A 72089-nucleotide genomic window follows, 5' to 3' on the forward strand; every position below is an offset into this window, starting at 1 on the left:
TGAGATATTTATGCCTAGAAATCATTCAACTATGGTGTAAGCATGGCAATAAATTTATAATGTTTTCTCCTTAAACAGATGTATGAGGAGGACTTGGTCTAACATTGAAATGGCCCATCTCAAAACTCAGTTAGTTGTCTGATTCTTTCCATATAATTTAGCTTACTCTTTAAGAAGACATCTTTTTCAGTAAAATCATATAACAAGATCATGATTCAGTTCCTTATTCTTTGCTCCCAAGAATTTCATCAGACTTTCATAACTTCTTAAATTTATCTCTACATTTATATCATCTTTACCCTAAATTGCTATAATTATTAATTATATTTGAACACAAATTTCCATTTTCCACCTCTGCCTTAGTACCATCTCTTTTTTTTATATATCTGTCTTAGGTTCCTGACTGCTTAAACAAATATCATATAATGGGTTGGCTCCAACAAGATTTTTTTGGCTCATGGCTTGAGGCTAGGGAATGTCCAAAATCAAGGTGTTAGCAATGCAATACTTTTCTTCCTAAAGACTTCGGCATTCTGGGACTGACTAATCTTCTTGACTTTTCCAATTCCTGTGATGACATATTATCATTTCTTGACTTCCAGATTATGACTGATTCCTATGGCTTCCTCTCTGTGGGCAATTTTCTTTGCTTATAAGGAGTTCATCAATATTAGATTTAAAGCCCACCCTCATTCATTTTGGGTATAACTAACAATATCTTTCAAGGTCCTTTTTGTAAATGGGTTCACACCCATAAGACAAGGGGTTAGGACCATTTATGGTCATTTATGGAAGACACATTCAATCCTCTCTGGCCATGAACCTACAGAATAGCATCCACCAAATTTCAGTAGGCACTCTTACCCAATAAACAAAGTATGTCATTCCATATACCAAAAGAATAACAGTTTGTTCAGGAATTTACAATTCAGGAGCTGGTCCAGAGTAGGTTTCTGTGTTACCCAGACATCTAGACACAGGGGGTTTTATTGGCAAGAACAAGGAAGGCACAGAGCCCATTTGGGATTTCCAAGATCCTGAATGTGTTTCTTTGAAGTTATTGATATGTAGCAGGAGTGGTCCTAGTGCAGATAGCTGTCCTGTTTAGGAATATGCATGTGTGCTTTAAGATCCACCTGTGTGGGGTGGAGGATGTCTTATCTGGGAAAATATGATTTCTCTGGTTAATAGTTTCTCTATGTCCACCAATCAGTATCCAGTGTTGCTTCTTAATTTATCAGCTTTATTTACCTCACATTTTTAGATGACTTTTAAACTCAAATGACCTTCATTTTCCCTCTAGCACTAGAGCATTTTCAGGATTTTTAGAGCCACACTTTGTATGAAGATATCAACTGTCTTGGTATCTGCCTTCTATTTTAGGTTAATATTAATGTTTCAATAATAATTTATAAGACTAACAGTGGTTAACATTCTAATGAGACTTGTATTATGTTATTTTAATACATTTTCTACCTTATCATCACACATACACACAAACAAGTAAATCCATGTTATTTTTTCCATGTTCACATATTAGGGACCTGTAGCTCAGAGATATTAAATAATATGTTCATGTTTATACAGATAATGACTATTGGAGAGCAGACATGCCCTAGGCTATCATCCATGATCAATGCTCTTTCCATCTCTTTATATTGCCTATGAAGATATTTCCAGAAGAGATCATAAAAATGAGCTATCTGTGTAACCTCATCCCATAGATGTCTTGGTGTATGGTTCAAAAAACCATTATGTTTTCTATATTTGAGTAGTTCAGAACACATTATGACATTATTTATTTATTTACGTACCTTTCTCTGACATGATTGTTAGCAACCTAATGTCATGGGTTAGGTTTTGATCATGACTTTGACACTGATCTTGAAAATGTATGTAGTCTCTCAATATTTGTGGATTGAATGAGTTTAGCCCTAAAAGACGTTCAGAAATTATTTTCTTCAAGAAAAATAATTATACTACTTCATAGTTATAAGCCTCTGGATCTTAGAAGTATAATAAATATAATAAAAAGTGAATATCCTTATGCTTACCATCAAACTTATTTTCAAAAATTTTACAGATATTACTTCATAACAAAGTACATTTTCTACTGTTGCACTTTGTTGTTGATCTGGTTGTTGTTGATGAATGAAGCTTTTATTTTCTTGGTTTTTTTTTTTTTAAAGAGCCATAAGTTTTCTTTTGTATTGGACTTTTATGAAGAATTCTTCCTTTAGTGCACTCCAACCACATATGCCTTTCCTTTTTTCCTCACACAGCCATTACTTCATTTTGGCCACTGCAGTGTAGTTCTCAGCTCACATGTTAGGCTTACACTTCAATGAGAAAAAAATATTATATTGTTGGAAATTTCCTCAATTTTCAGTTCACGAGGCTTATGAATCTTCTCTGTTTCTTTCCACAACATTTTTGATCCTTTGCTTTTCCTTTGCTCACCTGCATTATATATTACTCCCTCAATTTTGGATCATTCCCCAAATCCTGCAAAAAACAATTTCTGCCCTGTGTAAATGAAATAAACAAGATGCCTACTATAACTATTTTCTCCTACCATTAGTTTTGCATTTCTCCCTCAGCCTTCTTAAAACTGTAATAAACTACACATTCAGAATCTAGTTCCTTTTCATTTTACATTTCAATGTATTTCAGGGAAACAACTCTTATCAACACCAACTTTTATTTTACTTTTATGACAATAATGATACACCTGAGGTTTGTTGATAGAATTCATCACATAGATCTATATTCATGATTTATAGTCAACTTATTCATCTCATTTTACTTATATAGTCCCTGCTCTGGGAATTTTATACACAATGATTTTTTTTTCCCTAATTTAATTTTTATTTGCAGTGTGATGGACATCTGGTTGTTTTCAGTTTTTGTATAGTATAATTATTGATACTATGAACATTTACATACAAGTTTTCATTAAATACATATTTCTTTTCTCATTAGTAAATAGCTGAAAGTAGGATTGGCAAATCTCATGGTAAATAGTACTTAATTCTTATGTTAATCTTAACTAACAACTGCTCAACTCTTTCACAAGTAGTTTCACCATTTTACATTCCTATTAGCAATTTTAAAAATTTCTACTTGCTCTACCTCCTCATCAGCATTTGATATTGTCAGTATTGCTAATTTCAAAATTTTAGTACATGTGTAGTGTGGTCTCTAATTGTGTTTTAATTTGCATTTACTTAACCTCTAATTATGTTGAACATATTTACATAAACTTATTTGCCATCTTTATTTATTTTCTAGGAATACAGGACAGGAGATATCTGTAAATATTATGAGAATTTTATAAAGCTTATCTCACATGACTGTGGGAATGCACAAGTCAAAATTCCATGGGACAGGCAGCAAACTGGGAACTAAAATGAAGGTTTTCAATAAATTCCCCAATAGAAGCTGGCTGGCTGAAGAAGAGATGGAAATTCTCTCTTCTGATTGCTAAAGTCATCACTTCTCTTTTTAAGCCTTCAACTGATTGCATGAGACTTCTCACATTGAAGGCAATCCCCTCAGTTGATTGTAGATGTAATCAGCCATAGATGCAATCAACTTACTGATGATTTAAGACCATGAACTGTCCTGAGAGTAACAATCAGACCAGTGCTTGCTTAACCAAAAACTGGATACCATAGGCTGGCCAAGCAGACACATGAACCTAAACATCACACCATCCATACATCTTAGGTGTGAAAGAATCAGCTCAAATCTTTGGTGTGTGTGTGTGTGTGTGTGTGTATAAATTTGCTTTTTGTCTGCTAATGATTGAGATGAAAAATTTCTTTACCTATCATAAATATAAGCTTTCATAAGATGTATGTTTAAGAATATTTTCTCACTGTCTAAGACTTTAATTATCCTATGGTGTCTGGGAAAGCAAAAACTTTACTGTTGATGAAGAACAATTTATCAACTTTTTAATAATATTGTTTTATGTAACACAAATTCAAAAAGATTTTTTCTTCTGATCTTTTATAAATTTTCAGCTTTAGTTTTTAAAATATAGATCCATGTTACATTGCAAGTTAATTTTTTTTGTATTTCATGATGCATTATTTTTCAATGGATATACAATTTGCCTAGTATCATATGTTGCACAAATTATCCATTCATCTTGTAATTACTTCAGCACATTAGCTGAAAATAAACTGACCATTTTTAAGTAACTCTATTTCTGAATTATTTATTTTGTTCCATTGGTCTATATGTAAATCTTCTTTACCAAATTCATGCTTTCCTGAATAGAACAGCTTTATGGGAAGTTTTTAATCAGGTACCATATATCCCCAACAATTTTTTTTTCATTTTCAGAATGTTTTTTAGTGTTTTCCTGTACTAGATAATATTCATTTCCATGTAAGTATTGCAAATATATGGTTAACACCTGCAAAATGCTTTCTGGTTTTTTTGTTTTTGTTTTTGTTTATTTATTTGGGATACAGTAGAATTTATAAATCAATTTAAAGAGAATTGATATCTTAACAATAATAATCTTTGCCATCTTTCAGCTTTGTGAATCTCTCCATTTATTTAGACCCCCTTAATTTACCTCTGCAATATTTTGTCGCTTTTAGTGGCCCTATCTTGCACTTCTTTTGTTAATCTCTCAATATTTCAATTGTTTTTCATGTTATTGTAATTAGCACTACTTTTTGAATTATAATTGTTTATTGGTGTTTTACAGAAATAAACCTTTTGTATATTAGTGTTTTATCCTGTGGATTTGCTAAATTTATTTCTTAGTTATTAAACATTTTATAAATTGTTGATTTTCCATATCGACATTATACATGAACATTCATGTCATCTACAAATTAATATGATTTTTTTCCTTCCTTTCAATCTGTATGCCTATTATTTCTTTATTTTGTTGAGTTTTCTTGTCAATTTTAAATTGCAATAGCTAGGATTTTTAATAAAATGTTGAATAAGAGTGGTATGAGTATGCTTCTCTGCCTTGTTGCCAAATTCAGGGAGAAGCATGCAGCGTTCACCATTTGGCATGATTTTAGCTGCAGGGTTTTTTTAATATGCTCCTTCCTAGGTTGAAGAAAGTCCCTTTAAATTCCCAATTTTCTGAGAGTTTCTATCAGGAATAAATGTGAATTTTGTCAAATGTTTTTCTCACACTGATTGAGATGATCCTGTAGAGTACCAAGTTTTGTGTAATAGGTTGTAGTATGATGGATCGTATTAATTGTTATTAAAAACTGAATCAACTATATTCCTGAAATATGGTTTACATTGTCATAACATATTGTTAAATTTATGTATTGCTTGATTTGGTTTAATAATATTTTATGAGAGTATTTTCATTTTTGCTTATGAGGAATAGTGATCTCTAATTTGCTTTTCCTCTAGTGACTGTCTATATTTGTTATCAGGGCAATGTCAACCCCATAAAATCAGTTAAGCAGTGTTTATTCTTCTTCCTATTCTGGAAAGTTTGAGTAGAAATGGTATTATTTCTTTTTTAAATATTTAGTTGAATTCACCAGTGAAATTTTCTTTTCCTACAATTTCCTTTATTAGAAGGTTTTTACATTCAAATTTAATTTTATAAATAAAAATTATTCCAATTTGATATTTCTCCTTACATGTGCTGTGTGTTTTTCAAGAAATTTGTCCATTTTGTCTAATGTGTTTGTTGAAATATAAAGTTCATAATGTTTCCTCAGTTTCGTTTTAATATCTGTGGGATCTCTAGTGATATCAGTTATTTCTTTTTTGATATTGGAAATAAATATCTTTATTATTTCTTAGCAGCCTGGCAAGTGTTTCAACAATTTATTAAGGTTTTCCAAGTGTATGCTTTTGTATTCATTGATATTTTCTGATTTTAATTTTATTTTTCTTTGCTTTTATTTTTATAATTCCCCTTCTGCATATTTTGGTTTATTTTGCACTTATTTTGCTAATTACTTAGAAAAAATTTTAAGTCAATGATAGTCTACATTTATTTTTATTAATATAAACAATCCTATAAATTTTTATCTAAGCATTACTTTGGCTGTTTTATCTTAATTTTTTTTCATTTAAAATATATTCTAATTTGCTTATGAATATTTTCATGACCCTTAATTATTTAGAAATGTATTGCTTAATTTCCAAAAATTCAATGACTTGGTTGTATTTTGCTTATTGATTTCTAGCCCAAATCCTTGATAGGTAGAGACCTTACTCTGCATTATGTCAATTCTTTATAACTTATTGAATATTTTTTAAATGTCAGAATATGGTTAGTCATTTGGAATATTTCACATGCACTTGAAGAGTATATATATTCTACTGTTTTTTAGCAGAAGGTTCTACCATGTCAATTAGATCAAATTGCTTGTGTAGTATGTATGGTAACCTGACTCTAAGATGGTCCCCAAAGATTCCCCTTCTGTATTTGATAGCTTCTTGTCATCCTCCTCCCACATTGTGCTAGAAATTGCCCTGCAATTAAAAAAAAAAAAAATAGCACTCGGGATGGCATATCACTTCCAATATTAGATCATAAAAAGTGCTATACCTTCTGTGCTGGTGGCTCTTGTATTCCCTTTTTTTTTTTTTTTTTTTTTTAAAGATTTATTTATTTATTTAATTTCCCCCCCCCTCCCCTGGTTGTCTGTTCTTGGTGTCTATTTGCTGAATCTTGTTTCTTTGTCTGCTTCTGTTGTCGTCAGCAGCACGGGAAGTGTGGGCGGCGCCATTCCTGGGCAAGCTGCTCTTTCTTTTCACGCTGGATTCTCTCTTATTCATTTTCTCTGGGGGAAAGTATTTTGGCATGTCTTGCAGAGTCCTATAGAAAAGCCCATATGATGAGGAATGGAAACTTCCAGCCAAAAGCCTTCAGTACAGTTATACCTTCAGATAATTGCAGTTCAGTCCTATATCTCTATTTGATCTCAAGAGAGACCCTGAAAATGTGATCCAGGTAAATCTTTCCTGGAACTTTGACTCTTGGAAATGGTGTGATATAATGATTCACACAGTACAAAATGTTTTCTAAGTGCCTTTGTAAATTCCTCTTTTACTCATGTGTTGTTTAATTTGGGAATTTTCATTATATTTCCCCTATTGATTTCTAAAATAAGTCAGTTTTTGGAATCATACTCTCCATGCCATAATTTTAACCTCAATGACACATTTTATGGCAAAGTATATAGTCTATTTTGCTGATTGGTTCACATGCATGTGCACTTGGATAAAAAAGGGTATTCTATTGTTATTGGATGGAAAATTCTGTAAATATCAATTATATCAAATTTGTTGATATTGTTTTAAGGTCTTCCGATTTTCTGTTTACTTTTACTATTGGCTTTTGACAGAGGAATGTGAAAGCCTCCAAATAATTTTATTCTGTCGGGCTATTTTATTTTTAAGAGATAAAACTTTGATTTATTAATTAGGAAAATAATCTTTTTTCTCTTCTGTCTCATTTCTATTATCTGTATAATCTTTCTGTGTACATTCTGCGTATTGTATTTTTTTTGAGTTGGCAATTTAATTTTATTCATTTATTTTATTTATACAAAATATCAGTTATTTAAAGCTATGGATCTGTGACTTCTTCTCAGATCACTTCTTTAAATTATTCAGTAATTTTATTTGTAATTTGTATTTGCATGGTAATTCATGATAATTTTTCTTTTATTATTTATGGGTGGAAGGGAATTTTAGTTATAATTTTGTGATTATTTTTTATTCTAATTGCATGTTGATAAACGAGGTTTTTTGAACAATTCTACTTTATGGAAATTGTGGATGATTTACTTGTAAGAACATATGAGTATTTTTTAGAGCATTCCATATGCATTAAGGATCAAGGTGGTTTCTCAACCCTCATGGTACAAAATATGGTACATATCCCCTCATCCATGTGCAAATACATACATACATGTTGAATTATACCTCTTAGAAGAGGTTCCCCTTTTGACATGGTTAATGTTTATTTAGTTTAAATTCAGTTTGATGGATACCAGGTTTACAAACCATTTGTTTTTTCTATTTTGTTGACATAACGTCTCCTATCTTTTTGAAATAATTCCAAGACTATTCTAATTAAAGATATATCTGCCATCTTGTCAGCTGTTTTGATTTATATCCTTGGTTCTTTCTTTTTCTTTCTCTTATTCTGCCTTCTATTTTATTTATTTTGCATTTTTTATTACATCTTATTGCTTCTGTTAGCTTGTTTTATCTTTTTTGTGTTTGTTTACTTGTGGAGTAGCATGTACATTTTATTTTTTCTTAGTTGGCCCTTAGATATTATATGCCTTCACATGTGGGGCAGAACCATTAGTATATTTTCTATTGCCTTCTCCTTCCTTTGTATTAAAATTAACATAAAATTAAATTCAAATTTATATTTTCTATAAACCCACAAAACTTCCAGCCAAAAAATAAATGAAAATAAATATTATTCTTTATTTTCAACAGCCAATTTTATTTTAGAGTAATTATGAAAGAAAAAAATATTTCTTTTATATGAACTTTCAATTTACCCATTTCCAGAGCTCATTATCTCTTCCAATAGATAAATAAATAAAAGTATAAATAAATTCTTCTGAAATTTCTTATAGTGTATGACAGCTGTTGATAATTTTCTTTCATTTTGTTTTTGTTGGTATGTGTCTTTTTTCATATAATTTTGAAACACTTTTTACAGGATATAGAATTCAGGGTAGACAGTTTTTACTTTCAGGGATTTTAATATGCTTATCTATTATCTTCTAGCTTGCACGAATTCTGTGAAGAAGTTTATTGTCATTTTTATTTTTTGTTTTCCTATATGCAGTGTATTTGTTCTTGCAAAATCTAGGATGAGCTAAACATAAAAATACACAAATTTAATAATGAAACATTCATGGAATAAATAGTTGAGTATATACTTACATATATGATTGACTAAATAAATCGTTGAGAAGGGAAGGTTTCTTTATCATAGAATAACCAATTAATAGTTTTAGAAAGATTAAAATAGTAAGGAAATCATAATTTTCCAATGATAATGGTAATAGCTATATAAACCAAAAATTACTAATGGATGATAAAATATTGGGTAAAGGTAAAGAAATTTTACATAGTGCCAAATATTCCCACAGAAATTAATGATTAAATAAGAGAAATGTGGTAGCTTATAGTAGATTAATTTAAAGAAAACAGTCTTAATCAAGTAATGCTAATTAACATTACCAAAATTGGGAAAAAGCTACACTGTATATCTTTTAATATTATTGAGAATGATGTTAATTCACTTCTGTTATAGTCCTAAAATATATATAACTTGAAACTTTTAATGAGATGTTGTGTTAACCCAAACTCAGGGACTTTCTTCTAGATAATTGGATCATTCTCTTCAAAAACATCAAAGTCATGAAAGACAAAGAAGCATTGAGAAACTTTCAGATTACAGGTGTATGACAAACTAATTCCTGATCCTGGATTGGATTTTGTACCAGGACAAAGAGTCATATATCACATTCCTGTGACAATTGATGAAAATTGGTGATATACTGTAAGTTAACTAATACTATCATCACAAATAATATTGTATTCATATTTTAGTTATTTATTTTGATACAGACACTGCAGTTAATAAAAGCCCTTGGTCTATGAAAGTGTGCACTAACGTATTTATGAATAACGAGACATGATGCCTGCAAATTACTCTAAAATGTTTCAGTATATTTATATATATAATATATATACACATACATAAATGTCTACATATGTGCATAATACATACATATGAAAATATATAGCAAAAGAACCAAAACTGTGAATAGAGTAAATCAGAATGGAAAAGAGTGTTCTTTGTATTTTTCTTGCAACTTTTCTGTAGTGTGAAATTATATGAATATCAATATTTAAAAAAAACCTCTGTATCCTCATAAATCAATCTTAAAAGCAAGGTTTCAGAGGTTTTAATTAGACAACATGGTATAATAATTCAGAAACAATATTTGGGTTAGTGCAACTTTTCTTTTTATTGTTGTTGTTGTTTCCACAGAGAAAATAATCACCAGAGATTTTTCCATTAAATCTGATTGTGTGAGAATCCACCTGTGACTTTTCTCACTTACACTTCTTATGCTTATAAAAATACTGTTGATGCCTATAGAATTAACAGGAAATGCCTGAAATTGAACTCAACATGATTTTTCTCTACCATATTACACAAATATTTTGGGAGGTCTGCCTGTGCACTTTGTGTTTCCATATCTATTTTAGTGAATAGTGAATCATTCACTTAAATCTGCAAGACTGGGCCTCTGATTCTTAGAACAGATACTTTCTTTTAGATGATTTTAACTTTTTAAAATAAATTTTGTTGCAAAGGAGATCCTGGATAAGAATATTTAAATCCAATTTTATCAGATGCTAGTGAGCATTCCTTATGAGTCTTGCCATTTTATAGTCTATATATCTTAATGTTTAAGAAGCATGAGTTTAAATCTTTCCCTTTGGTTTTATTGACAGTGCCACAATTGGCAGTGCTTCCCAATGGTAATTTATACTGAAAAATCCCAAGACCAGTATCTTAGTTCGCCAGGTCACTAGGACAGATACCACACAACATATTGACTTAAGAATAGGAATTTACTGGCTCATGGTTTTAAAACTAGAAGAAGTCTAAAATCAAGATATCAGCAAGAATTGCTTTCTCCCAGAATCTTTAACATTCAGATGCTGGCTGCAAGCAATTCCTGGGTTGCCATGTTTTGTATCTTAGCCCTATGTCTCATGGAGGTGCCCCCTCCTTTCATAGCCTATCCTAGTTTCTGCAGATCTCTACCTTTTTGCTTGTAGCCTTTTCCAACTTCTCTTTTCCTGTTTCTTCTCTTTACAAAGCCTCCAGTAATATAGTTTAAGGCCCACCCTCATTCAGTTGGCCCACATACTTTAACGAAAAGTATTGTCTGCTAGAGATTCTATTTATAATGGGTTCACACCCACAGGAATGCATATTAAGATAAAGAACATGTAGTTGGAATGCAAAATTTAATATATCACAACTGGTAAAATTTTGAAACTAACTTGGAATTAGAGTGAAGAAAATGAATTTTCAATATATACCATTTTATCATCCCCCCCAAAAAATTAAAAAGGCTGTATTCACCTAAAATAACTATTTCTTATCAAATACTGGGTGTATGCCAAATACAAAAATAGGTATAAAATTTCAACAGATGTAATTCATATTTTTAAGGAGCTCAAGACCTACCAGGGGACACAGATATGTAAACAATTAATTATAAGGCAATCTGAGAGTGAATTTGTTAATTGTACTAACAAAGTTTTATGAAAGCCTAGGGAAATTTTACATACAAATTTTTGAGCCAAGAGAACAATCTATTTTACTTCACTTTCCACAAATAAATTGAGTGATTTGACTAATGCTAGCAATCTGTCAAAAGTAGTGAGACAATCAAAATGTCATATTTAAAGGATATATAAGTTTATTAGTTTTCTAGATGCAAATTGTCAGGGTTATTTATTCAGAATAAGAATCACTGCAAATAAAGGAAATGCCTTTACATTCAGCTTGTTTTTGCATCTTCTCTCATATGGACTAATCGCTGAGTACCTAGATTAATTAACTAATCACTACATTGTCAAGTTTCTAAAATACTTCTGCTATATTATGTCACAGACTTGTTCTGGTTTAAGATTTATCTTGGGTTTTGAGAGCCAAGGTTGGAACACACTGAATCAACTGTTCTATTTCTGTATGAAATGATAGATGTTGCTCTTGCTCAGAATGACAACACCATGCACTGCTCCCAATCTGCAAATTGTTTGGCATAATAAGTATACTGTTGTATTTAATTTTCTCTACCAGGCCCATGTTATTCCATTCTTCTTTTCTAGTCAAATATATCAGAGGCCATAATTTCTCATCAATAAGGAGACTAAATGTAATCTTTTTCATAGTCAATGTTACTTCTCTGCTGATTTGTTTTTAAGTTATTGTAGATTTTAGTCCAAACTTAGAGAAAGATTTGTTGATTTTTTTTCACTTTTACAAATATTCTTAACATAGTGAAATAAATTTGTGTACAATCAGCAATGCAATCTGTAGAAATGATATTTATATATATTAACATTTATATAAAAACCATTTATTTATAAAATAATGCTTCATTTCCCTAACTTCTGTCCATGTACTTCAAATAAAATGAGTGTGTTTTGGGCCTTACATATTACAAAATGAAATGCCTCAAATATTATCATTCTAGTTTGCTAGGGTGCTAAAATACAGTTACGATGAAATGATTGACTTTAACAATGGTGATTTATTAATTTACAAGCTTACAGTTTTGAGACTGAGAAAAGTGTCCAAGTCAAGGCAATGTTTTCTTCCCAAAGACAGTCTTTGATCCTGGACTCCTCTGTCTTATGACGAGGCTCACAGTGCTGCCTGCTGGTTTCTCCCTTCTTTCTGGGTTGTTTTTTTTTTTTTTTTTGCTGTCAGGTTCTTGCTTCTGCAGCTTTCTCTCTTTTGAATCTGAATTCCATTCTCTTACAAAGGACTCCAGTAATAGGATTAAGCCCCACACTGGGCCACACCTTAACTGAAATAACTTAATCAAAACCTCCTACTTATGAAAAAAATTACAACCAAAGGCCTGAATTTAGTTTTAAGAACATACTTTTCTGGGATACATAGTTCCAAACAATCACAATTTTATATTAAGCTTTAGTACCACTTATGATTTTTCTTTATCATTTTTCTCATTCCCTATCTTATTTTTTAAATGAGCATGAGTAGTTGATTAAATACAAAAATATGAAAATAAAGACCATGCCTTAAAGGTAATCATGTTGGGTCACAAGGTTTGGACTCCTTAGTGTGAAATATTATTAGTTTCCATTATACTTTTGTATGACCAGAACTTACTTTCGTGATTGGAGGCTATGGTCTAATCCAGGATTCTATGTTGTTTTTTGTTGTTGTTGTTGTCAGCGGCACGGGAATCTGTGTTTCTTTTTTTTTTTGTTGCGTCATCTTGCTGCGTCAGCTCTCCGTGTGTGCAGCACCATTCCCGGACAGGCTGCACTTTCTTTCACGCTGGGGGGCTCTCCTTTTGGGGCGCACTCCTTGCGTGTGGAGTTCCCCTATGTGGGGACACCCCTGCATGGCACAGCACTCCTTGCATGCATCAGCACTGCGCATGGGCCAGCTCCACATGGGTCAAGGAGGCTCGGGGTTTGAACCATGGACCTCCCATGTGGTAGACGGACGCCCTAACCACTGGGCCGAGTCGGCTGCCTTGTTTTTTTTTTTTTTAATGAAAATTTTTTATTGTCTTTTTTTTAAAGATACATATATACACAAAATGATACAATAAAAAATATAAGAGATTCCCATATACCCCACTCCCTCCCCTTCCCTCCTACATCAAAACCTTTTTCATCAGTGTTGCACATTCATTGTATTTGATGAATACATTCTGGAGCACTGCTACACTGCATGGATTATAGCTTACACTGTAGTTTACACTCTCCCCCAGTCCATTCAGTGGGTTATTGCAGGGTATGTAATGTCCTGCATCTGTCCCTCTAATATCATTCAGGACAACTCCAAGTCCCAAAAACACCCACATATCACAGCTCTTATTCCCTCTCCCTGTCCTCAGCATCTCTCATGACCACTGTCTCCACATCAATGATAAAATTTCTTCCATTGCTAGAGTCACAATACTTTTATAGTAGAATACCTGTAAGTCCACTCTAATCCATACTTTATTCCTCCATCCTGTGGCCCCTGGGATGGCAATGTCCATTTCACCTCTAAATTGAGAAGGGGCTTAGAATCCACATGGTTGATGCATGCAATTCTTCTGCTTGCAGTCATAAACTCTCTCAGTTCCCTGGTGTGGTGGTTGACCATCCTCACTTCCCTGTTATCTGACCTGGGCAAGTCCAATTGGAGAGTAGGTGTTACAACTCTGCTGAGGCTCAGGGCCCAGCTGGCCCATGGACAGTCCAGATTCAAGTCTCCTGAGCATACACCAGCCCCAGCACCAACCACAAGTTCAGTAAAAGTGACAGAAGGGGCATGTGTACAGAGGTCACATCTGAGTTCAACACCATCACACCAAGAAGCACAAATTCTAAAGTAGGACCCAATGGCCATGCACTGAACTCTGGGCCATCTGTCATGACTGTAAGACCTGAGTATCCCCACACCCCTCAGGAGCACCACTACTTGGAGTTGTATCTGCTTTGACTGTCTCTGAGATCCTGCTGAGATGTGTGTAATGCGAACCCTCTGATGAATTCCCAACTAATTTTGAAGTCTCTTAGCCAAATAAAACTCATTTGTCTTTACTATTTCCCCCTTTTATTCAAGGTCTTTCTCTGGTTGCATCACTAGCTGGCGATTGGTAGTAATCCCTCAACACCAGGGAGACTCATCCCTGGGAGTCATGTCCCACACAGTGGGGAAGGTAAGGCATGTAAATGCTGAGTTTGGCTTAGAAAGTGGCCATATTTGAGCAACATGGAGACTCTCAGGAGGTAGCTCTTAGGCACCCTGCAGCTCTAGGCCTAGTTGAAATTTCAAGCACACACATTCATAAGCATAGTCATTAGTATCAAGGGCCAATAATTGGACCATCCTTCTTCACTGGTTTTTGACCTTGCACTTGGGAGATTGTTGCTCTTCCATTGGGGAATGCATCAGAGCTCCTCCAGATGGAACTCAGCACTCCCTCAGTTGAATATCAAAACATTTTTATATACCCTATATGCATGCTCTGGAGAACTCCCTCCCACTCATGCATCTCCCATCAAGGACACCCCACACCAGTGTTCCTCCCTTGTCATAGTTGAACCCCTCTGTTATCCAAAACTTCTTCAAAAATGAAGCCTATTATATTGCCAAATTCAATTAGTGGGAAAATGAAATAGTAATGATATGGTTAAAGATTAGAAATAGAATACATAATAATGAAGAAAAACTAAAATAAAGTAAAAGGTAAATTGGGACATTAAAAAGTGAAAAATATAATAAAACTTTGTTTTTGATGTTTTGATTTTCATCACTGTAATAGGTGTTGCCTTTTATATATAGTGGCAAGGCAATCTCTTCCATTTCTTTATCAGTGTTTACATCCTTTTTTTTAAAAATATTTTCATTATGTCTACAAAAAAGTTTTAGATGACAGTAAAGTCACATATACAATATAGGGGACTCCCATATGCCCAACATTAGACCTTTTTCCCCCTTCCCCAGCAATAATCATTTTACATGTGGATGTTATATTTGCTATAGCTGATGTACAGATATTGAAACAGCTACTAACCAATATTTCATTATCACACATATTTAGACTATACACTTTTATAAATTTTTGGTTACATTATGGTATACATTATGTTTTACATTTTAGATTATACACTTTTACAAATTTTTGGTGAAATTTAACATGTCCTGTATCCATCATTGCACGATGTTGTGGAACATTTCCATTGTCCCCAGATACCCCCTCTTTCTTCTATTCTGTTCTTCTCTTCCCCTTCTCTCAGGGCCCACAGTGACAACTAAGCTTCACTGCTTGAAGGACAAGATTCACAGATTCTTGTAACAATGCTGAGGGCTTGACACACTAGTCTGTTCTCAGGAACCACCAAACTGTCCTCCATGATGGCTGGATCCTTTTACATTCCCACCAGCAGTGGATGAGGGTTCCCATTCCTCCACATCCTCTCCAACACTTGTAGTACTCTGTTTTTTTAAAAGCCACCAGTCAATGGGCAGAAGATGGTATCTCATAGTTTTGATTTGCATTTCCTTATTAGCTAGTGATATTGAGCATCTTTTCATGTGTTTTTTCATTCTTTGTATTTCTTCTTTAGAGAAGTGTCTGTTCAAGTCTCTTGCTCATTTTTTGAATGGGTTGTTTGCGTTTTTATTTTTGACATATAGGATTTCTTTATATATGTTGGATATTAGGCTCCTATCAGATATATGGTTACCAAGTATTTTCTCTCATTGGGCAGGCTGCCTTTTCCTTTTCTTGATAAACTCCTTTGAGGAGGTCCCATTTATCCATGTTTTCTTTCACTGCTCACAGTTTGGTTGTGAAATTCATGAAGTCATTTCCTATTACAAAGTCCTGTAAATGCTTCGTACACTGTCTTCCAGGGTCTTTATGGTCTTGGCTCTTATATTTAGATCTTTGATCCATTTTGAGTAGAATTGTGTATAAGGCATGAGATGGTAATCCTCTCTCATTCTTTTACATATGGATATCCAATTCTCCAAGCACCATTTGTTGATGAGGTCATTCTCTCCCAGTTGAGTGGACTTTGTGGCCTTGTTGAATATCAGATGACAATATATGTGAGGATCTATATCAGAACCCTCAACTCAGATCCACTGGTCAATATGGCTATCTTTGTGCCAATACCATGCAATTTTAATCACTATACATTTGTAATATGTTTTAAAGTCAGGTAGTGTGATTCCTCCAATTTCACTTTCTTTTTCAGTATGTCTTTGGCTATTTGGGTCCTCTTTCCCTTTGAAAAAATTTCAGTTAGTTTTTCCAGTTAATTTAAAAAATTCTGTGTTGATTTTTATTGGGATTACATTAAATCTGTAGGTAAGTTTGGGTAGGATAGACATCTTGATGATATTTAGTTTTCCTATCCATGAACAGGGAATATTCTTCCATTTATTTTAGTCCTCTTTTATTTCCTATAACAGTGTTTTGTAGTTTTCTGTGTATAAGTCTTTTACATCTTTAGTTAAATTTATTCCTAGGTATGTTATATTTTATTTAATATTGTAAATGCTATTTTTTCTTAATTTCCTGCTCAGATTGCTCATTATTGGTGTACAGAAGTGATACTGATTATTATGCACTGATCTTATAATCTTCAAATTTACTCAACTTATTTATAAGTTCTAAAAGCTTTGTGGTAGACTTCTCAGGGCTTTCTATGTAAAGGATAATGTCTGCAAATAGTGAAATTTTGACTTCTTCCTTTCCAATTTGGATGTCTTTTATATCTGGTACTTGCCTCAGGGCTCAAGCAAGAACTTCTAACACAATGTTAAATAGAATGGGTGATAGTGGGCATCCTTGTCTTGTTCCAGATATTAGAGGGAAAGATTTTAGGATTTCACCATTGTAAATGATGTTAGCTATGGATATTTCATATATACCCTTTATCATGTTCAGAAAGTTTCCTTCTTTTCCTACATTTTGCAGTGCTTTTATCAGGAAAGGGTGTTGTATTTTGTCAAATGCTTTTTCTGCATCTATAAATATGATCATGTTATTTCTTTCCTTCTATCTCTCTATGTGGTGTAGTACATTTATTGATTTTCTTATGTTGAAACTTCCTTGCATACCAGGGATGAAACCTGTGAGCTGCTATTCCAAGTTAGCAACCCCTGCTGTGGGCTGCTATTCCAAGTTAGCAACCCCTGCTGTGGGCTGCTATTCTAAGTTAGCAACCTACGAGGACCGGGCGGGCTTCCACGGCTCGGCGGTGAGCCCCTAGGCCAGCGCGTAGGCCTAGGTTCTCCAGGCGTGGGGGACGCGCGGTAAAAACCACGGAGACAGCCTGTGAGAATGAGCTAGTCTACTTTATTGCGGAAACACACTTGATTATATAAGGTCGGGTCAAGGGAGGGGTAGGAATTGGGGCGGGTAAACTACGGGGCGGTAGTGGATAGGCGGAACTGTGCAGGCAGCTATGAAGTAGGCGGTGATTAAGAAAGGGGGCAGATTATGAGTTGGCTAAGTGGACGGGACTGGCGGGAAGGATAGCAACGGCTGGAAAAGGGAGATAACAAAGGCTAGGAGGAGGGGTGAAGGGAGGCAGCAACAATTGCTCCTTTTGTTTTATAAAAAAAAAGGGTGTGAGAGAGTAGGGAGATGGGCTGTGGAGGGTGAGAAAAAAAAGGGGGTAGGATCGACTGGCGATGGGCAAATGACATATCATTTGGCCAGAATGTATGCATAGCCCTTAGGGTCGGTGCGTGCCGGTGCTAGACGAAATATCTAACATGATGTTGCGCACGCTTTTTTGGGGTGGATAGCGCTGTGGCTGGCTTAACCGCGAAGGACTCTCAGACGTATAGCAATAAAGGGGGGCGGAGGGTGCACCCAAGCCCTTTACGCCGAGGGAAACAAACCCGTGCCGGCGGCTAAGGTCAGGGAGTTTCACAGCAAGCAGCTTCACAGGCGGGAAGTACGGTGGGAAGGGGGGCGAGGACAAGGGCGAGATTGAGGAGCGAGATCAGAGGTAGCAAGACGGTGGTAATGGATTTGAATAAATGAGGAAAATACACTGTCAGCGTGATCTTTGGCAAGGCGGATGATTCGTCGAATGGCCCAAGGACCAACGGTGAGACCTAGGATGATGAGCAGAACTGGGGTTATTAGCGGGAGGAGATAGGGGAGGAGGGGCTGCAGGAAGCCCCAGGAACCAGCAGTTTGGGCTCGTTCAAGTCGGCGTTGGTTGAGACCTTTTTCAAGTTCTTTTAAGCTGGAGTCTACTAAACCGGTATAGTTGGCATAGATACAGCATTCTTCTCCCAGAGCTGCACATAGGCCACCTTCTTTGAGGAGGAGGAGGTCAAGGCCTCGGCGGTTTTGCAGGACAACTTCTGAAAGGGAATTGAGGGAGTCTTTAAGATATTTGACTGCATCTCGGAGGTAAATGATATCAGAGTCTACTGCTTGTCTGAGGTTTTGGAGGGCGGAGGCTTGTGTGGCTAGGGCTGCAACACCAGTGGCAGCTCCAGCTGTAGCTAGGAGGGAAGTGACAGTGAGTACAGCAGTAATAGGTTCGCATTTGTGGAGGTAAATAGCTTCTTGAGTGTGGTCAAAGGCTTCAAAGAAATGTAGAGGAGTGTGATAGATGACTCGAGGCGTGAGGAGGATGAGAGCACACGTTTCTTTGGTCTTGTTAAGTGTGGCAACAGATAAGCATGGGGTAAGTCCGGTGGAAGAGCAGAGCCATTGGGTGGTGTTTAGGGGAACTAAGTATTTGGCAGAGATGTTTGGGGAGGTATAGTTGGTACAGGCAGTAAGGCTAGGAGTGTGGGAAGAATGGGGGTGAATGCATAAACCTTTGGAAGAGATGTGCGTAAAAGTGAGTGGGACATGAGTAGATTGATTCCAATTGCAGGAAGAGGGGGAATCGTCGGTGGAGGAAGTAAAGAGTGGTGAAGGGATAGCAAGTGGATCATAGAGGGGGAGGCTTGGGGAAAGACACAACCAGCAAGAGCGAGTGAGGTTGGGGTGGGAGGCGTTGAGAGAGGAATAGGAGGCGTTTAGGAGTTTGAAGTAGGGACTAGAGGGGATGAGAGGATGTGGTTGTATACCTGAAGCGGGGGGGGAAGTGGGGCTTATAGAAGGGACGATGGCGGCCGAGGTGGAAGAGATTTTGAGGGGGGTAGATGAGGACGGAAGAAGGTGAACAGTGGGTGAGGGAGGAGGGTTAAGGATGTGGTTGGGACCAATAGCAGAGGGTGGGGCGGAGACAACACGCTTTTGGATTTCAAACAAAGCACCACGATCATAGTTGCTCATATACAACCGGAGTCCATAGGGGCGAGCGGCCAGCCATGTATCGTCGTTTGGGTTTTTTACTGTCAGCCAAATGAAGTCCCAACGGGAATTGTTGGCTACTTGGAGAGAGAGATACGGGTCTCTGTTGGGGGCGCTGGACCATCCATGGGCCATGGTCACACATCCCCAAGAGGGGCAGTAGAAGTGTGATGGGTCATGACAACCTCGAGCACTAGCAGGACAGATGTAAAAACCAGACACAGGGTTGAATTGAGGGCCAAGGAGATGGTTGTTTCGAGAAAGCAGGCATGCTGTATTCCCGCCTCGACAGGATGAGGAGGAGTGGTGGCCTACTTTCGCTTTTCTGATGTTGTTTACTTGGCATTCGGGACGGAAGGAAATTCCAGCAAGAGGGCAGACGTGTGTGAGAAAGGAGGGAGCGACACTAGTAACATTATAAGCGAGAATGCGTTTTTCCGGGAATATCTGCAAGGTCCAGTTGAATGGCTGATGGGATGAGGAGCTTTGGGCAGAGGAGGCTAGAGACAACATGAGAATGAGGAGATGGATGAGGTAGGGAAGGGTAGGGGAACAGGAGGCGGGGGTGTAAACAGAGCGGGCCTGTCGGAGGAGCTGGAGAACTTGGCGCTCGATGGGGTCATCATCTTCAAGAGAAAGACGGCTTAGGCGGCGGGCAAAGAAGCGTTGTCGACGTCGTTCGCGGCGAGAGAGAGCTGGTGTGGTCCCCATGGGCGACGGTGTTGGAGTAGCAGGCTCAGATGAATGTACTTGGGGGCGCATAGTAGTCATGGGAGGAGGACAACAAGGGAGGTGAAGATGCCAATCAGAAGCAGCCAGGCGACAGCGAGGAGAAGGCGTTGACGAAGGTTCCAATCTGTCAGGGCTGTGGCTGCGAGACAGACAGCTGAAAAGATTGTTAAAAAAATGAAGACTATAAAAAAGAAGTATAAAAGTGGGTGAGGGTGCGAGGGGAGTGGGAAGAGCATCTGCACTGAGAGTTTTTCTCTGATAAATTGTAAGGCACGTTTCGGTGGAGGTTAGGCACTTGTCAGCAGCAGGTTGTAGAGGCGACAATAAGGCTCTTCTTGTAGACTGTGCAGAGGTGAGTCCTTTTGGGGAATCTGTAAAGACAAAGAAAGGAGAAGAGAGCCCTCATAGGGGAGGGATAATCAGCAGAAAGAAACTCGGAGAGAGCACTTATCTAATATAAACATTTCAGGGAGGGGCTGGTTGGTGCTGGATTTGAGCGAATGGGGCGACATCTGGGCCTCCGCAGTCGATGTTGTCTCTTACGGAGGGCATAGTGTGTTCATCATTCAGTGGAACTTTGGGGTCGGTGGCAGGCCGGATGTAGCGCCCAGGAACCCAGAGCGGTTGTGGCTCGGAGTCTGGGAAAACACAAGCAAAACCTCTCCCCTGTGCTAGCAAGGGAGCTGGATCTTGCCAAAGGTTTGTGGCAGGGTCTTTCCAATGAACAAGGGGAACTTGCGAAGGTTGCCACATGGGTCCCCAATGTTTATGGGTTGGGGAGAGTCCTTTGTCATCGAAGGTCAGGAGATTGTGATGGATACGGCAGGCAGTAATGACGTTGGCAGGGGCCTTGTGGGGAGAGGAAGCTTTTTCTTTTTGAATGAGTAGCTTGAACTGCTGGTGAGTACGCTCAATAATTCCTTGCCCTTGCGGGTTGTAGGGGATGCCGAAATGGTGTGTGATGTGGTACATCTGCACAAAGCTGGCAAAGGTGGCACTGCGATAGGCTGGTCCATTGTCGGTTTTGAGATCCCAGGGAATTCCCATGAATAGAATGGCTTGCCGAAGCGCTTTGATGCAATGTTTGGCACTCTCTCCTGTGAGGGGCACGGCGTAGCATAGGTGCGAAAAGGTATCAACTGCAACATGAAGATACTTAAGGCGTCCAAAGGCGCTAATGTGTGTGACGTCAAGTTGCCAGCGGGAGTTAGGCCGTAGGCCGAGGGGATTAGCTCCGCGAGGCTGCAAGGGTCCAAGAGGCAGCAAAGGTGCACATGTTTGGCAGGAATGCACAAGATGTTTACATGTTTCAATGGGGAGGTCTGGGAAGAGCTTTTGAATGGATCGCGCTGAGAAGTGGAACTGAGAGTGTAGGAGCTTAGCTTGGTTGACAAAGTCTCCCAGTCTTGTTTTGTCAGTGAGGTTTTCTTGAATGGCAACTGGGCATACATGGCGGCCGGATGCTAAAGCGTCGGCGAGGGCATTTCCTTGAGCTAGCGGTCCTGGCAGGCCAGAGTGACTTCTGATATGAGCAATGAACCAGGGTTGTTGCCTTTCTTCAAGCAGTCGTTGTACAAAAGTGAGTGCTTGGTCAATAGTTAAGTCACTGGGTAGGAAAGTAGCAAGCGGGAGGCTGCGACACACTTGTAAAGTGTATAAACTGTCTGTGAAGATGTTAAGAGGCTGGTCCGGGTAGAGATTGAGGACTGCGGCGACAGCTAAAAGTTCACCTGTTTGGACAGAAAAGTCATTAGCAAACACCAATTGTCGTGGCTTAGGTTCTCTTGGCGTATATATGACAGCAGCGAATGCCTTTTTTGAAGCATCGGTGAAAGCAGTGATGGCAAAAGGAATTGGCTTTCTTGCGGGCAGCGGATGGAATGGGTTGGAAAATGCTAATTGAGATACACCTTGCAGCAGTGGATGATGAGGATAGTGGTTGTCGAAGGAGCCACGAAAGAACTCTATTAGGCTCTGCATTTGAGCATTATTCATGATAATGGAAGTAACTTCTTTTGCATCAAAGGGCCAAACAATGGTGTGTGGTGGGACGCCGTACGTCTGTATGGAGAGAAGTACTAAGTCCGTGGCTAATGTGATCCAAGCCCTTGTGAAAGGGCAGATTTTTGGGAGTTTACTTTTTGACGTGTGCAGAAAAAGAAGAGGACCGTCTTGCCATAGGAGACCCGTTGGAGTGACTGGTGTTGGCAAAACTAAGGCAAGGATTGGGAGATCGGGAGAGAATCGCTCTAGGCGGCATTGCTGGAGTGCAGCATTTACTTGTTGGATGGCTTCTTTGGCAGCTGGGGTGATGGTGATGGGGCGAACGACTGCAGCGGATGGACGGCACTTAGTCTGCAGGAGCTCGAAAAGGGGTTGCATTTGCGCTGTTGTGATAGGGAGTGCTGATCGAAGCCAATTGATTTGTCCGCAAAGCCGTTGGAGCTCAGTCAGCATCATGTGATCAGAAACATGGATTTGCGGGCTGGTGGGCTGAATATATTGATGAAAATGAAAGCCTAAGAACTGGAAAGGTGGCTGGGGGTTGACTTTGTCAGGTTGCACTATTAATCCAAGACTTGAAAGGTTCGTCGTAACTGCAGAGAGTAAATCATTGAGAAGTGTGTTAGAACTTGCTGCTAAAAGGAGGTCATCCATATAGTGGATGATGTATGTGTGCTCTGGATGGAACTTAGAGCGTAGCGGCTCAATGGCATGATTGACATAGAGCTGACATATAGTTGGACTGTTCCGCATGCCTTGTGGTAGTACTCGCCATTGGAATCGGAGTGCTGCTCCTTGATTGTTGGTACGCGGGACTGTAAACGCAAATCGTGGACAGTCTCGCGGGTGAAGAGGAATGGAGAAAAAGCAATCTTTGATGTCAATGGTGGCTGCATAAAAATGCTGAGGGACTGCAGTGGGATGCGGGCAGCCAGGCTGAGGTGATCCCATTGGCTTAATATGCTTGTCAATTTCTCGAAGGTCGTGGAGGAGGCGAAACTTACTTGTGTTCTTTTTGTTGATGACGAAGACTGGCCAATTGTAGGGACTGGTAGACGGCTCTACATGCCCTGCTTGTAGCTGTTCTTCGACGAGGGCAGAGAGAGCTTGCAGTTTATGAGTTGGCAAGGGCCACTGCTCGACCCAGATGGGCTCCTCTGTGTCCCATTCCAGAGGGATAGGGTCAGGTTTTGAAACAGGAGCAGTGGCCCCTATAAGGGGGGGGGGGGCGGCGCAGCTAAGGAGGCTTCTGTGGTGATTCGAGCTTTTAGCTGGCTGAGTACATCTCTTCCCCACAGGATGGTTTGGACTGAAGAAAGGACGAGTGGACGAATTTGGCCTTCATTACCCTCTCGGTCGCTCCAATGCAGAGGCTGAGATGTTTTCCAAGAAGTAGCAGCTCCCGTGGCGCCGATGACTTGAGGGCCAGTTTCGAGGGGCCAATGATTGAAGGCGGCGATTTCAAAGGGAATACAAGAGATTTCAGCACCAGAGTCTAAGAGCCCTTCAAGCCATTGTCCGTTTATTTTAAGCTCTAAGGAAGGTTTTTGGTGACGTTTGATAGGCATTGTCCACATTAAGGTTTTGGAGCTCTCTGGAGGGCCTCTTGGGGGAGGGGCTGAGGCCTGCCCCGCTGGAAGTTTAAAGGCTGGGAGATACGTTGCGATGAGCGGCAATCGCGGGCCCAGTGATACCCCTTGCCACAGCGCGGGCGTGGTGTGGGGGGGCCTCTTGGTCTGTGCAGTGCTACGGCAGGGCGGGAAGCTGCCGGTTGAGGGCACTCGCGAACAAAATGACCGGGCTGACCGCATCAGAAGCAGGCAGAAGTGGAGGCAGATGAGACAGCCATGGCGGAAGCGAAGGCAGCAGTAAGTGCTTTAGTCTGTGGGTCAATGTCTCGACAAGCAGGACCCATTCGTGCATTGGCTTGTCGCGGATAGGAAGGATGACAGCTCGGAAGGGCGCGAGGCACCCATTGAGAATGAGTTCTTTTGCTAACGCAAACTGAGCATCTTCGTTAGTAATTTTATGTTGGCATGCTTCGATAACACGGGCGACAAATGCCGGAAAGGTTTCTTGCGAGTCTTGAAGCATTTGCGCGAACTTGGTGGATTGTTTGGTGGAAATTAAAGAGAATGACCCCTGAACGAGAACTTTCACTCGGTGCCAAAACCCTGGGTCCATGTTCACATAGGAACGAGGGTCAGCATAGTTGTTAACTCCTGTGTAGGCATCAGCTGGATCTTGGACACCCGCTCGAACATTTTCCACTACTTGTTGATCAACAGCTACTTGATAGTGAGCGCGCCATTCAAGGAACTGGCCTGGCTGAAGGATGGAATGGGCTAGAGAAATCCAATCATAAGGAAGAACAAGCTGAACCCCCAACTCTTCTATTAGTTGTCGAACATATGGGCTATCAATGCCGTCTTCTTTAACGGCTTTACGAAGAGTTTTAACTTCTTCTACTGTGAAGGGAAGCCAAGTTTGAGGGCGTTGCTGCGTGGGCAGCGGGTTGAGCGGGTATAGCTGGGGGGCGGGAGAATGTGCTTCGCTGAAGCAGGTGGGGAGCTGCCGCCATACGGTGGTGGCGAGGGATGAACGGTAGTGGGAAACAGATGAGAGAATGATGGTTTAGCAGCGTCAAGGCGGCAACAAACTGGCGGCGGGATATTTTTGGGCGCTGGACAAGATGGCGGAGCGGCGACGTCACTTCTAGGCGCCTGCCAAGATGGCGGTGTAGTTACGTCATTTTTGGGAGCTGGCCAAGATGGCGGCGAAGTCACGTCATTTCCGGGAGCCGGCCAAGATGGCGACTGCATTATTTCCGGGGCAGGGCCGGAAGATGACGAGACAGGGAGGGGCGGGTAAAGGTGAGAGGAAGCGCCTTTGTTCCCGCCGGCGGGCTCGGACATAGGTGAAGAAGAAGCTGGAAGTGCGCCATTTTGGGCAGAGGTGGAAGAAGAAGGAGAAAGTCCGCTATTTTGAGGAGCTACTGAAGTGGCTTCTGCGGGCCGTGGGGAGCGCGGGAGGGAAGGTTCGCGCTCGAGAGCGGCGGCGAGCTGGTCAGACAGAGAATTTGTGTCGCCAGGATCATCGGGCTCATAGTCATTGGGTTGCTTGACCAATTTGTCTCGGATGGCTTCTGACGGCGCACCAAGGAGACAGGCGCGTATGGCTACTAGAGCAGGCAGCAGGCCGGGCGGAAAAGACCGCTTTTCATGCTCTATGGCGGAGGTGACTCGATCTATGAGTCGAGAGTATGTGTCTGGGCTCCAGAGCTGGCAGGTGGCGAGCCACGGATTAAAAGGGAGTAGCAGGTCCCAGTATTTTTGGAGCTGTTTTAGGGAAACGTGGACTCCATTGGTATCAAGCAGGGCGGCTAAAAGCCGAACCTGAGGGGTATGGTGTGAGGAGAGAGAGGTGCCCATAGTGGGAGAAGAAAAGACGGCGATGGGGTCCCTACCTGGAGAGCTGAAATGGTCGCCAGTAGACAGCAGCAGCAGCAGCAGAGAGGGGCCGGAGGGCGGTGGAAGGAAAGGATCCCGGACGGGCCCCCAGCTGTGAGCTGCTATTCCAAGTTAGCAACCCCTGCTGTGGGCTGCTATTCCAAGTTAGCAACCCCTGCTGTGGGCTGCTATTCTAAGTTAGCAACCTACGAGGACCGGGCGGGCTTCCACGGCTCGGCGGTGAGCCCCTAGGCCAGCGCGTAGGCCTAGGTTCTCCAGGCTTGGGGGACGCGCGGTAAAAACCACGGAGACAGCCTGTGAGAATGAGCTAGTCTACTTTATTGCGGAAACACACTTGATTATATAAGGTCGGGTCAAGGGAGGGGTAGGAATTGGGGCGGGTAAACTACGGGGCGGTAGTGGATAGGCGGAACTGTGCAGGCAGCTATGAAGTAGGCGGTGATTAAGAAAGGGGGCAGATTATGAGTTGGCTAAGTGGACGGGACTGGCGGGAAGGATAGCAACGGCTGGAAAAGGGAGATAACAAAGGCTAGGAGGAGGGGTGAAGGGAGGCAGCAACAGAAACCCACTTGGTCATGGTGTATAATTCATTAGATGTGTTGATGCAGACAATTAGGAAGTATTTTGTTGAGGTTTTTAGCATCTAGGTTCATTAGAGAGTTTGAACTGTAATTTTCCTTTTTTTTTTAAAGATTTATTTATTTCTCTCCCCTTCCCCCCTCACCCTGGTTGTGTGTTCTCTGTCTCTCTTTGCTGCGTCTTCTTTGCCCGCTTCTGTTGTTGTCAGCGGCATGGGAATCTGTGTTTCTTTTTGCTGCATCATCTTGTTGCGGCAGCTCTCTGTGTGTGCAGTGCCATTCCTGGGCAGGCTGCACTTTGTTTTGCACTGGGTGGCTCTCCTTACGGAGCACACTCCTTGTGCATGGGGCTCCCCTATGGGGGGGACATCCCTGTTTAGCAGGGCACTCTTTGCGTGCATCAGCACTGCACATGGGCCAGCTCCACATGGGTCAGGGAGGCCCAGGGTTTGAACCACAGACCCCCCATGTGGTAGACGAATGCCTTGACCACTGGACCAAGTCCGCCGCCTAATTTTCCTTTCTTGTAGTGTCTTTGTTTGGCTTCGGTATTAGGGTAATGCTGGCATCATAAAATGAGTTAGGCAATGTTCCTTCTATTTCAATTTTTTGAAAGAGTTTAAGCAAGATTAGTGTTAGTTCCTTCTGGAATATTTTTAGAATTCACCTGTGAATCCATCTGTCCCAAGGTCCTTCTCAGTTGGAAGGCTTTTAATGACTGATTCTATCTCTTTACTTGTCATTGGTTTGTTGAGAGCATCAATTTCTTCTTTCATCAATGTAGGTTGCTTACGTGTCTTTAGGAATTTGTCCATTTCCTGTAAATTGTCCTTTTTGTTGGCATATAGTTTTTCAAAGTATCCTCTATGATAGTCTTTCTTTCTGTGAGGTCAATGGTGATATCTCTTTTCTCATTTCTTATTTTGTGTATTTGCATCTTCTCTTTATTTATTAGTTGAGCTAAGGGTTTGTCAATTTTATTGATCTTCTCAAAGAACCAGCTCTTTGTTTTCTTTGTCTTTTCTAGTGTTTCCTTATTTTCTATTTCATTTACTTCTGCTCTGATCTTTGTTATTTTTTTTTTTTTCATTCTTCTTCCTTTGGGGTTAGTTTGTTGTTTTCTTACTAATTTCTGCAAGTGTGCAGTTAGATCTTCAATTTTAGCTCTTTCTTCTTTTTTTTGATGTATGATTTTATAGCTATGAATTTCACTCAGTATAGCTTTTGCTTTATGCCATTAAGGTTTGATATGTTGTGATGTAATTTTCTTTGGTTTCAAGGTAGTTACTGATTTCTTTTGAGATTTCCTCCTTGACCCAATGTTTGTCTAAGACTGTGCTGCTTAACTTCCATATCATTGTGTGAATTTGGTTCTTTGGCCCTTGTAGCTTTCCAGCTTCATTTCACTGTGGTCAGAGAAATTACTTCATATGATTTCAATCTTTCTGAATTCATTGAGACTTTCTCTGTGGCCTAGCATGCAGTCTATCTTGGAGAATGATCCACATGCACTTGAGAAGAATGTATATCCTGCTGTATTTGGGTGTAATGCTCTGTATATGTCTATTAGGTCCAGATCCTCTAAAATATTATTCAAATAATATATATTTGTTTATTTATGGATTTTCTATTGAGATGTTCAGTCTAATGGTGATAATAGTATATTAAAGTCCCCCACTATAATAGTAGAGGCATCTATCCCTCCACTTAGATCTTCTAGCGTTTGCCTCGTGTATTTAGAGGCATCCTAGTTAGGTGCAAAAATGTTTATGAAAGGGGTGAAAGATTACCCCTTTTACTAACATGTATTTAGAGGCATCCTCGTGTATTTAGAGGCATCCTAGTTAGGTGCAAAAATGTTTATAAAAGGGGTGAAAGATTACCCCTTTTACTAACATGTAGTGTCCATCTTTATTTCTCACAATTGTTTTACATTTAAAGTCTATTTTGTCCTATATTAATATAGCTACTCCTGCCCTTTTTTGGTTATTGTTTGCTTGTAAGATTTTTTTCCAGCCATTCACGTTCAACCTCCTTGAAATAGGATGGGTGATAGTGGGCATTCTTGGGTATAATGTGTATTTTTGTAGACAGCATATAAATGGGTCATATTTCCTTATCCTCTCTGCCAATCTGTGTCTCTTGACTGGTAAATTTAAGCCATTAACATTCAGTGTCATTACTTTCAAATAATTACTTACATTAGCCATATTTTCTTTGGATTTGTGTATGTCATATGTTGTTTTTATTTCTCATTTTGTCTTTTTAGTTGTTCTTACATTCTCCTCCAAATCTGTCTCTCCTGTTTCTTTCTTTCCTCCTGCAGATTTCTCTTTAGTATGTCTTGAAGGGCAGATTTCTAATTTGCACACTCTTAGTTTCTGTTTATCTGTGAACATTTTGAACTCTCCATCATTCTTGAATGCATCTTTGCTGGATAGAGTATTCTTGGCTGGATTTTTTTCTTTCAGTACTTTGATTATATTGTACTACTGCCTTCTTCCATGGTTTCAGATAAGAAATTAGCACTTAATCTTATTGAGCTTCCCTTGTGTGTGATGGTTCTCTTTTCTCTTGCTACCTTCAGTATTTTCTCTTTGTCTTAAGCATTTCATAATTTTACAAATATATGTCTTGGGGTAAGCCTGTTGGGATTTATGCTCTTTGGGGTGGGCTGCACTTCCTGGGCAAGTACATCCATCTCTCTCAATAGGTTTGGGAAGTTTTCAGCCATTATTTTCTCCAACAACCCTTCTGTGCCCTTTCCCTTCACTTCTCCTTCTGGGATGCCTATAATGCATATGCTTGTGCATTTTGCATTGCCATTCAAATCCAAAAGTCCTGCTGGTCTTTTTCTATCTTTTTATCTATCAATTTTATGTTTGATTTCATATGTACTGTCTTCCACATCTTTAATTCTTTCCTCTGCCTCTTCATATCTGCTATTCTTTGCTGAGTTTACATTTTTTATTTCTTGGATTGTGCCATTCATCACCATCGTATCCATTATTTTTTTGCATATGCTTAAAATTTCTTATGTATGCTCTCCAAGTGTTTTCTTAATATCCTTACTCTCTTCCTTCACTTCACTAAGTTGGCTCATGATATTTGTTTGGAGAGCTTTGATTAGTAGTTTGATGTTCTGCTCTTCTTCCTGGTTTTTAGTTTGTTCATTGGATTGGGCCATGTCTTCCTGATTATTGATATGTTTTGAAAAATGTTGTTGCTGTCTGGTCATCATTTTATCTGAGTTTGTTCAGTTGATTAGCTTCTCCATCTAGTCTCAAGTTTTTATTTAGGTGCTGTTTGTGTGTGTGTGTGTGTGTGTGTTGTCTTCTCTTTGACATTTTATTCTTCTTATTCTATTTCCTTGTTATTATCTAAGTTTCCTTGAAGGAAAAGGATTATGGCCAGAGAAAGCAAAAGAGGTAAGAAAAGAAAAATTGTAATAGTAGTATTGATAGTAAATGTTAGCAGAAGAGCCATATATGACCTAGAAGAATGAATATTAAACTCAAGTAATCTGTGTAAAGTTTTAGGAATAAAAAAGTGGAGTACCTACAATGAGATGGGAAATAGAATATGGAGAAGAATAGAGTATGAATTAAAAGGCCAGTGGTATCAAGAAAGAGGGAAAGAGAAAAGAAAGGACAATAACATAAAGAGTGAATAAAAGATAGAAAAGAGAATAGAGGTGTTAGAAATAAAAAGTCAGAAAAATTGGGGGCTAAACAAAGAGAGGTGGAATGTAAGAGCAAATACAGAAGATGGAAGATAGAAAAATGTAAAGGAAAGGAGATAGCATTGGTAGCCAAAATCAGTACACACAGAAAAGAGAAAATAGAAGATGAGGATGCACAGCAAACAAGAAATTCCACCAGCAACATCTGATAGAAAGAAAGGAAAAAGAAAAAAAAAAAAAGTATGAGGGGGTTAAAGAAGAAGGAAAGGCAAGGAAACAAGCAAACAAACAAAACCCAGACAAGCCCTCAAGGAAGGAGTCCTTTTTGCAATTGAATGAACTGATTAGGAATCTGTCCTTCCCCCTTTCTTCCTTCCTCACTGCTCTCTCTCCCAGGGTAGCAGGAAGACCAAGTGAGAGTTCCCCTCTGAGATTTAAATGGGACCCTGATGAACCAGCTCACCACAGAAAATAATGTGTGTCAGTCTCTTTGAGAGAGAGCACCCACATCTTGCTGGGAATGCTAAATATTCCATTGGAAGCCTACTAAGCACTTCCAACTGTCTCAGTCCCTTAGGTGTGTTGCACAGAACTAGTTAATTACCTGACTCCAACTTCTTCCAGACCAAATTTCCCTATCCCAGGGCATTTAGGTAACTAGGGCTGCCTCAGCAGATTCACCTCTCACCTCTTCCTAGTTTCTCCTCAAGCCAGCTGGTATGCTCCTCAAAGCTCAAAAAGGTAGGACCAGACAATTGAACTTGCGCTCCTCAGGCCCTCTGCACCCTTCACCAGAACCTTCCCACTCTTGGAGTTTGTCTGAGACTGGCAGGCTCAGGAAATACCAGGATTGAGGGATTGCTGGTTTTGGGAAACATGGGTTCAGGGAACACAGGTTTGGGGATAGCAAGTTTTGGGGAATGTGAGGTTCAGGGAATGCTACTGTGTGACCAGAGGCATTCAGGGAATGCCACGGCTACTAGTCCTAAGGGAAGGATTTAGCCCTCTCACAGCTTCTGGCACAAGAACCAGGAACTTGCAGTTTTACCTTGAGCAATCACTCTTTGTCACACTTTCTCCTGATCAATGTACAGAAGCCTCCTGCTTTGTGAGTTCCCCAAACTGCTCACTCAGGCAGGATTTTGTCCCCATTCAGCCAGTTTTTTGTAGGAGAGATGATGAAGGTATATTTACTCTGACTCCATCTTGCCCCACCTCCAGCCTCTACTTGTTTTGTAAATAGCTTCAGGGAATGTAGTAGTAGTAATGTCCATTTATGAGTTCTCTATGGCTGTTTTTGCATTACAATGGCAGAGGTGAATTAGTTAAGACAGTTAAATTTGTGTATGGCCCACAAATTCTACAATACTTACTAGTAGGACTTTCTTGTGAACATTTGCTTTTCCTGATTTATGTTATTGACAGTGACTACAGTTGTTTCTGGCATTCTTCTATTCTCTTGCTTACTTCCTGTCATTCGTTGGATTATTTCCACTGTTATTACTCATTAGATTGTTTGGAGGATAGAATAGATTAAGTCAAATAGTATTTGTAAAGTAGTTAAAGCATTCATGGCACATAGGAAGGGCCATATAAGCATTAATTAAAATGCTAAATTAGCATACATACCAACTTTAGGAATGTGGGGTCCCTTAATAATCTATTTATAATGTGGACAATAGCAGTGTTTTGGATATTCATTATTAAAACCAGATTTAAACATTATTATACTAGACAATTTAAAAGAAAGAAGAAACTTGTTCTTTTTATTTATATTGGTAGATTAAAAATGAATAAATTCAGATAAAATAAATAAATCCTTTGGTAAATTTCCATGTACAAATATGTCCTAGAGAAAATAATGTGTGCCTTTGCTAACTACAGGACAATATTTTGTTCATTTTAGATTTGTCTTTAGTAGGTAGTTGAATATATTATAGGAAGAATTGGTAATTTTATAACATACAAAGGCAGTGAAATGTTTGTGAATAATTTATATCCTACAAATCTCTCTTTCTGTTAATAAGGCTGGTAATATTTTGTCTCTAGTCATACAGCGTCATGAAAATTTGGCTGTGTTTACTTTTAGGAGCTCAGTTGTTTTTAAGGATGATGCAACTTTTAATTAGTAAATATAGGGTTTTCTGCATAATTAGTTCCCACACATTCAATCCAAATTATTTTTAAGAAGCCAGTTATATAGAATTTACCTCTATGTATTCATGAAAGTTTCAGTTTTCATTTTTGTTTTTTTAATTTAGTGCGATCTCAAATGTAGGTGGGCAAACTGCTAGCAACATTTAGTTTGGCTTATGTCTTAGTTTGCCAAAGGGCTACTGATGCATAGTACCAGAATAGGTTGACTTTTAAAATGATGGTTTTATTGAGGGTAAAAGCTTACAGTTCTGAGGTCATCAAATGTCCAAATCAAAGCACCAGCAGAGATGTTTTCTCAACAAAGTCAGGTACTGGTAATCCTCGTGTCAGCCACATGAAGAAGATGGCCACCAATCTCTACTGAGGTCCTGAGGTCCGTGCCTTACCTTCCAGAATCTACCATCTACTGGAGTTAAGCTGTGGGTAACCAGACATAAGGCTTGCCTTTTTCCAGGCCTCCTCTCTCACTCTCATCTGTTCCACGATCTTCCCAAATTCAGCTGTGGGCTATTAGGAATATGGTTACCAATTCAGCCTTGAACTGCTTTGTAGGCCCAGCCTCTTGTGAACTTCATTATTAATCTTTGGTTGCTAGCAATACTTTATCACATGGCAGGATAAAAATTATATATATATCTATGTCTCCATTTATATAAAGCTTCAGTAAGAGGGTAGAGATCCAACCTGATCATACTGACATAATCCAATCAAAAGGACCCCACATGCACAGAAATGGACTAGTATAAGAACATAATCTTTTTCTTTTTGGAGTTCATAAAGTAAATTCAAATTGTCACAGCTTATTAAAATCAGTTATATATAACACATATAACTTGTACAGTATTTAGAATATAGATCAAAATAAAATTTGCCACAACTGATAAACAATTCACAAAAAGTGTCATCCAGTTTCAATAAAGATAATAATAGTTTAGTGGAACACAGTGGCTTTATATTTCTTTAAGGAGTAGTAGCTATTTTAAGGAAATGCTGGAAAGGTTATTATGCAAGTATTAAAGTGGAAATTTTGTAGTTGAAGCATGTGTTAATTTTTGTGTATTTCACAAAAATGCTATATAATAAACCACCCCAACACTCAATGAATTGGAACAACAATAATTTATTCTCTCTTGCTCATCAGCAAGTTGTCTGGGGGTTGATCAACAAAGGCAGGATTCATTTGGACTTGGACCCAAAGTATATGCCTGCCCCCTTTATCTCTGATTCTGCTTCAAGAGTGGGCTAACGGCCTAATTCTTGTCATGGCAGTGCAGAAGAACAATATAACAAGCCCAACAGTACAAGCAAATTTTAAGTCTCTGTTAATATGCTAAACTTTTACTGAGAAATGCAAGTAACATGACTGAGCCTAAAGCCCAGATTTTGGAAAATAGACTCCAACTACCAGAAGGCAATGTCATGTCACCAGCCAAGTTCAATATCAGTCATATGGGAAGAGCTTCACTCCTTTCATGGAGGAGGAGAGTGAAATGACCAAAAAATAATTTAATCAACACAGTGCTGTTATCCCAACCAATTTGATTGTATACTCAACACTCCTTTAGTGCCAGTGGCACCAGAGTCATCACTGAGGAAAGTGAAAGTGAAAGAGAAGAAGCATCGCTTTTGGAATCAGGATGAAAATGATCAACTCCAGACTCAGATATGACTAATTCTGTAATCTTAAAGTTGCTTAAATTTTCTAAGCATTAATTTCTTTCTCTTTAAAATGGTAGAATTTGCTCAATGGGATGCTTATTGGAAATGAGCAAATAATATGCATGTATGTTAATTTAACACCTAATTACTTCTATTCTCTTGAATAGCCCCTTTCTTAACTTTCACTTCCCATTGGGTGCATTTTCATGAAAAATCCTGGTCAGTTCTCTGGATACATTGGTTTATATACCATTACTTCTTATCACTATTATTTCTTCTGTTACTACAAATCATTATTTATCTCATAGGTGCCAACTACTGCTAGAGCTGCACATGATGTATTTTTTTGTGTAACAAGGGGAAACATCTCTTTCCACTTGTGCAATGACATTCATATAGCATTTCAGTGATATATTAACTTTTAATTTCCCCTGTAATATCCATTTTTATAAAAATGGGGACTGGGGAAAATAATTCTATCCCCATAACAATAACAAAGAACAAGCCAAATTTTATTTAAGATATTCCTCTTTGAGAAGAAATTTCCCTGATGGGCTCTTCAGATAAACAGACTTTTACCAGGAGAAATACTTTAGTCTACTACCAGACAAACCCAGTGAGCTTTGAGCTCCAATATTGGATTTTATATTCATCTATGTAACTTCATCTTCATGAATAAAATGTTCACTATTTCATTTGGAACTCCATTTTATAGCTATTTTCATTTAAGTGGCTTTATCTTAATTAGTTATATAAACAAATCATTTAAGTATTATTTGCCTTGCTAGTCTGAATATAAGCATTCATGAGTTAAAAAGCATGTAAAGAAATAAAGAAAAAGATTTTAAAAAGAATATCCCTGTTCGGATATATAGTACATTTGTCATTGAAGGATAGGAAATATGTGCACTTGAACAAAAATGTCTTTCATTTGTGATGATAGCTCTCTGGCTATGTGTTGCCAAATTGTTTTAGAAATTTCGTGATTTTGAGCGACAAAACAATTACTATTGGAATCCCTTTCTGGATGACAGGAAATATGACCTTACAAATGTTAAATAGAATATACTAAAAAGGAGAACTGTCTTTCATTGTCAAAGAATCCTCTAAGGAAAATTGTGCCATTGTATAAAGAACCAATTCATTTAGTCAAGAAACTAGGACATCTCTGAGTAACTTTCTATCTGACCCCATTATAATTGAAGTTTTGTGATAGAGATGGAAGTCTTTTTACTTCCATCCATTGACCTAATTTAAGAAAGAAAAAAGCCAGAATACAATAATAATAATGATAACTATGAATAGATTCTTTATAATACTTTCCATTTTTTAATACCCCAATTTATTTTTACTTTATTTTAGTTTTTCTAAATTAGTATGTATTGTATTTTTAATCTTTAAATCCATACTATATTTAACTTTCCTATTAATTGAATTTGGCAATATATTAGGCTTAATTTTTGAAGAAGTTTTGGACCACAGAAAGGTTCAATTATGACAGGGGAGGAACACTGGTGTGGGGTGTTATTCACAGGGGACACATGATTGGGAGGGAGTTCTCCAGGGACTGTATATAGGGTACATAAAAATGTTTGGATATATGTTGGGTGTTTTCATAGTAGTTGCAGTTACAAATGACAACTGAAGGAGTGCTGAGTTCCTAGCCAAGAGCTCTATTACATTCCCAATGAAGCAGTAACAATCCCCCAAGTGCAATGGCAAAGACCAACAAAGAAGGATGGCCCAACAATGAGCCCTTGATACTGATGACTATGCTTATGAGCCTGTGTGCCTGAAATATGAACTAGGCCTAGAAATGCAGGGTGCCTAATAATTACCTCCTGAAAGCTTCCATGCTGCTCAAATGTGACCACCCTCTGAGCCAAACACAGCATGTAAATGCATTACCTTACCCCCAGGAGGGGTGATGACACCCCAAGATGAGCCTCTCTAGCACTGAGGGATTACTACCAAGCTACCAGCTAGTGATGTAACTAGAAAAAGACCTTGAATAAAAGGGTCAACTCAGACCAGCAGAATGTCTTGGCCTACATATAGGATCATGTGTTAAAAACTGCTTTGTGACCTTGAATTAAGGGGGGAAATGGCAAAGACAAATGAGTTTATATGGCTAAGAGTCTTCAAAAAAGAGTCACTCTTATGCATGTCTCAGCAGGACCTCAGAGACAGCCAAAGTAGATACAACCCTAGGTACTGATTCTCCTGAGGATTATGGAGACCTACAGGTTCTATGGTGATGGCAAATGGCTCAGAAATTCAATGCCATATCAGTTGACCCTACTTTAGAATTTGTGTTCCTGAGTGTGATGGAGTTGATCTCAGATGTGACCTTTCTGCACATGTCTCTTCTGTCACTTTTATTGAAACTGTGGTTGGTGCTAAGGTTGTTGTATACTCAAGAGACTTGAATCTCTGGATTGCCCATATACCAGCTGGGCCCTGAGCCTCAGCAGACTTGCAGCTCCTACCCTCTGATTCATTGAACTTACCCAGGTCAGCTAACAGGGCGGTGAAGATGGTCAACCACCACACCAGGGAACCAAGGGGACTTACAACTGTAAGCAAGAGAATTACATCCATCATCCATGTGGAATACAAGCCCCCTCTCTAAAGAGAGGTGGAGTTGACATCCCCATCCCAGGGTCCACAGGATGGAGGAATAAAATATATGTTACAGTGGACTCTCTGGTATTCTCTTATAGAGCTACTGTGACTAGTAATGGAAGAAATTGTAGCACTGATGTAGAGAAAGTGGCCACAGTAGTTACTGAGGGCAGGGAGAGGGAAGAAGAGATGTGATGTGGGATCATTTTTGGGACTTGGAGTAGTCCTAAATGATATTGCAGGGACAGATCCTGGATATTATATATCCTGCCATAACCCACTGAATGGACTGGGGGAGAATGGAAACTACAATGTAAACTATTATCCATGTGGTACAGCAGTGCTCCAAAACATATTCACCAAATGCAATGAAGGTGCCACAGTGATGAAAGAGGTTGTTGATGTGGAAGGAGTTGGGTAGAGGGGGGATGGGGAGTATATGGGAACCTCTTTATTTTTTTAACATAACATTAAAAAAAAGAGATCATAGGAAAAAACTATATATATTTTATCATTTGGAGAAAATTCTAAAGAACTATAAAAACTTTAATATTAGAAAATTTCTATGAACATGTTTTTAATTGTGTTGCAATATCATTTAGAAAATTGACAATTAAAATATTTAAATTTGCCAACAAGATTTTTCATTTGAATTATTCTTTTGTTTTTCTTTCTCTCACATAATCATATACTTGCATTTTTAATGCAAGTGTATGTATCTTTAATCTGTTATAATGAAATTTAGGGAAACTGTTAGATTGGTATTAGATTTCTGAAGGAAGGATATAATTTAAATATTTCTTTATGATATGAAATAAGTTCAGAAAGTGGGAAACAACATTCATCCTATGTCTCCAAAAGGAGATTAAAGGCCTCTGGGCCTATCCTAGACTAAAACAACAATTACTTTCTCTTTCAGCTAAAGATGTGAAAGAGCATTCAGCTAAAGATGTGAATGAGTTTTCTATATTCTTAACTTTATGAGAAATCAATTCTGTTGTATGCTGAATATGATGCATAATAAAAATATTAATATGCATGGAACATTCAATAGAAAATGTAAAAGAATACTTACCTTATTAAGGATCATAGTATTTCAAAATCTTATTGCCTTGAATTTGAAAATAGTCATTGCAAGCTTGCTTTCCATTCTTGCTTACAGGATATACATTTGCATTCATTTCTAAGTATAATGTAAACATTCCCTTATAATGATACTTTCTGAAAAATACTTGTGTCCTGTTCGATATATAAAAATTGATGTTGACCTCTGATTAAAGATATCAGATTAAGCACTCTTATTTTTATCTTGTACAAAATTTGATGAAAATGAATTTTAAAGTCCTAAACTAAACCTGGAAATAAAAAAGGAAAGAAATAGAGTGAGAATATAGAAATTAAATTTGTACATTGTGGGAAGCAGATGTGAGTGTCTGCCTATTATACAGGAGGTCCAGGGTTCAAACCCAGGGCCTCCTTGCCCACGTGTTGAGCTGGCCTATGCACAGTGCTGCCACAAGCAAGGAGTGCCATTCCATGCAAGGGTGTCTCCCATGTAGGGGAGCCCCATGTGCAAGGAGTGTGCCCTGCAAGAAGAGTCACCCTGCATGAAAAAAAAGTGCAGCCCACCCAGGAGTGGCACTGAACACATGGAGAGCTGATGTGGTAAGATGATACAACAAAAAAGAGACACAGATTCCCAGTGCTGACAAGAATGCAAGCAGACACAGAAGAAAACACAGTGAATGGACACAAGAGAATAGATGGTGGGAAAGGGGAGAGAGATAAATAAAATAAATCTTAAAAAAAATTTGGACATTGAAAAATAGACACATAGATGGTCACTAATTAGTAGCCCTGAGAAAGCTGATTACTAAGTTGAAAGTTGGAAAGGTCAATAAACAACTAGATTTACACTGCACAGAAATTTGTTGTATGTGGTTCTGAGGCAGAATCACATATGAGATAGTCCAAAGAACCTACTATGATGTTGCCAACCAGTACCAACCATAATAATGTATTAGGGCAGGCTAGTGACTTCCTGGCTCTAATCAACTTTCTTATGATAAGTTAAGAATAAAACACAAATTTCAGGAACAATTGACCAACAAAGGCAAGCAAATACAAAACGCAAAATTAAAAATTAAAAAACAAAAACCAAAACAAAACCTGAGAAACTCCTAGGAAGAAAGAAAAAAAAAAAACTGAACAAGTCAGAAAGAACTTAAAGACCTGGTATCTTTTATGGGTTGGGTTAGGGGAGTGACTGAGGTAGAGACTGAGGTGAAACTAAGGTAAGGTTGGAGAAATTTTTTTAAATTTCTCTTTTCCCTTATTGCTTCCCTGTCTTGGGAAGTTGCCTGTTGCTTCTCTACAGAGTCTGTGATAACAGCCTTGACAACTGATACTGGAGTGTATGTTGTCCACAGAAAAAAAATATCAAGGTAACATAAAGTCATTGCTCAGTTGAGGAATAGAAGAAAATGAGTGAAAGCTTGCCTACTGCACTTACATACTCACTGTTTTACTCCATATTCTAGGAACAGTAGATTATAGAGTGTAGGTCTGCTTCCTCCCAATACATCTTCTAAGATTTAATGGTGAAATCATTACCTGAGGGGCTGTGGTGTGCAGAAGGAAAAAGGCAGTGATCAAAATGGCTAAAGTCATCATATAGAGCTTTTTCTCTTGTGGTGTACTTAAAATTGTGTATAGTAGAAATCCACTGTCATAGAAAGTTTATAAAGCAATTTAATTCAATAACATTTGTAGATAAAACATTGAATTTGTCAAGAATTATAAAATTTGCTTCATGTTTCTGCAAGATGGCTTTCATTCAAGTATTTATAAAATATCTTTCTCAACAAAACAAGTTTAACACACTAAAAATTTTTATATTTCCTAGAAGTTTACAATTTTTTAATTATATGACAAAGACTCTGTAATGGTTAAGCTAATGTGGCAGCTCAGCCAGGTAATGGTAATAGTTCCCATTTGTTTGGTCAAGCAAGCACTGGACTAATTATAAGGACATTCCATGGACTTTAATCTCAATGTGTTGATTGCATAGATGGCTGGTTACACCTACACCTAAATGGGGAAGGGATTTCAGCATTCAGAGAGAGAATCTCCATCTCTAATTCAGATAGCCAGGTTCTCCTGAGGAATTCAAGGGGGGCCTTCATCTGAATTCCTGGTTACAGCCTGCCCAATGGAATTTGGACTTATTCATCTCCATAGTCACATGAGAAAATTTTGTAGAATCTCATACTATTTAAAGTTATCTCCTAATAGTTCTGCCTCCTTAGAGAACCCTGACTAATATAGACCTTTACATAATCTTGTTCATATAAGAAATTCACTGCTTTTGTCCAATGGTCTTGAAATGTTATCCTGTATATGTTAAAGTAAATATTTAATATCAACATACATTTAGGTGTGTGAACAGTGTATAGTGTTTGTTTTTTTTCCCTCTGTATGTGGTAGAGAGTATGGCCTCCAGCCTCCCTGACTAATACAGACCTTTACATAATTTTCTTCATATAAGAAATTCACTGCTTTTGTCCAATGGTCTTGAAATGTTATCCTATATATGTTAAAGTAAATATTCATTATCGACATACATTTAGGTGTGTGAACAGTATATAGTGTTTGTTTTTTTTCTGTATGTGGTATGGAGTATGGCCTCCAGCCTTTCTTTAGGACCCACACATACATCCTATGCTCAAAACAAGGTGTGTCAGCCTGGTGGAATAAAATGCAACCCCCTAGTAGATAAGGAATTGCCAGTACATTACTCCCCTGTTGTTCTGCACACACATAAATATTCACTGGAGACAGTCTGACTCTGGTTCTCAGGTCTTAGGACAACAAGCTCACATCCTGCTGGTATATCCGTCTTTGGTGGAGAAGGAGTGGGGTTCCTCCACTATGGCAGCACAAGTACACAAGACAAGGATGTAGTGTGTAGAACACCTCCCTATTTTGAGCACAGATGGAGACCCACTGGCATTGGAGAACTGACACCCACTAGTGAAGCTTACCTTGCTCTGTCTCTTCCCTATGTGAGTAAAATGTTTCTCCATCAGATAGACGTTATATTTAATTTGGTTATGGTATAAAAGCAATAATTTTCTAAAATAAAATTGATTAAATTAGACTATTTTTTTGTTTATTTATATTTCATAAATAAAGTGTACTTCTAGGATATCAAGATATGATGAGTAGTACAAGAATTGCAATATGTCATTATGTAATAAGCAACAACATTCTCTGTGATGTCATAATTCTCAACATTGTCAACATAAATTTACACATAAAAGAATCATCATAAATAAGCTATGTAGACATTTTAGAATATTGGCTGCTCAAGATTTATCTCTGAATTTATTTTAGTTATACTAATACTTTATATTTTAAATCACCATTTGTATAACTTTAAATGTTAGATATGACTATCAGATTTCTAATACGATACATAATAAAAATACCTAAATATGATTTTAAAATAAGATATATTAATGAAAAAAAATTCCTTTATATCACATTATAATATTAATTGAGCGGCATTTTATTAGCTATTTATGATAGTTGGTCATAAAATTAAGCACTTAGCATGTAATTAACTGAAAAACAGTTAAGACATAGAATATGAATTATTCAATGACATCAGCTGCTTCAAAAGAATTTGTATGGCTAGTTGTCTATAAAGACTATTATAACTCACACATGTGAATAACTATAAAAATTTATTTTATCTATGTAGGCATTTATCCTGTCCTTAGGATATAAGGAGACAATGAGTACATTCCTTCAAAAGTACTTTCTAATTAGCTACTATGGGAATGATATATTCAGTCAATGCATGTACATGGGTTTGAGAAAGGAAACTGATATTTTTATTCATTGTATGTCATCCTTCTTTTACTTTTCAGTAGCAGAATTTTTAAGAGCCTTATTAATGAAGAAAATCAAATTTATGAGAATATTAAAAAATCAACTAAGAAATGTTGATTTCAATAAAAATTGAAAGATCTTTGAAGTCACTTAAAGAATTCCAAGCTCTACTTATTTGGACAAATTTAATGGAGAAATATGGATTATAAAACTAATTTCTGATATTACATTTCTTTTAATTTTTTAGTGTAGTGCTAAGTAACACAGTATTAAATAGCATCCATCAAAACATTTCTTTGATTGCAATAAAATTTGAATGTGTAATTGAACAATTAAAATACTAGTTTTTCAGTAATCTGCATGGTTTCCTATTCAATGTTGACAACATATTGTTATATACTGTGCAATTATGCATTAGTTGATCTGCTTCAAAAAGTATCCCCAAAATATAAGGTCTGTGTGTATGAGCTGTGTTCCAATATAACCATACTAAAAGTGGATGTACTCAAGCAGTTGGGTGTCCACCTACCACAAGGGAGGTTCTGGGTTCAGTTCCTGGTGCCTCCTAAAGAAGAAGACAAGAAAGACAGAAGCTGATGCAATGGGCTGGCATGGCAAGCTAATGCAACTAGAAGATACAGCAAAGAGACACAATGAGGAAACACAATAAGAAACACAACAAGAGGGGAGCAGAGGTGGCTCAAACCATTGGGAACCTCCCTCCTACATGAGACATCTCTGGTTTAGTTCCTCATGCCTCCTAAAAAGAAGACAAGCACACAACAAATGCACACAAAGAGCAGACAGCAAGCACAAACAACAAGGGGGGGATTAATAAAATAAATCTTAAAATTAAAAAACTAAAAAAGATAAAAAATAAAGGGAGTTTAACCACTGACTAAATCAGATTTATTGTTTAAAAAAAGAGAAATGCAAGAATATTACTTAAAAGACACCTTTCTTATTAGTGTCAAAACCATCAACTCTGTGAGAAGAAATAAATTGCCAAGTAATCAGAAAAAGTTGTCTAATATTTACTTACTATTTTGAGTATGTGAGTCTGCATTCATAGTCTCCTTAACTAATACATGCAAGCCAGTACTTGAAAATCCAGGCACTTTCCACAGATACTGGATGTATAAACTTACAAGCAGTTTCATATAATCTTCTGTAACCAACGTTATTTTTTAAAATAGCACACATTATTTAATGACAAAATATTTGAGACTGATGAATTTTTTTTTCATGAAGGAAAATACATTTTGAGTATAGTCAATCCTGTTTCTCTGAAAAAATACTATCAATCTAATTTTCAAATTGGGTAAATTGTTCTTCATTGTGTACTATTTCCTCACTCTGAAGAGTTTGAATAAGTAATGACATAAAAGCAAAACAAGTGCTTTCAAATATGAATATATTTTGAAATAAGACTTTAAAATTTAGCTTATTTAAGTTTTTCAAAATTTCCTAATTCTAATAAAAGTTCATTGATAAATTTATTGCTCCATCATGTGTCTAAATTATAGCTAAAAGAATGCCCATATTAAAATCAGAAAGATTGATTAGGCTAACTGTATGTTATTAAAGGTTAATAATTTGTTAACTTCAGTGGATGTGTCCTCTTTGTTAACAAGTTTCTTTTAGTGTCAAAGTTATTAAGCCAAAATCAATCTAACATGTAGAAGCTTTATAATACTTGACAATTGACAGGCTCTTAATGAAGGAGGCAGTATTTAGTTGAAACATTAAAATGACTATAAATACTGATATACTAATTAAACAATGTTTAATACATGCACCAATAGTTTTATCCTCCTTAATAATTTAGCATTTTTAAAAAATTTAGACATCATACTTCCACTGACTAAGAAATAATGAGAATGTTAAAAATTATATTAAACTCACTGGCTTATAAAAGAAAAACTAATCTATATCACATGGACATTTTTTAAAACCTCATGAATACCCTGGATGGTGCTTCAGGGGCAATCACCGGACACTGTAAATCCTCACAGGGCCCACTGGATGGAATGGGGGAGAGTATGGGCCATGATGTGGACCATTGACCATGAGGTGCAGAGATGCCCAAAGATGTACTTACCAAATGCAATGGATGTGTCATGATGATGGGAACGAGTGTTGCTGGGGGGGGGGGGGGAGAGGTGGGGTGGGGGGGTGGGGTTGAATGGGACCTCATATATATTTTTTTAATGTAATATTATTACAAAGTCAATAAAAAAAACAAAAAATAAAAACCTCATGAATAATGATTATACAGTATTTATGACTCATCTTTGTAACAAGGCCTTGTACTGAAGCCATTTTGATATGGTAATATAACATATTATATTTAAACATAAAACAATAGATAAAATTCTTAAATTTGTTTTGGTATTGGGTTAACTCTATATTTCTAGATATAGGGAGTTTTAGAATGTATATGTTTGTTAAACTGAAGTTGGATAATTCTACTATTTCTTAGCCTATATAATAAAAATGATCGAGGAGGTGAGAAATGGGTGATGGCAATCCCTATGTTGGGAAATTAATATTCCTTGCTCTAATTCAAGAGTCAGCCCATTCTCATGTATATTTTATATATTAGGTTTAATCCAATGTATTACTTTTTGTTCAAATTATTTCATCTCTTTCTATTGGATACATTTTCAGATTGAATTGTGCCCCTTTGATATTTCCCAATCTTCTTGTTTTTTGAATGCTTATTTACTTTAGATTACTACATGACTCTCAGGATCATCTTCTGTTTTTCCTTCCCAAATCCTAAAATCAGCCATTGCTACAAAGAGACAAATTTCCTTTTTATTGGAGAATGGGATTTAGAAACCAAGATTTGGGCACTGGGTATACTAGTTGCTACTGGTGTATCATTATTTCAAGGCCTCTTGAGGATAAAGCTATGTAATATATGGATATATACACAAATAGCAACACTTTTTTTTTTCTTATCTATCTGTGTGTGGAGGATAGGAGATATTTAGCTAAACATGAATTCATACAAATAGCAACACTTTTTTTTTTCTTATCTATCTGTGTGTGGAGGATAGGAGGTATTTAGCTAAACATGAATTCATACTAAAATCTATGTATATAATCCAATAGCAGCGGGTTCATTTTATTTTTCCTTTACTGTTTATTCTCTCTGCTTTTTCCTTTCCAACAATCAGAAGCCAGCCTCCCAGCATCTACCATCCATCTTTTTTCTTATTTCTAATTGAAGAAAGTGACTTTGCTGATGAAGCATACATACTATTCAGCTTGGGGAACCAGGCCACCTATTAAGAGGAAATACTGGATGAATTGTACTAGAAAGTCATTGAACTCTTCTCTGTCTTCCCAAATGATCCTAAAGATCACCTTTCTGTTGCACAAATTATTGAAGCTTTGGAAATGGATATAGGGTGATCACCTTATACATTTTAAGCATGAATTATGGCTCCTGTGCATAATTTCTGTTTATTGTAATACTTTTAATGTGGTGGTGTGGAAATGTATGTATCCCAGAAAATCATATTATTAAAGCTAATCCACTCCATGAGTATAGAAACCCATAGTAAGTAAGACCTTTTGATAAGGTTACTACAGTTAAGTTGTGGCCCAGGATGGGTCTTAATCCTCTTACTAGATTCCTTTATAAAAAAAATGAAATTCAGAAAAACTGAGAGAAAGCCACAGAAGCAAGATATGAAAGCAACAAAACACAGAAAAGAAGACAGAGAATAGCAGGTTCTGCCATGTGCCTTGTCACCATTTGGGAGAGAAGTCAAGGTTTGCTGGCAGCCAGGCATCAGGAGGAAAACACTCTCATGATGATGCCTTGATTTGTACATTTTGCTCAGCGTCAAAACCATAAGCTAGTAAATTTCCATTGTTAAGCCAACCCATTTCATGGTGTCTGATTTCAGCAGCCTATGAGATTAAAACAGATTTTGATATCAGAAAAGTAGGATATTACTATTGAAAATACCAAAAAAAAAAAAAAATAGTGTAAATGGGTTTGTAACTGGGTAATGGGTAAAGGTTGGAGGAATTGTGAGGTACTTGATAGAAAAGGCTAGATGGCTTTGAAGAGACTATTGTTAGAAAAATAAGTGCACAAGGTAATTCCAATGAGCCTTAGACAGCAATGGTGAACATGTCATTATAAACTGGAATTAAGGAAATCCTTCTTTTAAAGTTGCAGCGAACTTCACAAAATTTAGTTCTGATGTCAGATGGAAGGCAGAATTTGAAAATGACAAGCTTGGATATTTAGCTGATAGAAAGTGCAGCCTGGTTTCTCCTGATGTATACAGTTAAATGTGAGAGGAAAAGGATAAGCTGAGAACTGAACTCCTGGACACAAAGAAGTCAGAAATTGAGGGTTAGTAAAATTCTGAGCTTCCACAAAGTGAGTCCCCAGAAAATAGGGCTCCATGTGAAGGTTTAAGTGAACATAGATTCAGTCAGCTACTTCAGTGCAAGTCAGGAGTGGAAATGCTTCCCAGGGCCTTGGGGAGGGAGACTGTAAAGACCAGAACATCTAGGATGTATAATATCTCTGGAAAGTTATTTTGTCTGAGTGATTTGGACCCCTGTGTACCACATGCAAAGCTGAATTTTTTTTTTTCTGTGAGACTTGTTTGAATGGAACCACGGCTTGTCCAAACTAAAAGAGATTGAAAAGGATAGACTGAAAGGAAAATGACTTTAAAGGAGAACCATGGAAGCTGAGGTCAGGACCAAAGTCATCTTCTTGGGTCAAGAGAGGAAGCCTACCCATTTGTGTGGAAAGGGTGAGTAGGCCTCGGATGTGACAGGGCAGACCTTTCACCCCATTGTTCAGGAAGAGGTTTACCACTTAGTATTCTCAGATACCTCGGGGGCTCATTAGGAAGTTTCCCACTAAGGGAGCAACACAACAGAATAAGAGGAGCAAAAATCAAAATACCTGTATGTTCTGATCAGAAGAAACTCCCAAAAGAATGAACATGAAATATTTCTCTAGTTTCTGGTCCTGTCTAACAAATATAAAAGTAAATGTCAAGAGTACCAAACTATTTCTAAGTAACTTAACTTAGTTCTAAAATGCAGCTCGAGAATATTTATAGGCATATAAAAATATCCAGGACCCAAAAAATTAATTTTCAAAACATTTGGAATTTAAGAAAAAAAATCTACCTTCATGCAAAGAAGCTTGAAAATAAAACTCATAATGAAGAGGGAAAAAAATCAATAGAAAAAATAGATCCAGACATGATGCAGCTGCGTTGCATGAATTTAGGAAACAAAGGCATTAAAACCAATTCCATAACTTTATTCAATATCTTCAAGAGGGTAGAGTAAAAATAGATTCAGTGTGTTAAGTAGAAAGACAGAAGCTAAAAAGACTCAAATTCAAATTATAGAGATTAAAAATATGTCTGAGATGATAAATTCACTGAAATAGGTCAAAAGAAAATTAGACATTGCAGGAAACAAAATTAGATCAAGTGAAAACAGTGAGAGAAACTGTGAAAACTGAAACACAGGAAGAAAAAAAAGATGGGAAAATAATGGATAAAGCACCAGTGAACTTTGAGGCAATTTTCACTAGCATAAAATGCTGTATTTGGAGTCCTTTTGGTGGGCTTTATATAAACAGAGACACAGAGAGAGTGACACAGAAAAGAGGAAACTCTGCACTCTTTGTTACTGCGGTTTTTGAGGATTACTAGCAGCCAAATCTTAAGCCCAAAGCCTCCAAAGGCTGGGCCCATGGAGCAGCTCAAGGCTGAAGAGAGGAACCATATTCCTGATAACCCACAGCTCAGGGAAGAAAGCAGAGCAGCTGAGACTGAAAAAGGAGGCCCAGAAAGAGACAAACCCTATGCCTGGTTACCCACAGCTAAGCTCCTGGAGACAGTAGATTTTGGAGGCAAAGGCAGGGATATCAGCAGAATAGGTGACCATCTTGCTTCACCATGCGGCAGGACACCAGGATCATCAGTAACTGACTTTGGTCAGAAAGCATCTCTGCTGTTGTCTTGATTTGGACATTTAATGGCTCTGGAACTGTAAACATTTACCCTAAATAAATTCCCATTATAAAAGCCAGCTCATTGCTGGAACTTTGCATTGGAAGCCCTGAGGCAAACTAAGACAGGGAAATGTAAAAAATAGTGGAAGCAATAGTGTCAGAGAATTTTCCAAATTAGTCAAAACTATAAATCACAGATCCAAAAACATTAATGAAGTTCAAACATAATGTAGATGCAAAAAAAAAAACAACAAAGTGAAATCATAATAAAATTGCATAAAACCAATGATGAAGAAAATATTTTAAAAGTAGCCAGAGAATAAATGACATGCAAAGGAACAAAGATAAAAGTAAAAGCAAAATTCTTGTCAGAAAAAATGCAAGAAAATAGTGGGCCAACACTTTAAAAATACTTATAGGGAACAAAATAAGATAAAACAAACCAACAAACAAAAACAGGAGCAACCTAATATCCTACACCCAAAGATAGCATTGTTTATATACAAAGGCTAAACGAATACTTTTTCAATATACAAATCTTGCAAGTATTCATCAGCAGCAGGTTGGCACTGCACACAATGTTAAAGGAATTATTTCAGACAAGGCAAAGATATATATTAAGAACTGTATCTATAGGAAGTAATGAAGTGTAGCATAAAATGGAAATATGTGGGAATACATAAATCACATATTTTTCTTGCTGTTTAAATATCTACCACACACCAGGGAACTGAGAGTGCCTACAACTGCAAGCAGGAGAAACACATCCATCAACAATCTAAGCTCCTTCTCGATACAGAGGTGGTGTGAACATCACCATCTCAGGGTCCACAGGATGGAGGAATTAAATATGGATTAGAGTGGACTCACTGGTATTCTCCTATAGAACTACTGTGACAAGTAACAGAAGAAATTGTGGTATTGATATGGAGACAGTGGCCACAATAGTTGCTGAGGGCAGGGAGAAGGAAGATGAGATGTGATGTGGGGACATTTTTGGGACTTGGAGTTGTCCTAAATGATATTGCAGGGACAGATCCTGGACATTATATATCCTGCCATAACCCACTGAATGAACTGGGGGAGAGTGGAAACTTCAATGTAAACTATAATCCATGTGGTGTAGCAGTGGTCCAAAATGTATTCACCAAATGTAATGACGGTGCCACAATGATGAAAGAAGTTGTTGATGTGGGAGGAGTGGGGTGAGGGGAGGTGTGGGGTATATGGGAACCTCATATTTTTTAATATAACATTTTTTTGTGATCTATGTATCTTCAAAAAATGCAATTAAGAAAAATAAATAAATTTTAAAAAAGAAATATAATTGTTATAAGCACAAGTAATATCATTATGCTGTGGGCTTTAAGGAATATGCACTAGTGAAATTCTTAACACTAATAGAACAAAGTTACAAATTTGAAGTTCTTATGCTAAAGGTGAACTGATACAATATTACTTGAAGGTAGACTATGAAAAGTTTACAATGTCGCTGTAGACAAAATTCTAAGATGGTCACCAAATTTCTCAACCTGGCCAACACCTTATTTTCAGCCTTGTAAGACCCTGAACAGAGCAACCAGTTACATGATTCACAAATTTCTAATCTACGAAAAATGTGGGATATTAAATGGATATTTTTGTCAGCAGGAGATCTGTGGTAATTTATTGTGCAGAAATTAACAAAACAAAAACTAATGCAAGCCTTATTACATGAAAGTAAATAAACACCTAGAATTAGACTCTTAGAACCTTCGAATGGGGGTGACAATATTTTGCAAATGGGTGAAACTTGAATCATTAGGGTCTACAGGGTAAACTGGTAGGCAACATTGAGATATTCCCCAGCATTCTCACCTGCTAGTATACATAGCACGTATAATAATAAACTAGCTTTGTGGTTTGGAAGTACCTGTGAATATGCTGGGATTGGGCTCAATTGATTAGGTTGATTTACATAACAATGGTGATAGGATTGTCACTCTTATGCGTACATTATATTCTGTAAGATTCCTTTATAGCAGACAAGAGATTCTTCTGCAGGCTTTAAAGCAATACGCTGCCATGTTGTGAGAGGGGCACATATCTAAGCGTTGAAGACAGTTTCTAACAGCAGAGGGCAACCTAAAGTCATCAGCTAGCAAGTATATGGGCTTTTAGTCTTTGCAAGCTAATGGAACTGAATTTTTTCAACAATCTGAGTAAGTTTAGAAGAAGAACCCAAGCCCAAATTAGAGCAGAGCCTGGCTGACTCCTTGATTTGAACCTTACAGGACCCCAGGTAGAGAATTCAATTATGTTATGACTGGACTTGAGACTTGCAGAAACTGTGAGATAATAGATAGCTATTTATTTAAGTTTGTTGTAATTTGCTGCGCAATAACTAAAAACTTTTAGATACATACTAAAAGCCCAAGAACAATCTCAAAAAAACAAAATAGAGTTAAATTTCAGCCCTATTGATATTTTAAGTCATAATTTTTCCTTGGATATACTACCTTATATATTATAGGATATTTTGCAGTATCCCTGGCCTTTACCCAGTACTTACCAGTAGAAACAACCTATACCCAGTTGTGACAGCCAAACATGTCTGCAGACATTGCTAAAGTCCTTTTGGGGCAAAATCACAGTCAGTTAAGGAAAACTATACCTAATAAGCTAACAAAGGAGACAAAATCTAATAATAAAAAAATTCAATTAATCAAAATAAATTCTAAAAATAAGAAAACAAGAACAAGTAATTGATGAGACATGTACAAAACAAATACAAAGATGGTAAAATATAGCACAGGCCTGTCAAAAATACCTTGAATGTAAAGGATCTAAAAACGATTGGATATAAAAGCAAACCTCCACTAGTAAGAAGACTGAAGATAACAGTTTTTCACTAGGATATGTAATACTGGAATATTTTCCTGTACTACTAGTGGGGATACAAAGTATACATACTCTTTGGAAAACGGTTTGGCAGTATCTTAAAATGTTAGAAGTGTACCTAACTTATGACCACTCCTTTTTATCTACTCAAATCAAATGAAAGCATATGTTCATATAAAGACTCGAAAATGAATACTCAAATCAGCTTTTTTTGCAACATCCCAAAACTGGAAACAAGCTAAGTGGCTATCACCAGTTGAATGAATGAAAATTTTGAGGTATATCAGTACAATAGAACACTATTCAGCACTTATAGGAAAGATTATTTTTATACACTGTAATATTAATGAATCTCTATATAATTACCTGAGTTAAAGGATGCAGGTGGACAAAGGTTATATTCTTTAGACATATACATACTCTATGATTCCATTTAAATTAAATTCCCGAATATGCAGACTATTTTGTAACACTGACAGTTGTTCAGTGGTTTTCTAAATATGGTGTACAGAGAGTGGTTGAAATTTGGGATTAAAAGCAGCAAAAGGAAATTTTTGGGTGTGATGGATATGTGTATTATTTAAATTCTGTTGACCTTTTCATGGGTGAGAGGATATGCCACAATTTATCAAATTTTATGCATTAACTATGTACATTTTATACTGCATTATATCTAAAAAATTGTCAAAAAAATTTTAAAAGAACTCAGTGGAAGTGAACATCTGGATTCTGGCTTGTGTAAATACGGTGATATAGCCACAAAAGTTGTGAATAATTTCCACACCAACTCCTGTCCTTGAAACAATTATCCATATTAACGCTTAAATCTGTTTTTTTTTTTTTTTCCTTATTGCTGAAGACTCTTTCCATACATGAACATTTCATCTCTCAAAATAGTAGGCATTCCCAAGCCATCACATATCAACATATTTCCTCACCGAAAGGAATGTGTCTCCATATGTAGGAGAGCTCATTTCATGTATATATATTTGTGTGTATTTGTGTATGTGGGTGTGCTGGATCCTTCTTCTTCTTTAAGGGAAAACTTTTTGTAAATCACCCCAGAGGTTCTAAGTGAGATTCTTTGGTTTCTTGTTCTGTTTCTTCCATTTCCTATTTTAAACATTTCTTTTGCTATGCTATTTCTTTTTTTCCTCTTTGACTAAAGTCTGGTCATTGATAGATCTAATTAATTCAGCTCTTTTAAGATATCTTTCTCATTATTCTACAATTTATCTCATAGCTGGCAAACACAAAACACTGATCTTTTCTTTCTCTGTGGGGACAGAAAGTAATTAGAGAAGGAATTCTTTAATTTTCCCTGTCCCATGCACAGAATGCCTAATCTCTCTATGCTCTTCTTTTCAAGATAGGAAGGATAAGCAAAGTTTTTCAAGACTTAGTTTGCACCATTATCCTTTTTTATATTTCTCTTAATTGTAGAGATGGTGGCTATGCACAGATATGCCTAGTGTATTCTTGTATACAGCTGTCTCCTTTGCTCTCAGCTTTTTTGAGATAATTTATTTAGTATATTTAAATATGCCTTGAGAAACACATATGAAAGCTACCAGCATTATTTACAGTACATAATTTAGTATATATCTTTTAAGATGGATTCTGTCATGTTGAGTGTGAGATACAAAGACAGATAGGACAAAACACTACCCTGAAGGAATTCATAAACTAATAACATAGGAGTGTTAAAGATTCTCTAACAGAGGGGTTTTCTAATTGGTACACAACTTTGCTTTGACAGCAGTGGACAAAGCTTCTTATGGAAAGTGACCCTGATATGACGGTTGGAAGGTGAGTAGGAATTCGCTAGGCAGATTTGGGTGAAGGATGCATTTTGGTAGAAAATATACCATATGCAAAGGCATCACGATGTGAAAGAATATGGCTTACTTGGATTACCATAAATAGTTCAGTATGGCTAGCATGCAGGATATATATGGGCCAGCAGCAAAAAAAATGAAATTAGAAAGGTAAAGGAAGCCAGTGAGTAAGAAATATTCAACAGCCATGTGGACTGGCAGGATGGATTATAATTTATAGAAGCCAATTTTCCTCATGGAACATTTGTTGTATTCTGGAAGAAATTTTTGATCATTTAAATTCTTTTAAAAAGATATTTAAATAATATAAGTGTTACATAAAAATATAGGGGGAGTCCAAAAGCAGGTGCGAAGCCTGAGCACACTCTTGCCTGTGGAGCCCTCTCCTGCCCTCTGTGCGCCGCTCTCCCCGTGTTTCCCCTGCCATGTGGTCATGCAAGTAAACCTGGACATTTATAAACTAGTTTATAGTTTATATATATATATATATAGGGGATTCCCATATGCCTCGCCCCCCACACTGTCCAAATTTACACACAGTAACAACAGCCTACATTAGTGTGGTAAGTTCATTGCAATTGATGAACACATTTTTGAGCATTTCCACTAAGCATGGATTATGGATTATATTGTAGCTTACACTCTCTCACACACAATTCTGTAGGTTATGGCAAGGTGTATAATGGCCTGTATCTCTTGTTGCAATGTCAGTCAGGAAAATTCCCAAGTCCCAAAAATGTCCCTGTATTACACCTGTTTTCCTTCTCCCTTCATTTAGAACCTCCAGTGGCCATTTCCTCCACATCAATGGTATGTTTTTCCTTTGCTAGAATTACAATAAGTCTACAGTACAATACCAGAAAGTCCATTCTAGTTCATAGTTCATATTTCTTTCCCCAATCCTGAGGATTTGGGAATGGTGATGCCCACTCCACTTCTAATTGGGAGGGGACTTCATTCCCATAGCCCTGATGGATGGGACTCTCTTGCTTGCAGGTGTAGATTCTCTTGGTTCCTTGGTATGGTGGTTTCTCATCATCACCTCCTCATTAGTTGCCCTGGGTGAATCCAACAAACTGGAGAATAGGTATTATAACTTCATTAAGTCTCAGAGCCTAGCTAGCCCATGGACAGCCCAAAGATTCAAGTCTCTTGGACATACACCTACCAACTCCAGCACCAACTATAGGTTCAAATAGAAGAGACAGTAGAGCCCTGTGTAGGGAAACCACAGCTGAGTCCAATTCTGTCACACTGGGGAGCAAAACCCCAAAGTAGGGCCCAATGGAAGGCACCAAACTCATGAGATATCTTCCCTGACCATAGTGCCTGGGTGTCTCCAGAGCTTCAGGAGCCCACTAAATTTGGGGTACTGCCTAGTTTGGCAATCAGTGAGATCCAGAACTGAGACGTGCATAAGCAAAACCTCTGAAATGACCTCTTTACTTACTTTGAATTCTCTTAACAATATAAATGCATTTATCTTTACCTTTTCTCTTTTGGTAAATGTATTTTTCCAGTTACATTGCTAGTTGGTGTTTGGTAATAATTCCTTGGTGCCAGGGAGGCTCACTCCTGGAAGTCATGTCCCATCCTGGGGGGAAGTTATTGCATTTATATTCTGACTTTGACTTAGAAAGAGGCCCATTTTGAGCAACAAGGAGGATTTTAGGAGGTAACCCTTAGGCACCCTATAATACTAGGCTAATTTTAAATTCAAGAGTAAAGTTTCATAAGCACAGTTATCAATATCAAGGACCCATCAATGGACAATTCTCCTTCATTAGCCATTGCTTCTGAACTTGGTGAATTCTTGATGTTCCAATAAAGAATGTGGCAGAACAGAGCTCCCCAGGATGGGAATTCAATATTCTTTACGTAATTGTGTGACTTTCCACCCATTGTGACAATACCCATGAACAATTGCATACATTTATATGCCTTATATGTATGCCCAGATGTACCTCCTCCCATGTATCTCCCATCACTGATACCCCACACAAATGTTCCCCCCGCCATAGCTGTTACCCTCTGTGATCTAAAATTTTTCAAAAATTAAGCCAATAAAATAGCTAAATACAATTAATAAGGAAATGAAATAATAATGATAGTTTTCAAAATAAGGAATTAAAAACTAAAAAAATTTGGGCTATAAAAATAATGAAAATAATTTTTTAATGTTTTCCTTTCATCACTGTAAGATCTGTTGTCTTATATGTACAGTGACATTTTCTTCCATTTATTCCCCAATTTCTTACTTTTTAAATTTTGCTGTCAAAGAAGTTTTAGGTCACAGCAAAGTCCAAAATTCCTTCCCTCTTCCCCCTTCCCCCATTAATAGCATTTTATATGTAACACTTGTTATAACTGATGTACAAATATTGAAACAAAGCTGCCAACCATGTTCAATAGTTCACATTATGGTTTACATTTTGGACCACACACTTTTATAACTTAACATGGCTTATATCTATCATTGCAAGATCATGCAGAACATTTCCATTGCCCTCAAACTGCTGCCTGTTCCATCTATTCTATTCCTCCCTCCCACTCCCCTCAGGGCCCATAGCAAGTACCAGGCTTCACTCTTTGTGGGACCAGATATATAGTTACTTGCAACAACACTGAAATCTGGACACACTGGTCTGTCCTCTCCTATTGGACATCGCCCATGTTCTCAAAAGACTCCCATTCATTTATTTTAGAAAATAGCAGGCCTCCACAGGATGGGAGTCTAACACCTTCCCACTCACTATGTGGAAATCCACCCACTGATAAGAGTACACTATACCAAGATGACTCACACAGTCTCCAGAAGTCTGCCCCAGGTGTGCCCTGTCTCAAATACCCCCCACATCCAAAGCCCTAACTCAGTTAACCTTACCTTGTCCTATTGCCAAAAGAACATCCCCAACATTGTTGTTTCAATAATGTACACACCAATAACCAGTCTTCACCTGCTCCCTCCCAGAAACCAACCCCAGTTCCATGGACAGCCCAACTTCCCCCACACAACCTACACCCCTGACATTACTGCACCACCTAACTCAATACAATCACTGCACCACTGTCATGCCCCTCCACTGCATAACTACACAATTCCACCTTATCATAGATTTTGCCCATATGGGCATTGGCTCACAGCTTTCTTCTCTCTAATTCCTGTAAAGCTATCTTCTAGACTCTAGCTCTACAGGTCTGCTCAAGTGGCTAAATTATTATCAGTCAGGTCATGTAACATTTGTCCTTCAGTGTCTATCTTCACTCAACATAAGGTCCTCAAGATTCACCCATGTTATCTTGTTTGTTAATACTGTATTCCCTCTTACAGAGTATTATTCCATTGTATTTATATACCATAATTTGTCCATTCATCTGTTAAAAGGCATTTGAGTCGATTCCAACTTTTGTCAATAGTGAATTACGCTGCTAGGAACATTGGTGTGCATATATCTCTTCCTGTCCTTGCTTTCAATTCTTTCAACCAGCAATGAAATTTCTGGATCATATGGCAGTTGTATAATTTGTTTCCTGAAGAGTCATTATACGGTCCTCCACAATGGTTGCATCATGCTATATTCCCACCAGCAGTAGCAGAGCATTCTCAAACCTCCACATCCTCTCCTACACTTGTAGTACTCTTTATTTAATAGCCACCAGTTTAAAGGGTGTAAGATGATACCTCACTGCAGTTTTGATTTGCAATTCCCTAATAGCTAGTAATATTGGGCATCTTTTTTAGTGCTTTTTAACCATTTGTATTTCTTCTTTGGAGAAATGTCTATTGAAATCATTTGTCCATTTTTCACATGGGTTGTTTGTATTTTATTTTCTAGGTGTATGATTTCTTTATATATGCAGGATATTTGGCACCTATTAGATATATGGTTAAGAAATATTTTCTCCCATTAAGTAAGCTACCTTTTCCTTTTCCTGACAAACTATTTTGAGGTAAATTTTTTTTGTACTTCAATTTATCTATTTTTTCTTTCACTGTACATGCTTGGCTGTGAAGTTCATGAAACCATTTCCTATTACAAGATACTGTGTCTGCTTCCTTACATTATCTTCCAAGGTCTCTATGGTCTTGGCTCTTATATAATACTTAAATATTTGATCCATCTTGAGTTAATTTTTGTATAAGTTGTGAAATAGTGTTCATCTCTTATTCTTTTGGATATGATATCCAGTTCTCAAAGCATCATTTGTTGAAGAGGCCATTCTCTCCCAGTTGAATGGTTTGGGTGGCCTTGTCAAATAACAGTAGACTGCATATGTGAGGATTTTCATCAGAACTCTCAGTTTGGTTGCATTGGTCAGTATGTTTATCCTTGTGCCAATACCATGCAGCTTTGAGCACTGTAACTCTGTATTATATTTTAAAGTTAGGAAAAGTGATCCTCTGATTTCATTTTTCTTTTTCCGTATGTCTTTGGATATTCAGGAACACTTGCCCTTCAAGGTAGATTTCATAGATTTTCCAATTCCTACAAAATATTATGGTGATTTTTATCAGGACTGCATTAAATCTGTAGATCAATTAAGGTAGGATAGACATTGTAATGATGTTTAGTCTTCCTATCCATGAACAGGGAATATTGTTACATTTATTTAAGTATTCTTTGATTTCCTTTAACAGTGTTTTGTAGTTTTCTGTGTTTGTCATTTACTCTTCAGTTAAATTTATTTCTGAGTATTGAATTCTGTTAGTTGCTATTGTAAATGGGATTTTTTTTTCTTGATTTTCTCCCAGATTGCTCATTACTGGTGTACAGAAATGATACTGATTTTTGCACATTGATCTTATAACCTGTGACTTTACTGAACTCCTTATGAGCTCTAGAAGCTTTGTTGTAGATTTCTCAGGGCTTTCTATGTATAAGATCATGTCATCTACAAATAATGAAATTTTGATTTCTTCCTTTCCAATTTGGATGCCTTTTATATCTTTCTTTTCTCTAAGTCTCAAGCAAGTACTTCTAACATAATATTAAATAGGAGCAGTGAAAGTGGACATCCTTCTATTGTCTCTGATCTTAGAGGAACTCTTTTAGGATTTTTTCACTAAATATGATGTCAGCTATGGGTTTTTCATATATACTCTTTATCATGTTGAGAAGTTTCCTTCTATTTCTAAATTTTATAGTGTTTTTATCAGGAAAGCATGTTTTATTTTGTAGAATGCTTTTTCTGCATCTATACAGATGATCATTTGATGTTTTTTTCTTTTGATCTGTTTATGTGCTGTATTAGATTGATTGGGTTTCTTATGTTGAACAATCTGTAGCCTAGCATGCGATCTCTCCTGGAGAGTGACCCATGTGCATTCAAGAAGAATATATATCCTGCTCTGTTTGGGTGGAATGTTCTGTATATATCTATTAGGTCCAGATCCTCTAAGGTATTATTCAAAGACTTTCTTTCTTTCTTGATTCTCTGTTGAGCTGGTCTGTTTAATGGTGATAATAGTGTATTAAAATCCCCCTCTCTATTATAAAGGCAACTATTTCTTCATTTAATTTGTCCAGTGTTTGCCTCATGTATATTGAACTCTTCCTTACTATTGAATGTCAGCTTTGATGGATAGAGAATTATTAACTAGAAGTTTTTTTTAACACCTTGACTATGTCATACCACTGCCTTCTTGCCTTCATGGTTTGAGTTGAGAAATCAGCACTTAATCTTATTGAGCTTCCCTTGTATACTATGATTATCTTCTCTTCCTGCTGTCATTATTCTCTCTTTGCCTAGAACAGTGGACAACTTGACATTTTTTTTCCTCAGGAGGAGGCAGAAACTCTAAATTCTGTGCAAAGGCAGCTTTATTCAATCAAATGATTCTCAGGGTATATCAAATGATTACAACAATTGATCAATCACAGAAAAGAACTGATTAAAGACATAGTAAAGAATGAAAGTATAGACAACCACTCACAAAATCATGGGAAAACTCAACATCTAAGCTCTCACTTGGTTGGGAAACCCCTTTGCAGCCAAGCAGAGTCCTGATTGGAAAAAGAGCCCCAGGCAGAGTGTCCCCTCTTGTGTGGCTCATCTGGCAGCTTGGGACCATCTCTTTTAAGGGGTTCTGGACCTCAAACTCCAAAAAGTCTTGGAACTCATGAGAAATGATCTCATCAAAAGTAACCAATCCCATTCAGTAGGGAGGATTGTGACCAGCCCTCCACAAGAGATACACAGTATTTTGAGCAGTCTTTGTTCTATTCTATTCATGGTACACTATACAGAAATATAAAGGTTTTCAGGTTTTAGTTTTACAAGTAATACAAACAGGATGTGCAAATGCCACATTTGATAACTTTTTCCTTTTAGATATTTGTTTTTTGGTTAATAATTGAGGGAGTTGCCTGCATAGCAGTTTTACAGCATTCCAAAGGACAAATTAATCATTCACAATTCTAGCAAAAATGGTAAAGAATATTGATTAGAAAGCTAATGAATTCACAATTCTTAATAATAATTTTCTTATAGTACATCATTTGGTCCCAAGAATTGGAAATTTATATATACAAAAGAAAACAACAGACACAGTTTCCCAGTGTCATAAAGAAAGAAGAAAAGAAAAAATAACCCTGACTTGTAAGGTACTGTACTCATAATAGGTACCCCTAAGTTCTTAGAAGACACTGTATTCACAACAGGTGCCCCTCATATTCAACATCACTCATCAGAAGGCACCATACTCACAACAGGTGCCTACAAGTTAAATTATTCTACATATCCATTTTGGAAAAATCTTACCCTAACACCAGAGATATTATTAATAGATTTTAAGCAGGATGAGTAACACCAAGTGATCAAGCAACAACAACTTAATATAATACAGCACAATGCAATAGCAATACCTATTAATGCCTTCTTCCAGGTCCAGCTTAAAGAGGAAAACCAATTACTAATAGGGTCATGGGCTAAAGTTCCAATATCTGTAATCTGAGATTTGCCATATGCTGCAGGGCTTGGATGATATTTTAACACTTTTGGATGAATCTTATTTTCCATGCACTTAAGATTCTCAACCAGTAAGGCTGCATAGACTAGTACCATGATCAAAATGCCCTCATTTTCTCACAGTTTGTGTAGTTTGAGGTATAAGCAACAACAAATTATTACTATTTTCCCTTTTGGTCTGTGACACAGCTGGTACTTTAATTGGTAGTCTCAATACCTGCATTGGTCCTGCTGTTAGCATCTTAACTAGACCTGTGGTCATAGCCCACAGTGCTGAATTTAAACTTAGCCCATTGTTGTAAGGATCAGATTACAAGAGTCTCATTGCAGTGTCTGCAGCACTGAAAAAATACCTTGCCCCTTCTGAGAGCAGGAGGTGACTGATGTCATAGTTGTCAGAGTGAGCATGAAGGACACTTGTCAATGATGTCCACAAGCTGTTGGCAAGTAACAGGCAGCTGGAAGCATCCACAATTTCCTTTTCCCTGTGGCACCACTCTCCTGCTTCTTGGGTCTCAAAGGTATGGCTCTGGATCTTTGTGAGGTTATCTGCCTAAACAGTCCCAAGAAAAGTGTTAGAGAGCAGTAAGGCTATGATAGACAGTTACCTGTCACTGCTGGCATGTGCCACAGATGTACTTCCACATGTCTCTCCCTCACAGAGGGCAGCCTACAATAGTCGTTATTCCTGCTTTGATTTTAGTATCTGCACTCCACCCATGGATAGGGATGGCAATCTTCAGGGTGAATGAACACTCTTGGGTTAAGCTTTTCACTTGTGACTGATATGTTGCAACAGGTATGTTGTACATAGTTGTTTTCCTAAGGGGCTATATTGTACTTAGGTCCCTTTCCAACATTGTATCTAAAACATTAGGATTATTTATTTAGAATGTTGCCTCTGCCACAAACCCCACCCAAAGCCAATATTGGTATTGGCAACAGTCAATTCATAGGGTAAATTAAGATCCATCTCCTTACCTCCTGGGCCTGTGTGATTGTTTTAAAAGCAACCAGTTTGAGGAGGGTCTTATTTCCATGCATATCTCTGTTGTTTTTTTTTTTCTTTTGTATTAAGACATACAATGATGTTAACATTTGACTTAAATGAGGGATAAGGGTTTTCAGTATTCTAATACCCCAAGAAAGGTCATTAATTTTTTGAAATTTATGATGTGGGAAAACATTATGCTTTAACAACACTGAAGAGTTTAATAGAGCAGAAAGGACCTTGCAGCTTGTCCCAATTGTTTTCCCACTGCAGACTCTTAAAATAAGATACCATTGTCTATGATGCTTTTCCTAATTCTGAAAAAAGGAATTACTGGTTAACTTAATATCATCAGTAGGGTTACAATCACAGATTTCATCCACACAGCTAGGTACTTTTGCCACTAGGCCAGGAAAGATGTTTGGGTTATGTACACATCCTTGGGGAAGCACTGTAAAATCCACCGTTGGCCTTCTCACATGAAGGTGAATATAGGCTAGCTTGACTTGCCTAAAGAGATACTAAAGAAAGCCTTAACAAGTTCTAAAACAAAGTGATAGTGACATAACTGATTTTTTTTTCAACTAGTTAGCAATATTTGGGACTACTGCATACAGTAGTGATGTTACTTTGTGATAATTTACTGTTATGCACCAGCTCTGGCAGCCCTCAATGACCACTCTGTTTTTGCAACCATAGAGCTGCTTCTTTAGCAGAGGTGAGGCAAATCAGAGGAACAGAGCTGAAGTATCTACCTTTTTATTTCCAGGTGAGGAGATGTTTCTGTGGCACATACCATTTTTAAAAAATGATTAAAGCCATGATTAACAACATTGTAATTTTATCAACTATTATGCCAAAACACATAAATTTCTAGGAATCTTAAACACTGTTTAAATATTCATATAAACATTCTACTTCATTTATTATCCATTTAAGTTTCATCTTCCTCATCCCATTCTGTGAAGAAAAATAAAATATTCATTTCAATTTAGGCAAAAAAAATTTCTTTTGGCTATTTGTATAGAGCTCCTTTAAGAATTTTCATTTATCAATTTAATATTACCATCAAGATGCATCAAAATATACACTGACACTGAACAAAGAGTCAAACAGAAAAAGAGTTGACACACAGTAACATTAAGAATTAAGATATATTAACAAGCATAAAGCTCATAATTTGAATCATAATTCTTACTTCTTTGGTATGGCTGTCTTCAAGCCCTCATCATTCCACATCTCTGATTTTACTGCTCTTAAGATCTCTTCTGGAATCAGTACTGCCTGTAATATGCAAGCTTGTTCTTGGAAACACTTTTATTAGTAATCAGCTCTAGCTAGGAATATTGGAGAATAAATACAGTTAAGCTCTAACTTAGCAGTTTTTACAGACAGATATTTAACACATATATTTTGGATTACTGTTCTTTAGGAGTACACTTCGGTTTGAAGCTCAAGAATAAACTATTGATTCAAAATTGAAACTTCCTTTCAACACCTTGATAAAAATTCTGACCAAAATGAGAAGTGACTAAAACTTAAAACATTTTCAAAGTAACATCCCATTCAAACTTTTTTTTACAGTTTATACAAGCATTATGGGGTTTCAATTTTGTGATCAATTTTTACTTACAGGCTTACAAAAACTGCCAACATTTTTTCTTACTTTCATAGAGTTACCCAGTTCAAAAATTACTAAACTTTAACAGCACTAATTTGACTATCCAAATTTGGCTATCCAGGCTCAAATAGAATTAGCATGGAAACTAAATAGAAAACATTAATGTTGTTAAATTTTTCAACTTCTCCAGCAGTTTAATTCTATCAGCCCACAGCCACATCATCACTGCTCTCTCCATTACCTGTGAGAGCATGAGAATCCACTAGACCACAGCCACATCATCACTGCTCCTTCCATTACCAAAGAGCATGAGAAAAGAAGCAATGTGATAATGTAATTGAACACAAATCCTGCCAACTATGCCAAAATGTTTTGCTAAAGAAGAGACAGAAACTCTAAATGCTACGTGCAGGCAACTTTATTCAATCAAATGAGTTTCAGGTTATATCAAATGAGCAATCACAGAGAAGAACTAATTGAAGACATAGGAAAGAATGAAAGTATATAGAACCACTCACCAAATTGGGGGAAAATTCAACATCTGAATTCTCATGTGGTTAAGGATCCCCTTTGCAGCTGATCATAGTCTTATTTAGAAAAACCATCCCAGGCAGAGTATCACCTTCTGGGTGAGGATCTAACTGGCAGCTTGGGGACCATCTCTTTTAAAGAGCCCCATACCTCAGAATGCCAATGAGTCTTGGAACTCATGAAGAATGACCTCATCAAAAGTCACAGAATCCATCCGGGGGGGTGGGGGGGGGGGGTGGGGCAGTCCTCCACAGGGGAGACATGGTGTCTTCAGGCATTTTTGTTGTATCCTATTCATGGTATACTCTACAGAAACATAAAGGTTTTCAGCTTTTAGCCTTACAGGGGATATGAACAGGATGTGCAAATGCCACATATGGGAACTTTTTCCTTTTAAAACTTTGCTTTTTGGTTAATAGCTGAGGAAGTTGCCTGCAGAGCAGTGTTACAACATTCCAGAGGACAAGTTAATTCTAGGTGAAAATGGCAGAGATTATTGATTAGAAAGCTTATGAATTCACAATTCTTAATAATTTTCTTATAACACATCAGACATGTATATATGTTGGAGTAGGCCTGTTTTAATTTATACTGTTTGGTGTGTGCTACACTTCCTGGACATGTACATCCATGTCATTCGATAGGGTTGTGAAGTTTTCAGGCATTATTTCCTCCAAAAATCCTTGTGTCCCCTTGGGTGTTTTTTGCTGTCATTCAAATCCCTGAGTCCCTGCTGTTTTTTTCTATCTTTCTATCTATGTGTTGTACTATCTGTTTGATTTCAGCTGTACTGTCTTCCACATCACCGATTCTTTCTTTTGCAAGTCAAATCTGCTGATTTTATTTTTTATTTCTTGTATTGTGCCATTCATGCCCATCATATCCATTATCTTTTTACATGTGTTTACAATTTCTTCAGTGTGTTCTCCCAATAGCTTCTTAATATCCTTAATCTCTTCCTTCACTTCATTAAGTTGATTCATGATATTTGTTGGGACATCCTTGATTAGTTGTTACATTTTCTGCGTCTTCTCCTATTTTTTGGTTTTCTCATTGAACTGGGCCATGCCTTCTTGTTTCTTAACATGGGTTGTAATTTTTTGTTGGTGTCTAGGCATCCATTTATCTTGATGAGTTTGTTCAGCTGATTAGCTTTTCTTTCTAATTTAGGGTTTTATTTTGTTGTTGTTTTTATGTGTGTAGTAAGTTTTCACTTTGACACTTCAGTCCTCTTATTCAATTTCTTTGCTGTTGCCTATGTTCCCTTGGAAAAAAAAAATTAGAGCCAGAGAAAAGGAAAGAGGTAAGAAGACAAAAAAGATAATACTAATGATAACTTTAAAAGGTAGAAGAAGAACCACATAAGACCTACGAAAATGAATAATAACTTGAGTAAGAAGTGCAGAGGAATAAGAATAAACAAGTGGAGTACAAATAATGACATGAGAAACTTAAAAGAGAAAATTATATAGGGTGAATTAAAAGGCCAGAGTGATGAGAAGAGAGGGAAAGAGAAAAGAAAAGACAAATAAAAAAGTAAAAAAAGAAAGAAAACAGAGAAAAAGGGAGAGAGAAATAAAGACAACAATAATTGAAGATCAAAGAAAAAGATGTGGAATTTAAGAACAACAGAAAGCAGAAGATAGAAAGATTAAGGAAGGAAAACAAATAGTGTTGGTAGGAAAAATTGGTAAAAAACAAAAAGGGAAACAAAGAAAGGGGAATCACAACAGAGAAGAAACAAGATAGCAGAAACTAATTGAAAAAAAAAGGGGGGTGGGAAAGAAAGAGGTTAAAAAAAGAACAAAAAACAAGCAAAAAAATAATAATAATGGAGAAACAGCCTTCTCTCTGAGAACTGGAAGGAGCTTCTGAGACTGCCAGTGTTTATCAGTTACCCTGCAGCCTGCCCTCTGCAGGTTTTGAAACAGATTTTAGCTAGTAAACTAAGTTAAATTAAAAAAAAAAAAAAGAACTTTTTTTTTTTAAGAAAAGAAGAGCTCCAAGAAAATGTAATGCCAAGAGAATGTCTATATATTCCCTGTCCTAAAGTATCTGCTGAATGTTTGATAATCTAGTGGATCACTTCTCTAAGAAGAGCTGAGAATTGAACCAGGAACCTCATATATTCAAGGCTGGAGCTCCTCCACTGATCTAAACTTTTTCCTTGGATCAATTAGCCTTTCAGAAACTATTTGCCCACTTTCCTTCAGGCAGGTTAGAATCTTTGCAGTTGGGCAGAGTCCTGCTGATTAGGCACCTGTTTGTCACCATCACTTTCCAATTCTAATTGCTCTCTCTCCCAAAGCAGCTGGACTTGATAGCCTATTTGAGTGGATCCCCTCCTCTTCCTTCTCCTGGTCAGGTGGAGGCCCCTTCCAAGTTTCAAAGGGGAGCTTGGTGACTGAATTCACAGCAAAGAAACCAATCTTGACCCTCTGCCCAGGGGACCCTAAATAGGCCCTTGAAAGCTTACTGGGGCTTCCTACCACCCGCTCACTTAGGGGAGTTGGAATTTTGATAGTTTCAGGGCAGGAATATTCTGTTGGCTTTCTCTGCCCGCTTCCCATCCAATTTCCTCTCTCCCAGGGCAACTGGGTGCATCAGGCTGTCTGAGCAGATTCCCCTCTTCCCTCTTCCTGGGGCATCCCCAGTGCTAGATGGTATGCTCCCCAATTTTCAAAGGGAGCCCAGGTAACCAAACTCACAGGAGAGAAACCCTTCTCCACTCTTCACCAAAACCCCCTTCTTCCACTTCTTCCAGAAAATGCTCCCTCCCACTTGGTGGCTGGTGGGAGTTTGGGAGTTCATGGAAGCATTTTGCTTTGCAAGTGGGGCTTAACCACCTGCCATTTCCAGCCACAGGGGTAAGAAAGTCAGTTTTCCCTTGGGCTCTTTATCTCTTTGTCCAGTTCCCTCCAGATAAATGCCCTGAAACCTCCTGCTCTGTGGGTTCCCAAAACAGTTCATTCAGGTAGGATTTTGCCCCTTCTCACACATTTTTTGTGATACAACTTGAGTTGTCCCCCCTAAGCCAGTGCCATCTTGTCGGAACTCTCCCACTATCAGCTTTTTAATTTGATAGGCACTATTATTTCTGCCACAGTATTTTTTTTTCTTTCACAGTCATGGGCATCTATAAGCTTTTCTTTTTTCCAATTTTGCTGATACAAGTTAATAAACCATAAATCCATCCAAAGCGTACAATCAGTGGCATTCAGTGTAATCAGGTTTGTGCATCCATCACCCCAATCATGCCCCTAGCACTTTCATTATTCCAATAATAATAATAAACAAAAAAAATTCATCACCTCTCAATCTCTCTATACCTCACCTGGGGTACATAACTGCTATTCTTTTTCCTTCTCTCTAGTATATTTGTATTTATATTTTGTAAAAATTCTTATATATGCAATATCACTCATACTTTGTTTTAGATGAAGTTTTACTATCTTATAAAGTCTCACATTGCAGTTTTTAGCTTTCCTTCTAGTACTGTACATGATCTTAAGCTTTCCTTTCCAACCATTGTCATACCCACATAATAGCACTGCTAGTTACAAATATCATGTTATGCTTTAACCATTTCTATTAATTTCCAAAGATTTACAAACAACCTTTTTAAGAATTCTGCACTGATTAACCCCAATTCTTTTTCTGCCAGCTTTCTGTTGTTTCTTACTTTAATTTTCCCTTTTAGCACTAGATTTATTATAAATATTACACTTAAAGACTTATATTTTCATGTTTCCCTTGTGTTGCCATAAATATAGCTGGCAATTTCCAACTTCAAAGTATTTTACATTCTCTTTTTGTTTACTGCTTATATATTTGAACAGGCAATACTATATTTCCATTCAACATTTTTGCTCTGATGATCACAAAAAATAACTAAGAAGAAAAACTTGAAAAGTGGGATCATATTGGTGAACATAGTTTAAAAGGAAATGTATCTAATCATGAAGGATTTATTTTATGTATCCACATTTTGTTTTGTGGTTTAAAAAATTCACTTTAAATAAGAACTGAAATTGTCATGATTTGTTCTGAATGACGACTTCATTTGGGATAAACAAGAGAAAACATATGTAAAATGACAAAACTGAAATGTAAAATCATCCAATTTGGGTACTATTTAAGGAAAACTATTGCCTTGATATATTTGCAATGTTTTGGAATTTTTCAAACCATCCTAAATCTTGTGCCTTATTGTTGGAGATTTGGACCTGAAGGGTATAGGGAATGAAAGAAAGTGAAAGAAAGAATGAGAGAACTGGGATCAGGGGATCTGTGAGTAATCACTCCTCAGACAACTTTATTGTTTACAAGGGACTCTCTATATACGCCAGTGTACGTGACAAGAAGCAGGAATATGTAGCCTACATGCCAATAAGCAGGAACACATAGCCTAAGTGCCAATAAGCAGTAACACAGAGTGGACGTGACATCAAGCAGCATTACCCATGGTCTAAGGAATTAAAAAAAAAATCTTATCTCAAAGTACAAAGTCTTAGTGTTCTATTCACTACAAAAGGTATGTGCTCATCTTTTCTTTCAGCCTTTAACAGCTTCATCCCATTTGCCAGGAACTCTTAATTACTGCATTCCTTAGGTTGCAAGCGTAGCCACGGAGACAGCACTAGCATGGAGACAGCATGTCTCTCCTTGTGAGGCCACTGTGCCTCAGTTTCCAACACCTTATAACAGAAATACATGTTACATATATATTATATTTTATACAAGGGTATGCCATATATGTGGGGGGGGGGGAAGGGGAAAGGGATTATTTAAGGATGGGTGGATATAGAAGTCAGAAGGGATTATAAAGCTGGGGTGGATATAACATGTTTCCATCAGCAAATGCATAAGAAGGGAGCCAATTGTTATGTCTTACAGTTCTATAATAAGCAGAAGCTAATGATTTGACATATATAAATTACAGTCTGACCACCACACCAAAGAAGTAATGCCTCAAAGAAATGATTGGTGAGAATTTTAAACTCAAATGTTTAAAATAGCTTGCCCATGTCACATAACTGCTTTGCGTTGCAATAGAATTTGGATCTATGATTTGCCAGACAGCAAATGCATATTGACTGTTTTTATGTAGGATGCTATATTGTTTCCTTTTATTATCGAAGCAAGTAAAGATACAATTTTAGTACAAGAGACAAAATGTACATTTATCCAATATATTGAAATAGCAATTTAGTATCAATTATCATTAATGTACGTGCATCTATTTTTTTTTTTTTCTTTTCAAATATGTTTTCTACTTTTTGGCAGGAACGTAAAGTTAGAATTAGGTTACATTGACCTACTATTACCAGGTATGCTAAAGAAAAATTTACATATTTGAAAGTTTACAAAAGGTTAATTGAAATATAAAAATTATAATACTTGTCCGTTTAAATTGGCCTTAAGTAATTTAAGATTGAAAGCAATTATGCAAACCATAGTACTGAAATATAAGGTAAGCTTTGAAGTATGCACTGGCATAATTATGTGAGAACAATACATTTTTCTCCTGTGTGAGGAAGAGAAAGAACTAAGCAAAATTGCCCCAATGGCAATGCTTTTTTCTTCAACAAAATAATAACTTGAGAGTTATAGAATCAAAAAGAAATTGTATAATATCCTAGAATAGAGGAATGAAGTTATATTTTTAATGCCATTTAATTAACTTTAAAAAAATAAAATGAATCCCCACTCTAGCTAGAGAACATAATTATAGCACACAGCTGAGGGATATGACTTTGGAAAATTAATTTTTTTTTTCAGATACATTATCGGTTTGATATTTGAGGTGGAGGTAGAGAGAATGAATCATTACGTCAGACATGTTTGTTTGTTTGTTTTTCATTTCTGTTACTTTTATCACAAATATATCAAGACACAATTACCAACAATTACAAAGTAAGTTTCCATTAAAGTGTTACTGAAGCAATCACCTGGTGGCTATACATGCATATAAAGCCATATAAAGTTACGATGCAGCATCTCTGAATTGTGGAATATGCAATGAAAATGTTTTATTTGTGATGGAGAAATTTGACTAGACAGGGCAAGATTTATAAATAAACCTCTGAGATTTATTTTTAGCTTTGAAGAAAAAATCAATGGAAAAACTGAATTTGTTCTCCAAATGTTGATTAAAATATAATGAAATATTCTTTTTTGAGATGAAAAAATACCTGTAATCAAATATCTTCAGGTTTCTATCTGTTGCCTCACCGTAGAAATGACAATCACCTATTTTTATGTTCCAAATTTTTTGTTTGAAATCATGTGGAAGTGACAATTTTAAGTATTCAAACTTTATCAGTGTATGTTCAATTAATTTTGATAGTCTTAGTTTTATTTTATTTTAAATCCCTTCTACAAATTTTATCTTCATCAACCACTCAGGTTAACTTTTTCATTTCCTTCCCTTGCTCAAACGTGAAGCAGAATTACTTTCTCCTTCCTCGTTACCTGCATTGCACTTATTCATATTCCTGATTTGGTAGTTACCACATTTTTCTACAAGATTTTCAACCTTCTAAAAAATAATTTCCAAAATTCAAGATGATGAGCTTTATTTTTATAAATATTTTAATAATGAGAAAAAAACTGCCTTATAAAGGGAGCTCCATAAATATTTAATAAATAATTAAATTTATTTAACTTTATCAGAATTATGCTGATTATGCTATTAAATATAAATTTCATTTCTATTTGGCCATTCAGGAAGCATACCTATTAGTATTTCTAAGTGAGATTTGTAACTCTAAAAAGACAAGTATCAAAAGAACAAGCTAAACTCTCACACACACATGAAAACACACACACTTACAAGTCATATCATATATTCTCCCACCTGGGAATTTTCACCTGGAATATTTTTTCTGTAGCTATATGACAAAATTCTACCATCCTTGAAGATCCCATGAAATTTGAAATTTATTGTTGCATTCCATTTGCATACACCCCACTTTTTTGTCATTATATCCTAGGATCTCATAAGTAGTATTAAATTAGCATTTGATAGTTTTTTTAATGTTTTCCAAAATTCTTTAGTGTTTCTCTTTCTTTCTTTCTTTTTAATTTATTCACTACACATCCAAACGTGTGATAGTTTCTCCTGATTCTACCTTCTCAAACAAGTATGTAATTGATCTATTGTGGGACATGGCACACAGTTCAGTAAAAGTAGTAGCTGGTTGTCTTTAGAAATTTACTCACTCCCATTTCCCCTTATTGGAGTAACTGTGTTCTATAATAGTTTCTTAATCATTTTCTGTGACACCGGCTTTACCTAAGTGATTTATACAAGGGATCAACAAACTAAGGCCCCCGGCTCAATTCTAATCCACTGCCCATTTTCGTATGGCCTGGAGGTTAAGAATGATTGTTTCAGTTTTTCAGTGCTTGAAAACAAATCAAGAGAAGAATATCTTGTAATGTGAAAGTTAAAAGAAATTCAAATTTAAGTGTTTCTAAGAAAATGTTAATTTGGAACACAGCAGCACTCATTAATTTCTGTATAAACTATGACTGTGTTCTACAGCAGAATTGAATGGTTATGACAGATATTGTTTAAAATAAAGATAGTGCAAAGTTAAAAACAGTGATTATTTGTTCCACTTAAGAAAAAATTGCCAATCCCTGATTTAGAATATTGTTTATGTTCTTCATGATGCCTAAGTCTGATTGTTGCATACTTAGTTTAAAATTCTTTATTTATACTTATTGCTGTTAGGAAAACTTCCAAAAATATGTTTCTCTAGTTCAGAAATTCCACTATAACACCTATGTTCTTAACTTCTACTTCATTCGTGCATGACAGATTTTTATACATCCTTCAGACATACCATAAACACTACTTATTCCAAGAGAACTTTCATAACTCTTCCAACCTACTCTTTTCTAAGTTAAACAACCAAATATACCTTCTCATTTAAATTTTTTTTTAATTTTCAAAGAGGCTTTGGATTAATATATAAATGTTACGTCAAATATATAGGGGAGGGAAGTGACTTAGGCTCAATCAGATGAGCTCCTGTCTACCATAAGGGAGGCTCTCGGTTTGCACCCCAGTGCCTCCTTGTGAAGGCAGGCTCCCCTGCATGCTGTGGAGCTCGGCCGGGCCCTCAAGCATCATGGAGCACCACCCAGCCTGCAAGTGCTGTGGAGAGCCAACTCAGCAAGGTGATGCAACAAGAAGGGAGCCAAGTGAGAACACAGAACAACCCAGAGTGAATGGACACAGAGAGCAGGCAGCAAGCAAGCTGCAAGGGCGGACGGGGGATAAAATAAAATAAAAATGCAGACACAGAAGAACATATAGCGAGTGGACACAGAGAACAGACAGTATGCAAAAAGCCACGGGGGGCAGGGAATAAAAAAATATAGGGGATTCCCATATACCTCACCCTGCCCCCCTCCCACACTTCCCCCATTAACCTCTTTCATTAGTATGATACATTTGTTAAAATTGATAAACACATATTGAAGCATTACTACTAACCATGGTCTATAGCGTACATTGTCATTTACACTTTGCACTGCACAATTTTATAGGTTTTGACAAAATGGATAATGGCCTGTATCTGTCATTGCAATGTCATGCAGGAAAATTGAAAATGTCCCCAAAATACCCTATGATACACATATTCTTCCTCTCCCTACCCTCAGAACCTCTGGTGGTCTCTACCTTTATTTCAATGATACAAATTCTTCTATTGCTAGAATAATAAGTCTACTTTAATCCATAGTTGCATTCTCCTCTTATGTTTGTTCATTCCTCAATCACTTTTTTTCTGACTGAGAGGGAATTTAAATCTCATGGGGCAAATGGGTAGAACTGTCTTGCTTGCAGTTGTAGATACTCTATGTTTTGGGATGGGCATTGTTCATCATCATCCTTTTGTTAGTTGTCCTGGGCGAGTCCAAGGAACTGGAAAGTAGGTTTTGCAACTTTCCTGAGATTCAGGGCTCAACTAGAACATGGACAGACCAAAGATTTAAGTTTCTGGTACATATATATTTATAAAGTATAGTGCTAATTATAGGTTAAAATAAAAGGTGAAGAAGAGCCATGTGTATGGAAATTATAAATGAGTCTAACTCTGTTACATTGGGGGGCATATATTCCAAAATAAAGCCCACTGAAGCCCTGCTATTTGAGGCACTGTTTACTGTGTCAGTCAATGAGTTGCCTGCTGAGATGTGCGTAAGCATAACCTCTGGAATGATCTCCTGACTCACTTGGAAATCTCTTAGCCATAAAAACTCATTTTTATACCTTTCTTTTATTTGATGACACTTAATCAACTGAAAATCAATAGTTTATTTTGATTATTTGTTTAATGTTTTGCTCACTACTATAGAGAACTACTATATAGCTAGATATTATTCTTATAATGCCTGATAAATGACCAAAAACATTTTAAATGAATAAATACGCTTTTTCCATATAGCAAATGCTGATAATTTTGTGCGCCTGTTCCTGCCCTTATGCTATTTCTTGGAATCTTTGTTTGCCTAGTCTCATCAAATACTTATTACTTTTATATATTTTCACCTTTTATTTAGATCCCTTACTCTACTGGAAGCCACTTTTGAGTAAGATCATTGTTAATTATCCTCAGAATTTAGCTGAGAGTATCTATTGAACAATAAAGTGCATTTGATTTTTTTGCTTACACCATCTAACTTTAAACAAAGTATTTTATCCATTTTCAATCCTCCATAGAGCTAAACACAGTGCTAGAATTTTAAGTAGATGCTCAATAAGTACTTGTTAGTTGTAAAGTAAAATAGATATTCATATTTCCTTTCATCCAAAA

Source organism: Dasypus novemcinctus, chromosome 15 (assembly GCF_030445035.2).
Source record: "Dasypus novemcinctus isolate mDasNov1 chromosome 15, mDasNov1.1.hap2, whole genome shotgun sequence".
Classification (NCBI taxonomy): domain Eukaryota; kingdom Metazoa; phylum Chordata; class Mammalia; order Cingulata; family Dasypodidae; genus Dasypus; species Dasypus novemcinctus.